The sequence below is a fragment of the Plectropomus leopardus genome, chromosome 12, assembly GCF_026936395.1.
Source record: "Plectropomus leopardus strain MGB_pleo_1.0 chromosome 12, ASM2693639v1, whole genome shotgun sequence".
Taxonomy (NCBI): domain Eukaryota; kingdom Metazoa; phylum Chordata; class Actinopteri; order Perciformes; family Serranidae; genus Plectropomus; species Plectropomus leopardus.
In genome coordinates this window covers 7,177,673-7,249,761 of record NC_142187.1, presented here as the reverse complement: position 1 = coordinate 7,249,761, position 72,089 = coordinate 7,177,673, and the positions used below count along the sequence as shown (strand labels likewise).

Here is a 72,089-nt window from a genome sequence, read left to right as displayed (position 1 = left end):
AAGTCCTCCTGCTTTGTCCTGGTTTCACCTCCCTCCAGGCTAAACACTTACACACTCTCATCCCTGCATTGAAATTTATGAAAATCATCTCTGTAATATTCAGCCAGTGCCTGCCTGCCTGCTATATATATTTATATATAACAACCTTATTAAATCAGTTCAAAGTAGGACGATCCCATGATTACATTGAAGCGGGGAGAGGAGGAGAGGGGGAGGACCAAAAGAGGCGAAAGGGGGAGAGGGAAGAAAAATCAATGCCACTCGGTAATTGCATATTACAGCGTTATTTTGTGCATTGATATTGATAATACGTATGTTTACATTTGCCATGATTAAAATCAATGCTGTAAAGTGAGTTATGACAGCGTGGCCTGATGGGACGGCTTTATGGCTGAGAGGGACTAATGAGGTGGTTGATGGGGAGGAAGGATTGCCTCCATCCATCTCTCCACTGAATACTTCCTGCAAGGGACTGAGGGACCGATTCTCACTTAGTGTCGTCTGGAACACGCCAAGCAGGAATCGTTTTTAATCTGGAAATATTTCAGAAAACACTCAAAAGTTTCTTTCATTGGCGTGATAATTCCACTCTTGTTCAGTTGGGTATCACTTGTCACAGCAGGTCTTTGAGAGAAAATGCTCTTAGAGCTAAAAGAAAACGTGATTTTAAAACTCAGTACATGATTATATGACCTATTAAAGGAACTGTTCAAACACCACAAAGAAGTCGTAATCTTTTCATTCTCATATGAGCCAGAAGGATAAAAGAAAGTGGAAAACTGAAGTGTTCAAACAAGGGTTAAGATTTTTTTTTAAAAAATCACAAAGCACAGAAAGCCAGCAGAGCACATGACTACTGTTTGGAAGAGCCCACAAATCCAAGATATTCTTTTAATAATTTTAGCCGTGCGTAGGTCCGTCAGTTGGTACACTTTGATTTTATAGAAATACACAGATGACAGTTTATTAAAACTATGCCCACTTTCCTCTACCCACTTAAGCCTACTCTCCACAACCACCCTCTACCCCATGACATGAGAAATTACAGAAAATACTACTTATACTACTACTACTATTACTACTTCTACTACTACTACTACTAGTACTACTACTACTAATAATAATAACAATAATAATATTAATTAGTCAAAAGAGACAAAATAAACATGTTTTCAAACATTTCCATTTGTCTTGTTAAAATCAAGAATTGATAAAATATCAACCAATCTTTTGTTTTGCCCTTTATGTAACTGAAAACATGTTTGTTCAGGCTGCTTGTACATTTGGCTATGGAAAATAATGCACAACATGTGTGCATATCCCACATATTTTGAAATGATGTGATCATGTGACCAATGTGGGGTAAACAAGGAAGCAGAAAAATCTTGAAGGGGTCAAGCTGGGGTGGTGAATGGGTCACAAATATCCAGACTTTCCCACGTGTTCAGACCCAGGTGAACTTAACGAGTCTTTTGAAGGTAAGTCTTTGCCATATTTCTTTATCAAAATGCCACTTTTATTGCCTGAAACCTAACCTCTTAATTGCGAAACTTTATGTTAAGGACGTAACGTAATATCGTAGGACATAATACAGTTGTTACATTGTTATACATACATGACCTGTTCTATTGGAATACATTGGTTTGCTTAGTGATTCTTTCGAACTGTGTGAACAGATCCTTTAACTTCCACAGTGCGATCCCCCTCCTCTCCTTTCCCCCTAAGGAGCTAATGTCACTCTACACTGAAAGCTGTTGAGTCCAGTTCCTTTACTAACGCTGTTATGCGGCTTTTTAGATTCTCTATTTTACTTTGGCTGCTAATGTTGGCTCAGTGTTTTTGGCATCAGGTGCCTCTGTTAAGTGTGTGCCTCTCTGTTGTGTAAATGTGTTAGAGGGTGTTTTTGAAATTAGACCCACAGCAGGGAAGCACACAGGTCTAAATGCACTCTCAACTGCACACATACAGTATGTTCACACACGTACACACATAACGAGACACAAATGCACATCTGTAAAGTAACCACAACTTCTCTGGAAACCACAGAGAGCCATCTGTGATGATAGAGAGGTCTGTAAGTGCTATCAGATATACACACACATGCTGCTGTAACTACATTTATGCCTGGCTGTGTTTTACTACTCAATTCATGCTTAGACAGAGGCCAAATAATGTCAGATTTTTGCTTTTAACATCTTGACTGAGCAGAGTAAAATTCATGTAACTTGCTTTCACATGTAAAAAAAAAAAAAAACAATCCAAAATTTTTGTTTTAGAACACCAGTGGAAACCCAAACCCTGGTCCTTTAGGAGGTAGGTTTAGCTAATGGTGTAAAAGTGCTTTCACGATGGCCAAATTGTTGTGTAATGACTTTGGGAAATCACTCCTGACTGAGAGGTTTGAAGACTAACATGCCACAAATATGGTTTGGTTTTCCACAAACAAGTCAAAACACTCCACGTATCAAATTGCCAGGCTGTGTGAGTGTTGGTGTGTAAATGAATATGGGATACATTTGTCCATAGACAAGGGTTTGGGGCAGAGAGAGGCACTTTCACTCTGGGTGTCAATCCATTGTTGCATATTAGGGACACAACCCCGTCCATTAAGTAAAATTCATGGAAATTGCTTTTTTTTCTGTCCACCACGGATGGCGGGAGGTGGTGGTGGTGGGGGGGTTAAAGAGATGAATAGAGGAAGAGAAAGGAAATTATTGGCTCAGAGGTAGACGAGAGGTGGGAGCAGAGCAGTATCCATCCACTCATCCATCCCCCCTCTTTGAGTTGTCCACTTGTCGGGGCTCTAACTTTAATTAAAAGTTTCTGCGGCAGAGGTGACCCGTCGGTGTCGAGGTGAGGGTAAGGCAGACAGGAAAGATGGAGCGTGATTAAGGAAAGGGAGAAGATAGAGCGAGTAAAAATATCATCTCTCTTTATGTGTGCATGTGTGTGTCATTCCAGCTGTTACAAAGTAATAAAGCATTAATTGTCTGGATATGCCATGCCTTTTGAGGTGACATGACTTCTCAAATATTTAGCTCATATTAAGTATAACAGTTATTTGAGTAGGGCTATCATTAAAGGCCTGTAACATCTGTACATTTGATCCTTTTTGTTGTTTTGCTGTCTGACTACCCTTTGCTCTGTTAATCAGCTTTTTCTGTTGTTCCTCAGTCTGTTTCATATTAAAAGCTTTCCAGGTTTTTATGTGACTTTGCATCCCTGGAGGGCTTTTATTGTGAAATATCTGCAGGACATGTTTAACGGGTTAACTGCTGAAAAGTACCATACATTTTCAAATACTAAGAGAACCAGGTGTATATTTCAGATGGTTTGGGATATTTTAGTGAGATGTCTTCCTTCTGTCCTAAGAGCAAGTTATTCATTAGTCATTATCTTCTGCGTACTGGTTATCAGTTTGTGGGAACACGTTATCAAGTTGTGGGAACAGATATTATCTTGTTGAAATAAGTTATAATCCTGTGGTTGTGTGCATAAATTCAGTATTTTGTGGGAACAAGTTAATCATCTTGTGGAAACAAGATATCATTTTGTGTGCACGTAATAAAAATGATCACTTTTAAGAACTTTAGGGTAGTTTGTTGTAAATTTAATCTCAACAATTCCTCCATATTTATTTAATATCTTGATAAGTTTTAGCATAATGGGCATTTACACACCACCAGAGTCACCACTACATGTGAAACATTTAGATTTTTTCATTCAGTACTATTTACACTTAAAGTAGTGCATATTTCCTGCACTGATGTTTCACATTAAAAGCCTTCCAGTGGCTCAAAGGGCAGAATCCCCCCCATTTCTGGGAGGCTTTCATTGTGAAACTTCAGCAAGAAATGCACTGGTGTATTAAAATAAATCGATAACACTACAAAGTCAATGCAATTGGAATTTCATTTATCCATAGTATTACTGTTAAAAAAAGATACAGTGGATCAGTAGATTGATGACTATGGTATGACTCTACTGTTGTATCAATGGAATTAATGCAGATCTTTATTTGAGAAATAACAGTAAATGGGGAAAAATTTTTGTTATCAGAGAGACGTTTGAGAATTTAAGGTGTTTTATACTGATGCTACAATGCATTTTCCCCATTTTCAAGTAAAACATAGAAAAAGGTCCACCCACTATTAAACTCCCAATGGGCATTTTTAAAAATTTTTTTCACAAGGCAATGTTTGGATCTAAAAGATTTCTGTATTTATTCAGTAAGTACAATTTTTGCCCTGCACTTGTGTGCGTTTTGACTTGATGTATGCACATTAGTTTCCCCATTTTCAAGAAATCAAATATTTCCTAACTCTTTCTTCCTCTGGCCTTGCTGGTGTGTATCTGTGCTTATGAGACTGAACTGAGCATGTGTGTATCTGTTTTCTTGTCCCCGACCCCATCAGTTCTATAAGTGTAGGTTGTAAGTGTGTGTGTGTTTGAGTGTGTGTGGCTCTGCAGCAGACCAGCAGATCGTTGCAGTGTGCAGGCCACAGGGACAGTGAAATATAGCCACAATTAGCCCTGGACACAGTTCAATGATGATAGAGAGGCTCGGCACCCCTTAGACCATGATTAAAAGGCCTGCCCAGCCCACCGCTGATAGAGACAACTGATCTCACATTATTAGTAGTACGATCACCACCAACCAGCAGCAGCAGCTTCATTCTAATGTGATCTGTGACGCCTTTTGTTCATTTATCATTCACCACTGAAAGTATTTAGTTTTTAATTGGCATATTTGTCCTGTTCTTTATTCCTCTTTTGAATGCTTCACTTGTTCATTTATACTTAAACAAATAGGGGTTGCTGCCTACTTCTGATTTCTGGAATGATGTGCATTTTTAGGTTATTTGCCTAACTAAAATCCTTGAAATAGATTACAAATAACAGAACTATTTTATTTATTAATTCATTTATTTTTACAAATAATAATTTTATAGATATCTGTATTGCATTTCTAATCCTGTTTATTGCATAAATGTATGTATTATGGCATTTGGAACATATTTAAAGGGACAGTACACCCTCAAATAAAAAAAATGCATATATTTCCTCTTACCTTTAGTGCTGTTTATCAATCTGGATTGTTTTGGTATGAGTTGCAGAGTGTCGGAAATGTCGGCCTTAGAGATGTCTGCCTTCTTTCCAATATAATGGAACTAGATGGCGCTTGTCTTGTGGTGCTCAAAACACCTAAAAAAAGAAGAAAAAAAGCATGAGAAACACAAGAGCAACTTTTACTTGTTACATGTGTGCAGTTTATTGTAGGAACTATTTTCTTTCTACCAAACTACAGCTGCCAACTGTATTTCTGTTTGAAGGAAGCGTACATCTACTGCTAGCTCACCTAACACCACTGAGCTAATGTTACAGCTCAGATGTGAAGGACACCAATAATGTTTACATGTTTTTAAGGGTGAAGGTTTCAAATCAACATAGAGGAGTACAAATACGAAATCAGGGGTTCTTTACCAAAAAATGTTGAGCATCAAATTTAATTTCCTGCATTCAGATAATTTTTTATACACCAATTTAAGGCTTTTTATCAAAATAAAAGTCCTCTGTTACATTCATTTTTTTAAATTATTTTTTTTTAGGGGGAAAATGTTTTAAGTCTTCAGCAGGGGGTGTCCCCAGAGCAATCTAACCTTAAGATACACACCACCTTCTGTGTGGTGATTTGGTCGATGGCAACACCCAACAACTCACACCAAAACAATCTAGATTGATCAACAGAAGAACAGGTAAGAGGAAAAAATATTTATTTTTGATTTAGTAGTGAACTGTCCCTTTAATATTGATTAATATAAACAAACCTGGAAAGAAAGCATTTTTGTATAACTTATAAAACAATTTTTGGAGTTATACATTGTGGTTGGCAGCCAGATCTTATGATGAAATTTTAGATTCGTAAATGTTAGTTTCCTTCCCACGATTACAAAAAAGTCCACGAAAAACATACTTCTTTTTTTGCTGAAACCTGCACTTGAGAAATTATTTTAGAAGTGCCTGCACCTATTCAATAAGATGAACTCTGTTTTCTATCTACTTGTCCTTCTCTATTTTCTCCCTTTCTCCCTTTCCTCACTCCCCTCTTCTCAGCCGCCGTCATGCTCGTGAATCAATGCTGAGACCTTCTTTATCTTTTACACACCAGTAGTGCGGCACCGTTCAGCCCTCCGCCCCATTTATTCTCAACCCCTTTTTTTTTTTTTTTTTTACATCCAGACCTCTGATAATGCTGCTGCTCTGTCTCTATTCACCGTTCACATCAAGTCTGCCCGGGACAAAAGTGCTCATCTGAGTGACACCTGAGCACAGGGAGCAGCAGGTACAAGCAGAGGTCAGAGAGGGTCACAGACACAGAAATACGCAAGCACACAGATATGGACAATGGGTGTATGCATGTGTGTGTATAAGCGAAGATATGTGGATGCCTGCCATAGAGGACATTCAAGATGGTCCAGCAAAGTACGGACAAACGCACAAAGTACATAAACTCATGAGACTGCAGGCACAGACACACACATACAGCTGTAGTGACCATGGGGTGCACATATACGTCCACAGTCACAGCGCCCCTGTCCAAAACTGTGTGTGAGGAAAGTCACTCCTTAAAAAAAAAAAAAAAAGCAGGAAAGGTTGATAGATGGAGGGCTGGTAATGAAATGGAGACATCAAGGAGCATGAAGAGGGAGGGGAGGGAGCGTGGAAACAACCCCGAAAGAGAGGGAGAAAGAGAAAGAGAGAGGGGGGAATAAGAAGAATAGCCTTTCGCCTGTGTTCCATCAAGGGAGAAATTACACATTTACTAAGGTTTTTTCTTAAGACGACGGCCCTCATAGATCAAACCGCTTGGATGTACCAGCCAATTTTCAACATGAAATATAGACACCAGAAATCTATTACACCTGTGTTCTCTCCTCCCTTCTCCCATCTGCAGCTCTGCGTCGCTCCTTCTCACAAAGCTTGATGCATCTACATCACTGTCTCTCCCCTCTGTCTGTCCTGGTGTCTCTCGCCCTCTCTCCCTCCGAGGCTATGGATCTCCCACTGTCTCGCTCTGACATGTACATTATGTTATCTGTCGGTACATCTGCCTGACAAATGGAGAAGTCGATCATATTCAATAATTATCTGACCTTTTCTCTTTGTTGTATTTCTTGTTGCTTCTTTTACTGCTGTGACATTAAGAAGACTCAAGTGCACGAAACTAAAGCTACTATAGTGGGCGATATTTGTGCTTTATTATAATTTTTTAAATTTTTTTTGCTGGCTTCAGTCTGAAGTGTTTGGAGCACTCACCAGAGTCCTGACCTGTATTTAAAGATGCACTATTGTGGGGCGCCTGGTGGCTCAGTGGAAAGAGTGGCACCCCATGTACAGAGGCTGTACATGGGGTGCCCCCCCAATGCTCACATTGTCCTGTCAATTAAAGGTGATAAAAACCCAAAAACATAATCTTAAAAAAAAAAAAAGATGCACTATATTGGGAAATCTGGAGGTTTTGGAGAAAAAGTGAATTTTAGTTTTCATATTCTGATATTACAAGTTATATTCATTGAAAAATAATATTAATAGACAATGTGGAGAGAGAATAAAGTCTTACCAAGCAGATATTCATTCCTGCCATGCGTAAATGTACCAAAAGTTTACTGAAATATGTAATTATTATAATAAGAAAGATAAATGCAGTTTGCCTCGCATAAAGTAGATAAACACACTATAATAAATTGCTACAAAAATACACAGTAATGTACAGTTTTTCCAAAACACACTTAACTACTTTCAATCTTGATACTTTTTAGAGATGAAATTACACCTGACATTCTACTGTAGAATATTGTAATAAATTCAATAATAATATACTGTTGAAATGATTTATGGTAGTGACACTGTAAAATAATGGTGTGATGCTGGCAACCAATATTACAGTAGTTTAATGCACTCTGAAAATAAACTATTTGTTTTCACTTTAAAAAGTCAGTGTCCAGGCTGTCTTAAAAAATGTTTTGACTGAATTTGGGAAGATAAGTTAAATCATTACAAATTACAAATCATTAGCACACACAGCACACTAACTTTTTTACATAAGAACAAATACTTTCTTTTAACAGCATGTAATTTTACAAGAAAAATTGTTACAGTGAAAAGCAAAATCAAAGTTCCATGAATTAACTGCAAATATTTTTCTGCGGGCAACACAAGATTTAAAAGTATTATTTTCTTAAAATAAGTGAAAATTCACTTGTTTTATTTAGATCTAAAATAAAAATTTTACCCCAGTGCCTCTGCCTTCTTTCTTTTTCTTATATATACTGTATATATATATGTAAAGGAAATATTATATTGAGGATGTAATCAAATCGCACGAAATGTATTATAAGTTTAATGATTTTCCTTTTTATTTTTGGAGCGATTTTCAAGATTCTCGACAATACAAAAATGGGAGTATCATCTAGTGTGCGGACTCTATTTTTGTAATTTTGTATCTATTTTTGTTCTGTCCAGCACCTAGCATTTAACTGCTTTTGGATGTGCGTGCTGCTGGATTTTTTCAAATTCTCAGTGACCCTTTACATGACAAATCAAATAAGTAAAATCAATCCTGGAATACTAAAACCCAATACAAGTGCACCATGGCACAGGATATACAGTCAGATATTAAAAGGTGAGTTTTCAGTTTTCAGATCAGAACCGTCACATATGTGTCTGAGGAGAGCGCTCCAGAGGGAGGGGAAGCTATGAAGAAGGCCTTGTTAGCCTATGTCTGGAGCTTGGAGGTTTGTGTGTCGGAGGAATAGAAGCTGCGGCAGGGAGTGTTGGTGGTGGAGAAAAGTCGTCATTTTTAGACAAGAGTCATGTGGTCATGCATGTGTGGGAGTGAGTGAATAGACCTGCAGCAGAGTTTTAAATATACTGCAGTTTATGGAGGACTTTGGAGGATGTACCAAGAAGAATATTGTTGCAGCAGCTGACTTCTGATATGAATATTTGCACACACAATACAACAGGACCTTCCATTTCACGCAGAAACCTAGAAATCACCTCGGTTGAACTGCAGAATAGGATGTGCTGGACTATTTATAACTAACTGGGCCCTTTGAACACCACACCTGACAAAATAAGGAAATTAGAAACGTTAAAGTGGAAAAAAAAAGTTGCTGATATCACACATCCATTGTTCTGAGAGTCAGTGAGGTGTTGTTACAGTCTGACCTGCTCATGGATGATCACTATCAGTGCACTATGAACAAATACAAGTCAGACAGCTGACACCTGGACAGCAGGATGTGTTAAGTCACCGCATATCCTGGAACACCCACTCACAAATACAACACACACACACACACACACACACACACACACACACACACACACACACACACAGGTCAGGAGTTTTGTGTTTTTTAGATATCTTACAGAACATGACATGCTAATTCAATGTCAATCAGATATTAAACAACTTGTTAAACTGTCACCTGAATTTCACAGTGATGATACAAGTAGCAGTTCTGCATATTTTGGCACAATATTTACTTTTTTCTTTTTTTTTTTTTTAATGCTGGTGCAGCCTGTAAAAATGTCAGGATTTTTGTTGGGTAATGTGTTTGTCTGGAACAGAAATAAAACATTCAAACTGTAAAAATGTAATCTGTCATAGTGATTTGGTAGTTTATGACCCACAATCCCCAGCTGTTTCTTTGTCCTCATAGTTCTGGCCTTTGATCGAAGCAGATATTTTTCAGTCTCAAGATAAACAATCTGGTTTCTGAACATTTTAAATGTTAAACAACAAAATAAAATAAAGGTACACATTTAAAGCTGCACTAATATACATTTTTCTTTCAGCTTTCTATTTTGGTTTCATGTCCCTTGCAATTTTACTGTTTTGGTTTAGTCTCACCACTTTTATCAGCTTTGTGTCCAGCAGCAGAAAACCGAAACAACAATAAATCCACTGCATGCTGCCTGTACCACACAAACAGCAGACAGACAAAATTAGCATGGAAATGTCCCAATATATCGCTTTAAAAAACAACAGTTTGTTTGTAACAAACATAGCTTTAAATGTTCTGATCTTTCGTAAAAAATAAACAACAATAAAAACGATTTGGTCAGAATGTTCCAATCTCTCCTTTTTAAATATAGAAATAATAATAATAATATTTTTTAAATTTTTGCAACAAAAACAGCTGGAAATGTTCCAACCTCTCAATTTTAAAGTTTAAAAAAAAAGGTGTGGTTGCTACAAACATGGTCAGAAATGTCACAACCTTTCATTTAAAAATACCTGGAAATGTCCCGTCGTGTCGTTAAAAACACCCGTCTTTGCTGTTCGTTGGTCTCCAGCAGTGGTCTGCTGCTGTCTGCTTCTTGGAAATAGTCTCACCTTTCCACCATCCTCTCCTCCTCTTAAAAAGAAACTCAGCTCATATTTATGTGACCTGGCCTTTACGTCACTTTAGAATAGTTGATGTGATAGGTACGAAACATACAAATGTATCACAAACATTTACAGAAACGTACAATGCTAACATTTATACATTTTATTCTGGCAACTGGGCTGCTGTTTGCGAGCCCGTTAACCCTAAAAGCATCATAAGCTGCCAGTGTTACAGCTTATTTCGTTGCCCCTGTATGACAAATAAATATATATTTTTTAAAACAGCTTTAAAGTCACCTAAATAGTTCTTTTGAAATAAGAAAGCACATTGCTCTTTTGAATGTTAAGTAGAAATAGCACTGACATCAAGACAACCTCTCCACCATATCTCCACAAGTTTCACATACTAACACACGTACAGTTGACACTCCCACCCCCTTCATCACACACACACACACACACACACACACACACACACACACACACACACACACACACACATACACACACACACACAGATGCTGCGATACAGGAGAAAAGAGGGTAAGTAGAGGGAGGATCTTCATGTAAAATTCACTTAGCTGCCATATTTTTTCCCTCCGGGACAAGATTAATTGCGTTATAACTTGTTTCAGGTTGGGGTGGAGGGTGTGTGGACAAAAAAAATGGCAGCGCCAACCCCAAGCCCCTTCCTCCTTCCTGACTCCCCTCTCCACTCCCCTCCTCTTTGTGGCGACCATCTCTTAATACATCCTGAGAAATTGAGGTTAAGAGGGGATATCCAGGGGGTTATCTGGCGTCGCGGTGCTCGGCGTGGGGAGATTGATGGTTTTAAGAGGCCGGGGTGCCGTGGTCATATTCATATGGTAATTCCTCCCTATTGTCCCTGCGGAAACCGAGGCTTTCTTTAATCTGAGAGGGAGGCCTCCTCTGCCTCTCTCTGTTGAAACGAAGCCGAGCGTCACTTTATCATCTCTGCAGATGCTGATGATGACGGTGGGTTGCTGGTGACGTGTGGATGGATGTATCACAGTAACATGTTTTTTGTGTGTGTGTGTGTGTGTGTGTGTGCGTGTGTGTGTGTGTGTGTGTAAATCAAGGAGGAGAAGAGGTGGGAGTGTTGTTGATGGATAATGTTAGAGGGTGTTTTTGGGAGGGGGGCGTGGTGACTATAATGATAACTCTATACTGGATGTTATTTTAATCCCCCTCCCTCCAAAAAAAGGAAAGATAACTGCAATCCATTTGTGACTAAGAAGCATTCAGTGCTGACAATTTCAACTGCTAAAGTCTAATTCTGAGATAGCAATCCTCTGCGATAAAAGTACTTTGGTTTTACACTTGTAAATCCATCTATTCAAACGTCTGGGATTATATGAATGCATTATAGCCTTTTTTATTTATTTTTTATTTTTGGAACACTTTTTAAAGTGGCATATTTTTTCAATTGAAGCAAACAGATTTTGGGGAGGAGAGAAAAGTTTTATCATGGTTTTATCAAAATAACAATGAAAGAGTCACGCGCAGCTTTACATGTTCTCTCCCCTCTTACAGATATATTAACAACAGATAGATATCATGGGTCCCCGCCCAAACAGTTGAACACCCGAGGGCAGGAAAAAAAGGAGGGAAATGTAAATTCTACGCACAGTTTCTCGTAAATATTGTGGAACAGCAGTTCAGTACAGATGCAGATAATGTGCAGTAAACCTGCCTGCCGTCGATCTATACGCTCACATGGTGAATCTATACATGTGGACTGAGATCTGCCATAATAAATGGCTTATCTATATACTTGGTGGATCTATATATCCAGTACATGGCTGATCAATAGCAATGAATCTGAGCTCAGTAGATAGACAACAAGATGTCTCCTCTGAGAGTCAGCTGTAAGGACCCAAAACACACACACACACACACACACACACACACACACACACACACACACACACAAATAGAGGGAGAGACACAGAAACAGATAAATAGAGCAATATGCACTATACTTTACTGACTTTTGATAGTTTTACATGACTTTCTGTTTTTCTTTTTTTTCTCAATTATATATTTGTATCCATCTCATTCATCTATTTTTTTATAGCCACTTATTTATTGCAGGGTGGAAGGGGGCTAAAGTTGCCTGACAGAGAAAATTCTGATCATCCAGTAAAAAATAAACATGCAGGCATAAACAGAAAATACCATCTGTCCATAGAGGGGCCCCAGCTGGCCAGTGGACTCAAACCCATGACCTTCTTGCTGTGAGGGGACAGAGCTCACTAATGCACTGCTGTGCCCCCATTATATAGTAATCAGAATAATTTGTTTTCAATTTTATTTGTTGCTCATTACCACTACAAGACTCCATGGCTGTATTTAGACCAAGAATTTCTTCTTCATAGAAGTCACTCAGGAACTACAATGTCCACTGTTCTGGTCCAGCTGGGGACCTTTGTTGCATCATTCTCTGGAGCTTTCTACTTAAAGCATAAAAATGCCAAGAAAATGTTTTTTTTGCTTTCAGAAATACTGAATGTGTGGGTGAGATCCTACAGATACCAGTAAAAGGATTATATATAAAGCAGGAAGTCCAGTCTAAAGGCTGTACAGCAGTTTATCCTCCTTTGAGTCCAAGTTTTACAACTCTGCAAAGTCCACAACCTGCTCCTCCAACTCTACACTTGTGAGATAAACTGCAGAATTAGCAAAGTGCTATGGTAAGGTAAAGGAACTGCACTTTAGAGTATTTCTTTAGCCAATGCAGTGGCAGCTGGATGATACTGGGTTGTGCTGCAGCAAAAGTTGAGCAAAGTCAACATCTTTGTAGATGACTGTGTTTTCTACTGACAGTTTTTATGTCAGTCTGAATGCAGACTTAAGGGCAACTTGCATTAATGGTGTCATGCACTGTATAAAAGATGTCATGGATGTCATGAACGTGGCATCATTCAATGGTTTGTGGACTATTGCTTATAAAAAGTTGAGTTTGGTGTTTTCTCTTTCACCATAATACCCTGCTTTCTCTTCTATTTGACTCTAAATGTGACCATAATGTACAAAAAGAACATTATGCAAAGAGTTGAAACTAGTGATTTAGAACTCATTAGGAAAATGTTCACTTTAGTAAAAAAACAGGGTAAATTTCTCATAGACGTGAATGCAATCAGACTTCCTTTTGCAACCAGTGGAGTCAACCCCTGCTGGCAATAAGAAAAATATCAGGCTTAAGGCACTTTGGCATCGGTTTACTTTTCAGACTTGGACGCTACATCCACCTCTTTTGTACAGTCTTTGGTCCTGTAATGTCTTTTGACAGACACACCAGAAATACCATACAATAAGTCAAGGTGGCCGCAACACAAGTTTTCATGAAACTGACAATTGCACTATGTTTTGCAACACACACACACACACATTTTAAGAAATTTTAACTTAGTTTTGTTTGAATATCAGTTTCTTAAGCTCAAACGTAAAGATCGCTTTGACCTCGAAAGCAGGTATAACCAAAAGTGGTGTAAAACTAACATTCCAGCCTTTTAAATACATTAAATTAGTGTTTTCCACAAAGAAAGAGAAGGACAGACAGGCCAAGAAGTCACATGTAGAAAACAAAAATTAGTATATAAGTCTTATGCAAAAGGACATTTATATCTACGGTATCCAACAGCAAACAGAGAGACTGAGAGAGAGAGGGATCCATGCCAGAACACAAACCACAGCTTTGATTAAGTTGGGCTGCAGTGATTTTCTCACCACTGCTCTGATCAGTCTCTTCAACAACCACCCATTGACTTCCTCGAGCCCGCTGCTGGTGTGCGCACTTTTCCTTATATCAACACACACACACACACACACACACACACACACACACACACACACACACACACACACACACACACACACACACACACACTCACAGCACCACCTCCTCTTCTTAATCAATACCCATATTAATCATCCAAAATATCTGTGTGACAAACCAATTATTAATCTGCACCGTCAAGTCCAATACAGTGATAATGAATTTAGTGGGAATGCTGTGGACTCCATCCGTTCATTAACTGCTGATGGCTGCTGTAATGACTGCTCAATGTCACCGGGATATTCTACCGCTATTGATGAAGCAGAGACGGGGCGCGCGCGCACACACACACAAACACGTGCATACACAGAGAGGCATGTTTGCATAAAGAGATACAGTTACAGGTGCAAACAAGTAGAAATAGATGGATATCTGCCTCATCCACTAGAGGGTGTCATCCTTCTCTCTCCCTCTCATCCTTAACATCCTGACATTTCCTCCCGCCTACTCCCCTACTTTTTCCTCTCACCCTCTACTCCCCCTCTTCATATTGATGTCTTAGCTCCTCGCTCCAATAAGCATCTAATCAACAGCAGAGGGGATCAGATCAGATCACAGCAGGATGATGGATCTGGGAATCATTTACTGGGACTGGCCCACTCTGCTAAACCACAAGTACGTATCTTCGGGATGATAGCTTGATGAAATGATGAGCTCTCCGTTCCACACTGTGAGTCCACTGCTTAAAAAAAGACCTGGAGAAACTAAAGGTTCTGGAATGTAACCCCTCTTTTTGGGCTTCATTGCTGCAGAAAGATATTCACCATCTGTCCAAAAGAGGTTTAACATCATACACTTCTTACATTATCTTACCGCAGGTCAATACAATAAGTCGTTCATTTAATGTTGGAAGTTTATAATTTGAAATGGTTATGTTTTTATCATAAGATCCAAACTTTACATTAATTATCATATTGGTTGTAAATGTAACATGATGATCTCAGAGGCTGTCCTAAGAAACCAAGTAGCTGTAATAGTTTGGAATACTTGACATGAAAAAAGAAAAATGCAAATATAATGACTATTTACAAATGAATGGAACTATTGATAAAATCAGTTGCTCTTTTATTAACTCAGTTATATGAGTCAAATGAGTATTACAGCCTGCACTATATCAAAGCTTGCTTAATTGGGGATGCAACTGTGTCTGTACTGTTTTTCAAAATACCCAAACTATTATCTTTTCCTAAACCGAGCTAGTTTTGGGGCCTAAACTTAACCACACTGCAAAAGTTTCATGTTATCCATATGTTTAAAACTTTGGCAGTTAATGTCATTTTGCAGTCATTTGCAAATTACATATTCTGTCATTTAAGTATGTGGATGTACTGATCTCCTACTTCTGATAGGAGCTCTAATTTAGGAAAAAGTCCTACATGTTGCTGGTGGAAATGAATGACCTTTGCAGACATAAGGGATGGAGGACTCGTTGGTCAACACATATGGAGGTTAGCTGTTTCCTCCTGCCTTCCGTCTTCATGCAGAATAAGCTAATATCCTGCTGGCTGTAGCTTCACATTAGCAGGATAGAATAAATAAATACATATTTTTCCAAAACGTTAAACTTCTGCTTTAAGCAGGCAGAAATGCAACCTAAATCTCTACCCTGCCATTTTTCTTCTCTTATTTCTGCATTCATGCACTTTTCAGCAACTCTGACTCTCACTACATGACGAAAAGGCCTCCAAGTGTTCAGTGTTTGCAGACCCAAAATAATGATGAATCATGTCATGCCTCTCTGTGTGTGGGTCACCGTTCAGTGAGTATTTTTGCCCTCCGTGTTGTCTGATGCCAGCTCCCCTCTCCTCTCTCTGCAGCCTCCACATTTGCATACAAATGAACATCTAAACGGGCTCTATGACATAATTGACTTGCAATTAGAAATTTTCTTGAGCTGGTCACTTTGCACTGGATGGACCAAGTGCACAAAATGAGGAAGCACACACACACACACACACACACACACACACACACACACACACACACACACACACACAGAAGGAGAGAAAAATGGCTGCTATTTTGCATATTAATGAGAGTCATTAGCTGTCGCTTGGCAATGGCTGACAAGGGGACTTATTTATGCCCTGGCCCTCGATGCCTGACTGGGGGAAAGTGTCCACTTCAGCGGCCAGCGCTAATTGTTTCTGAGCATGTTGTCCGGCCCATCATCATCATCATCATGGGAAATTAGGCCCGCTTCAAAAAGACGACTTGGCTGACGTTGAGGGTGGCCTATTATGATAACTCTGTGTAAGCTTTTAACTTCTGTTGCTCTACAAGAGCCAAGCTTTTAACTTGGACCCATTAAGGGCCTTGTATCTTGCTGTTTCACTCCGAGTAACAACTATTGAATTCCAAAAAGCGGAGAGATGAGCCAGAATAGCAAGTGACTCGAGATGCAGGCCATTATGCTAATATTTTGATAAATGGAAGTGGGGGAGGTGTAGAGGCGCAACTTTGATGAAAAAGTGCTTCGCTCTGTATAGAAAACAACCAGAATGCAAACAGATGTGTCCAAGGATTCAGTATCACATCGGATAGTTTCTTCTTTTTAATCTGGTAACATTATTGCGTGTTACAGGATGCTGAAATGCAACCAGAGTGACAGAACTTCTACAGCAAAAGTCTCTAAGCCCTCCATGTTAGAATGATGTCATGTAGCTGCTTCTTGACAGATGGCATAAGTTTTCTCTGCAAACTGACAAAGATTTGTTGCCAGCCATAATTTTTTGAACACTGAAGTAAACATGACATATATTTGATGCCATAATGGGCTGTGAGAAATATGGTTTTTGATAGGATTATGATATATACAGCTGCATACATTTTTGGATCAGGGCTCCAATAATTCTGAGCTGTCTAATATTTTAACTGAGCGGGGTGTCAGAGAAAAATCTCCCTTGTGGATTTGTCACTGCTGAGGGATTAAATACAGAGAGGATGGATCATTCTAAAATGTTTACTTGCTTTTCTAGCAATGCTGAGTTAAATTGAGTACATTTTCAAATGTGGATGGATTAATGATGAAGTTGTGTCCACAGCTATGGTGGTGGGCACTATTGCACCACCATTGTTTTTCCAAATGGGCCCTGCATGCAGAACTGAACACAGAAGTAACTGGAACCAAATAAAACCTGTCCACTGCCGAATGTACAACTATACATGACTCCAAATATGTATTTCAAACATCTTGTAGCACAACTTTTACTACGACGGCAGGTTGCAGTGTCTGCTGCAGCTTTTTTACAGTGATAACGGCAAAGGTTGTTGATTTTCTAAATTATCTCAGCTAATTAATCACAAAATTTTACAAAAAAAAATGTATACACTATTGACTGACTGTCAAAAAAATCCCTCCCACTAAACACAAAGCTGCCGGTGCTTTGGTGTAATGACTGTGTTAACGGGTGATTGTCAGCTAAATGCATCCATGGTTGCTTGTAGTTTCTTTCATGAACTGTTGGCAGATAGTAGATAACAAACTATAGAGTAGTTCCTTTTTTAAACTGTAAAATTAGGTAAAATTGACAGCTTTCACAAGGACACCTGCATGTTCCGTTTGTGTTTTAAACAGCTGCTGTCACTACCAGCAACCAGGATGTATTCAGCTAAGAGTCTTTGGTTGGTTAAGACTGTCATTGGTTAAACAGACACACTGGACAACACTCAAAGTGTTCTGTTTGCAACGCAGGCCGAATAATGCTTACTGTGTAGACATTGCCATGGTTGGAACAAGTAACTTTATTTTTTAAAATAACACCACAGGTAGTTGTTTGAATTAATTTAATCTGAGTGATACTGCAGCACTTAGACAGTGTACTGTTAAGACACTAATGTTAGCTCCTGAGCTAAGCAGTGTTAAATTAGCTGACGTAACTTGTTTCACAATCAGTTTCACCCAAAGGTAAAGATTTTCACAGTTGGAGCAGTTGAGAACTGCACAGGTTCGTCCTGGTGAAGTCAAAATAAATGTAACATAGAAAGTGAAGGTAAAAGTCTCACCGCAGCTTGCATTCATAGAGCAACTTGGTGAGACTTCTTCTGGTGGGCTACTTCCCTCGATTTCGTATATATGCAAATGTTGCATGACTGAGGTCTATATAAAGACTTTTTATCATGCTTAAGAATTTAAATGAAGTAGAAGACGCTTTGTTTCCAGCATGTGAACCTTATTCATAGATTCTCAATTTGTTAATCGGGAGGAATAAACAGATTTCAAAAAGATTTTTTAACAAGGTATTTAAACTGTTTCAGGCAAAACCAGACAGAAATCATTTCCAAAAGTATTTTAACCAAGAAGCAACCTCCAGAGCTAAACTGAAGCCAACACTGAAGTTCCAAAAACTGCAGTTCCCTCTATTGGCCACTTGAGCCTGGCTCCAAAAAATAGACCCACATATTAAGAAGCCCAAACTTTACAGCAATAATAAACATTGTGGTACCAAAACAGATTTTCGTCTCTACAGATTTTTTTTTTTTAAACTGATTATAATAACGAGGGTATATGTTAATATAAGTCACCAGTTTGAATGTTATTAAAGCCAAAAACTACACATAATCAACGTGAGTGACAGGCTTTCTGTGAGGTGCCAGAGTCTGATTGTAACTAACGGCTCCAAAAAACCAAGATGGTGACGACCAAAATGCCACTCAAGCCTGCAAAACAGGAGTCCACTAACCAATGGGTGATGTCACAGTTATTTCTGTAGTTAAGTCTTTTTCAGGGTGTCTTAAAATAATTTTTGGAGGGGACCTTAAAGCTCTTATGGGCCAAATGACTAATCAATAAACTGACGTGTCAATTGACTTTTTAAAAAGTCGATGAATCTTTTGAAAACTTTATCAAACTAAAATGCAAAACATTTTCCATTTTTCTGTGTGCAAATGTGACGATTTTCAACTTTGCTCTCATTTATATCAGTGTAAAATTAAATACATTTGGGATTTGGGCTTTTGGATTTTTGTATATTTTGAAATGTGTTGATACTATGTAGATTACCCTGGTGAAATGAAGTGAAATTAATCTATTACTTAGACAAACCAACCGAACTATTTTTGAGAGATTATCAATTAGTTGAAATCATAATCTGTAGATTATTCAGTGGTGATAATAATAATTATATACTTCCCCACAGCTAAAATACTATGTGGCTTCCCAGACATGCAGACAACATTCACAGCCGTTCTTGGCTCTAATTATCGTAGCTACATGTGTTCATCTGTGTCTTGTTATTCTTCTATTCTTCCAGCACGTAGGCTTGTGGCTTCTTTACTGAAAGGTCTCTCTCTCTGTCTCTCTCTTTCTCTTTCTCTGTCTCTCTCAGCTGGAGTGCCAGGCAGGCCGCAACAGCGATCTGGAGATGAGGAGTGTGACAACAAAGAGGTGGAGGACAAGGAGGTATTAGTGCACACACTCACTCACTCACACACACACACACACACACACACACACACACAGAGCAGCGTGCGGTAGTTATGGTCTCGACAGCTTTAGCACCCCCATATTGTAAACAGGGGGGTGGTGACCGCCTCCCTGTGCTTGTTAACATCATCTCCGTCATTCAGCAGACGCGGCACTGTCAGCACCTCGCTGTGCCCCGACACAATCAACATTAACCATGACACACACACACACACACACACACACACACACACACACACACACACACTAACTGTGTACATTCATCCAAAACTTTACACATGCAGCACACTAACACCAGCAAATTTGTTCATGTATGCTGCAATAAATTTACACACAACAATGCAAAAACACACTTCAATTTATGCACAAATATAGATACTGTGTAGTGTATGCATGCACAGGCACATACATTTAACCTCTACCTGCTGCACACACACACACACACACACACACACACACACACACACACACACACACACACATACGCACAGCGCGCACACATACACACTGCTGTACATCCTGGCAGCACCCCATGCAATCAGCATTATCCATGTGAGCTCCTTAATGGGCACCTCGTAAAACAGACGACAGCTCTGCTACCAAGACCGTCCACAGGGGAGACAAACTACCTGTGCTGTCACACACACACACACACACACACACACACACACACACACACACAGAGAGAAAATATACAGGAACGTACATGCAGTATATTCCATGAAAACAGAGCTTGCACATGAACAAGTATAAAATTCATATCTAGTTCAGTACTCTTCCTTTTGTTTTCTTCCTGCATGAGCTGAAATAAAGAAACATTTCTGCAATGCAGGCAATTATGACAAAAGCTGACATTTTTGGATTATTGAAAGCTCGGCTATAAGTTGTGTCAAGGCTGCTGTAGTTTTAAGGATGATTCTGTTGTCAAAAAGGCTAGCATCCAAAATGTCAAAGTAGTGGCGCATCATTGGAATTGGTCAGAAAAAGCCCCAGGAATGAGTCCCAAAACCTCTAAATAAGTTGGTATTTAAGCACTCAGATTGCGTCGTCTTGAAGTCATGGGTTTTTTTGTGAGATGCCTAAAATAAGGTCTGCGGTTGACACTAAAATCAATGCACCAAAATCCACAGTGTGTACAACATTTTGGACTGCATGGGTGCCAGCTGTGACAACTAAACAAGCCTAAACAACACTGTCTCCACAAACAAAAATATTCATTTAGATTTATTAATCAGAGTATTCTGTTCACTCAAAATCAGCAGGATGAGACATATGGAAACAGCTGTTGACGGTTTGTAGTGTTCACTTTCTCCCGTTACTTTTTCTTCTTGTACCTTCAGCCAGGTTTATACAGTGGGGGAAACTCAGGAATTTGGGCTGATTTTTCTATTTAGAATAACAAAGAACAAGCAGACTAAATCTGTCTATACATCTGTCTTGTTTCAGCACTACGGACAGCGCCAAACCCACACTTCACCTTTAATATAGCCACAGGCGTGCAATCATCTCACCATCTAACAGCAAAAAGGCCCTCTTTATATGTAGACATAAAAAAAACATTAAACCACATAACAGCAATCATTGGATTAATTATCGCCACCCTCCAAATCAACAATCAGGACAGAAACAGCAGAGAATCACAATACAAATTCCCTACTATGTTCATGCTTATTTCCAAAAAAGCCCAGATAACATCCATAGAGCCCTCGTCCTTCTTTCCCCTGCTTGTTTCTTTACTCCTTGTGTCTTGAGCAGTTTTATATCTTTTTGCTGTCCTTTACCTCAGCAGGGTCTGACTTTGGCCTGCTTAGGGTCCAACTGCCCGGCTAGTTTGAGGAAATTCAACAAACTTGTTTTTTTTTTACTATTTTACCAGTTTCCTCTTTGCTGCCGATGGCAGACTATATTAATTCAAACCGCAATTTCAAATCACAACATCAGCCCACGCTGTTTAACCTGAAGTGCCCACCTCTCTCTTTCTATCTCTCTCGTAAAATACAATTTAAAATGCTTCTAAAATAGGCAAACAATAGAATTTTTGTGCATCTTCAAAGGGAAATAAAGAGTAGCAAGACACTGAATATTGGACAGAAATGTATTTACTTATTTTCAGAGTGACACAAGAGGTGCCGAATCCAGGGTGGGAGGTGCCAGATCCTGTTCCAGCAGGATCTGGCACAAAATAAACACTACCTTTATACAAACAGACTTCTTCTGCAAACAATTGAGTTGCCCCCTAGTGGCCATTAGAATGAATGCAGATTGACGCAGATGCACACAGATTGAAGTGTGCATCTGCGTCACTTTTTAGACCTGCAGATAACCATTTGTTTACAACCTGTCTGATCTTTTGACCGCTCATTTCTTGCTCATCTGACTTTGTTGTAGCAACGCATCAATTATAACCTACAGAAATGATGAGCCAAACTACAAAAATAAGACTCTGTAGTAAATGGATAAAATCCTTTAATTATAAACCTTCTGAGGACTAATTTAAGTTTCAAGACAAATATTCTGGTTTCCATGGACAACAAAGACTTGATCTGCTTAAAGGAGAGACAACAAAGCTTCTCAAACAGAGCTTCCAGCAATCAGTGAAGACTGCACCTTCACAATGTGCCATGACACTAACATCAACTCTCTATCCAAAAGGAAACACGACAGAAAGGGACAGAATGACAAAACAGTAATGCACTTCAAGGCTCAGCGGAGTTAAAGATGCTATCAGGTAAAGCACCTGGTGTGTGTGTGTGTGTGTGTGTGTGTGTGTGTGTGTGTGTGTGTGTGTGAGTGTGTGTTCGTGTGTGTGTGGTCACCACGACATGAAAAGGGAGCATGCCATCCATGTCAGATATGCTGCCCTTTCTGCTACCGGCTCCAGAGGCCACGGAGGCTAACTGCCGTCGCTCACCCCCACCTCTGCCGCCCACATGCAGACAGACGGCCTCTTCCCTCCTCTCACATGCACACTCACACACTCATACACTCACACAATCGGTCATGCACAGGGCTGCGGTCCACACGGCCACGGCCATTCTGTACGTCTCCAGCCAGCTAGCGGCGACGTTCCCGCCACAACTGCCAGTGCATTTGACCTTTCCTGTCCAGGCCTAATCGGATTGTGTCCCTCTTTATGAAATCAGACGCTAAAGGTCAGCAGGCTGTTTAACATGGGGTGGAGGCCCAGAGCTATGGAATTTGCCTTGGCAGTAAATTACCTTTATTATGTTTGGTCCGTGTGATTCTATACCCTCCCAAAGGCCGCAGGGTTCTGGACATGGTGATGCATGGAGATGAGCTACAAGGCCATGCTTTCCCTCAAAAGCACAAAGAATGTGCTCACTTCGAAAAAGCAAAACTGTGAATTAGAACTGGGGTGTTGCACGCTATTACATTAACGTGGTGCACTTGCAACCCGGTGAGCTTTCTTTCACCTCTTGCTTTGTGTTGCGTGTCCTGTCATTCTCTCACTTGCCTCTGCGTAGAATATAACAGATCAATCATCTGCCTCATTTTTTAAGTAGAAGAAACATTTGATGGAGACAAAACCTGACAAGGGAAGACATTTATTACATGAGAGGAGAACCGGAGTATGAGTTGAGTGAATGTTTCAGACATAGAATTTCTATTTTTTTTTTTTTTTTGTCCAGTCTCCCTTCTGTTCTCTTTTGTCCCTGCACCTTTATAAATAGATTTATATCTAGAATCTAGTGCAAATCTTTTGTTGAACTTGAAATATTTGCACACCCACCAACTAGTCACACTTAATCCTGTCTTTCCACTGAATTTATTTGCGATCCTGGAACACCTAAAATTTACGCCATGTTCTGTCCGCACACACCTCAACCAGGCACTCTTCTAATGGCGATTAGAAGTTGTATCTAATGGCTTTTTAATGGTTAATGAATCATTTATTAGAGCTTTATAGATCGGCAGTAAGCCATTTGTAGGAACACATTTTGGAATGACAGACTGTGAAAAATCCCTTAAAGTCTGCATTCAAAAAAACTTGCATCGACCTGCAAAAATTTCAAGGTGTTGAAACACTTTAATGCTAGTCAGATATGTGCAAGCACACATTCCTGGTCTATGACTGTAAAGTGCAGAGTGTATTTCTGATGTTTAACTTGCTGTTAAACTTCCAAACAAACTTCCAACACAGTGAAAACATTTACCATGAAATAATACATTTGTGTTTGTGTGTGTGTGTGTGTGTGTGTATGTGTGTGTGTGTGTGTGTGTGTGTGTGTGTGTGTGTGCGCGCAGTGTTTTGGCTTCTGATAAGCTTTCTAATGAATGAAACTCGTACTCAAACTGGACTTTCTGGATCTTAATTCACCTAATGCAACCCACTGTATTTTCATTTAACGGTCCAGTGTGTAGCATTGGTGTGGATGTATTGGCAGAAATGAAATCTGATACTCACAACTATATTGTCATTAGAGTATAATCAGCTAAAACTGAGAGTTTTTGCATTTCCCTTACCTTCAGCTGCTTTGACACTGCCGCACAGGAACCGCCCTGACAACTGCTAACTGCAAGAGCATCCCCAGATACTGGCAGAACTGCAAGCCAGCTTGTAGCTGCACACTGTAGCAAGACAACAGAAATCACTGAAATTACCAAAGATTTCTACATTTTTTGATAATTTACCACTCATCTTAAGTTTGTTGGAAATGTTACCCCAGGCCCAGTTTTTCTTGCGGTTGTACTTATAAGTTGATAGCAGTGTAATTCTTGGTACTCAGACACCAACATTATCGGCTCCTTCATCTTGTCTTCCTTCTGCTTTCACAGTGTCCACTATTTGATTTTTTGCGGCAACTGCCAGAAATTCAACATGAGGAAATCTACATGGCAGAACAAAATCTGTGCATGTTCACATAGTTGGCATTTGCTTCCTACCCCTAAGACCGTGTTCAGCAGTGCTTCCCCTCTGCCACAATCCCTTCAAGGAAATGAATAGAGGAAGCGAAATCGACAAACCAAACTGTGTCTCTAGATAGGACCATTTGCATTACACATTGACCACGGTGTCATTATACACGCTTAGTACACAGTAGAAGTTTCAGTTGGATGCAAACTGCAACCTCACCACTAGATGCCACTAAATCCTGCACACTAGACCTTTAAGACAGGTTTGGTCTGAATGCTCACAAAGTCATCAATAAAGAGTCAGAGCCTGTGGAAAACTTGTCTTTAATCTATAAAGCATTAAAGCATTAATAACTGGATTTTGGGTTATTTATAAATGTATCAGTTACAACTTATAAACTATTAAGGTATCAGTAGTGTTGAAATGACTTGTTTGTAAGATGCATCTTGATGCGGACGTGGACAATTCTGCATTGATCCAGTGAAAGCACATAATCGATTATAACAACAACATTGCTAATATTGCTTATTGATTTTCCATCTGCAGCTGGAAAATAAAGTTCTATAGTTATGAGAACTTCCTGGTAGCAACCAGCGCGGTATAGTAGCAACATCGCACTGAATTGTGGGAGAACGGAGCTAGCTGACTGCTTGTTGTTCTTGATGAAAAAGTAGCCATGTGCATTAATATAGAAAACTGAGGATGCAATGCATCGTGATACATTGTGGAATCAAATCGAATCGTTGACATGATAATTGTAGTCAGATTAAATTGTGTGACCAATGTAGATGCATGGCCCTTTAAGGTATACCTAATCAGATGTTATTTCATTTTTTTAAAAAATAAAAAAAATTATCTCTGGCTTTTTGCCCAGCTTGTAGCAGCTTATATTTACAGTAAATCTGTAACACTGGCAACAAACTGCATTTGACTTATGGTGTAATATTCAAGCTAAACATTAAAACCCTAAAAATTCATGCAGAGGACACAGTCTGACATTAATTTTGATATATACGTTTGTCTTTGTATGTTTGCAACACAGAGACATGGGGAGAGATCAGAGACAAGCGATGAAGATAAAGACACAGACAGACAGAATGACCCAAGATGAAGAAAACACATCATCCTGGATACTGGACACTGTCTATTTCAGGGGCCGATCTCTTTCATAAACACACACACACACACACACACACACACTACATCTACGATATGTCGTGCTGTCCATTTGAGGAATGTTCCTGTCAAGCAGGAAGTCCTCGCCTGGTTGTCAGGTAACCCTTTGATCCATCACGCAAGCCACTTCCTGATCCCTCACCCCGTCATACCTACTGATCATCACTCACATGACACACTTCCTGCATCACACCGGGCGTGTTTGTGTGTGCCACTGAATACATGTTTGTGTCACTGAGGGACAGAAAGGCTAGCGTATCCAGGTTGACATCAGTTGCGCTCCTGGCTACTAACAGAACGATGACGGAGGTGAAACTGATATGTGCAGACAACAAAGAGAAAACGTCTTCAAGGCCTTTCACGCACTGTGAGCATCATCAAAAGGGGCAGATGGCGACGAGTGTTACCAAAGAGGACAACTATCCTGAAAATCATTATCCTCATGTTCAATCGCTCATTTACTTGCGGCTGCAAAAGCAACATTTTTCCCTTTTTGAGATATACATGGTGGCAATACTCAATACATTTTTAGTCTTATATGTGGTTTAAAAGTCACCTCCAAACGCCATCCGCACTAACCTTAACGTCAGCACGGCTAAGAAACAAAGAGTTCTATAAAAGAAAGACAAAAAGAAGGAAAGAGGAAGGCGAGCTGCTGATTCTAATAGAATCTTCACTCATCTCTCTCTAAAAGCCTCCTCCAGAAACAATTACAGATAAAAAATGAACATTGCCTATTTCAAACAGAACATGCACACATTCATAACCCCCTAAACCAATTGTAAAAATGGGCCCTTTCTCTGGATGAGCTGCAAATGTTTTCAGACTAATACCATTTCCCTCATCAATCGGCTGCTAATGACTGCGAGGTTTCAGAGTTGATGTGAGGGAAGGGTCGCTGGCACATAACTTTGTCTGGAGAACAATGTCTACAAACTCTGGGGAGTGATGCTTTGCAGAAAAGGTGAAATCCACAGTTTACATATGTGATTCCCATGATCCTGGACTCTTTCATCAATATTGACTATCTTTCTATCTGAGCTTGTGAACAGAGAGCCAAGATCATAATTTGCAATGTTATTGAGAGGTGGAGACATAAATGATAAATTGCAGTGGACTTTGTGAACTTTTAGGCTGATTTTGCAAGTTTTATGTGAACTAAGGATGTAGCTAATTTCATAAATGTACCTAAAACTGACAAAATACTGATCTAGTCAAACAATAGGCAGGTTTCCACTACAGATTTGTGCAAAAATTAAACCAAGAAGGATGGCGATGGATGTTCAAAACATTAGCAGGTTTATTATATGTGGGAGTAGCCATGTATGAGGGAATTCTGGGAGGTGATAATCGAAATGGTGGATTCAAAACTTCCAGATGATCTGCTTTGTTATGTTATGCGATGATCGAGTTATGCGATGCAATAACACCTCTAAAAATTGCTCACAATTTCGCTTATTACAGCATTACAGTAAAACTAGTTTACTAAAAATATAAAACAAAAATGTGTAATTCAACTTAAAGTGGAGTAACATAAAAAACAAATTAGTCATTACAATAACACCTGAATATCTGCTGCACATGATGCTCTATGTTTGCAACACCTGTGTGACTGCCGAAATGGTGACGTGCCTAGAGAGTCTTACCCCTAGTCCAGTGTAGGTTTCCGTTGCATAAAGAGATAGTTGGAAAAAAATATCACAAAAATTCAGACACAAGAATTTGTCTTTTCTTTTCTTTTCAAGAGCATGGGAGAGCCAGTTTATAAATCAATCAATTACAAGTATAGGAAGACAATGCTAACTTGATGATGACTGGACGTAGAAATGTTATGTGGAGTTCTTTAGTGGATCAAAAAAGATAAGATAAGATAATCCTTTATTAGTCCCACAGGGGGCAAATTTGCTGTGTTACAGCAGCTCTGAGGTACAGGATAAAAAAACAATCTGATAGTAAAAAATTGTCAAAAAAATTAGAAATATAAAAAAAAATTGAATAATAAAGAACAAGCTGCCAAGTAAATATGTATACAACAAAGCAAAAATACGATCCATGGGACAAACTTTCAAGTGTGAAAAAGGCCTTGCACAGACCTTGAAAGGATTTTTCAATTATTCTGTCTACTAGGCCCCGTCTCAGGTGACCAAAGCAATACTGAGAATTGTAACAGGTCACCAAACTCCAAAAACAAAAAAAAAAAACAATAAAGTGTAAGTTGCATTTTAATAGAACAAATAAACAAAAGAACGGAAATGTCCATATACAGACGCACAGCTAGGGCAGAAATGGAAGCTGCAAGGCTGAAAAAGTTTGGCAAAACACAACAAAATGCTCATTACACTAAGTCATAAAAGCATAATACTCAAACTTGCATTATAAAAAAACTAATTTACACATTAAACACTCTACACTTGTTAAGCTTGGACTCTGTTATCATTACAAAGTCCACCACTTAAGCATACAACATAAATACAAAGCTGCGGCCGGCTGTACAGTAAAAACACTTGAGAGCACACATGCCCTCCATCAAAAATTAACTTGAGTAGCTTTGATAATTATACGGCAGTGTGAAATATTTAACAGCGAGCAGAGAGAGCTGTTTAGAGCAGTGCGAAGCAACATCAACTTCATCCAGAACAATAACAATTACAAACTGCTTACTGCTCTCTCGGCCACTGCATATCTCACTGTGTCTCACTCTGGCTCTGGGCTTCTCTTTCTGCACCTTTCTATTTGCATCCCTCTCTCGCTCTCCGTGGTGACGGGAAGGAGGGGAAGGGAAGGAGATGATTTAAGGTAATGAGAGGAGTAAAACATCATTAGTGCAAATTAACTTTTGTCAGCTGAGGTGATCTTGGTGGGGGTGCTTCTGTCACCGGCGGCAGCTCAGATAATGGCAATTTATGCATTAACGTGTGTTACAGTGTGTGTGTGTTGCAGTTTGTGTGTATGTGCGTGCGTGATGATGTCCACTGAGGACACTTTCAGTCTTAAAGGGCAAGTCCAAGCCTTTGAAGGGCCTTTCTCAGAATGTTTTCATGCGAGGTAATCTAAATATAGCTGTTATATAAAAGTGAAAAGAGATTTCATAATAATCAGCAGCTGGAATAAAAGGTAGCATTCTGGTCAAAACTGTTACCTAAATATGTTTTTTGACATTACTTTGACAGATATTCCAATTTTCTTGATGCTTTAAGTCTTGCTTTGCTTGTGGGTCACTTTTGTAAAATGAGAGGGGGCAAGAGGCCAGAACGCAGCTGCCCTATACATGTTTTTAGGATTTTAGGACGTTTCTAGGATTTTAGATTGTTTCTGGGATTTTTGCAGATTTCTAAGATTGTAGGAAGTTTCTACGATTTTAGGACATTTCTTGACTTTTAGGACATTTGTAGGAATTTAGGACATTTCTTGGCTTTTAGGACATTCCTTGGCTATTAGGACAGTTCTTGGATTGTAGGAAGTTTCTAGGATTTAGCACATTTCTTGCATTTCAGGATGTATTAGAACACTTTGAGAATTTTAGAGCATTACCAGGATTTTAGAATGTGTCTCAGATTTAAGGACATTTCGTATTGGATTGGATTGGATGTTTCTGGGATTTTAGGACATGTCTAGGATTTTGAGACATTAGGGGCTTAGCTAGGACCTCTGTCAAGGGGTACAGGGGATCCTCTACCTGCACTATTTTCATTTAAAAAAAAGCTCTATTTGGATGCTGTTTTATTCACTCTGACCCCTTTTTGTATATAGACAAAAACAATTCCCAGTGTGAATCACTTTATTTTTATTGTGAATAGGTTTGACTTTGCAATGAAATTATTGTTTTTTTTGTTCTTATTCGTGCATTTTTAAGCCATCTGAAGTGTTACAAGTGCACGTTGTTCTCTGTTGTCACCTTTCTCTCTCTCTCCCTCTCTCTCTCCATCTTTCTGTCTCCCCAGCTCTGGCAGCAGAGGGAGGCATGGTCATGTTTAATGCATGTGGTTTGTGTTGCACTCAGCGCTTGAGAATGGGCTCCAGTCCATTAATTAGTAACAAACGGTCGTTGGAAACAAGACAGGCCCGGCACAGGTCAACCAGCTCCAAGGTCTGAAGTGATGTGGACACTGATGTCTGCCCTGGGCCATCTACAGTCTGCAGCTGGGCTCCACACCACCTCTTAACTGAGTCACAATGTGTACAACACTGGGCACATTCTGTCCTGAATTACTTATTTGGGATGCCAATACTGGTGGCTGCTTTTGCATGCAAAGGCCTGCATGTAGTGGATGGTTCAAAAAGAAAAGGGGATAATGACTGCAAAAGGTTCACTATACACAATGGTTCCATGTAGTTAGGATATACTATGCTGAATTGTCATCGGCCGTGGGGTTACATGCCAATAACCATCCGAAACACAGAAAAAAAGATTAGAAAAAATTAGAAATTAGATAAAAAAAGAAAATACAGGCAGAGGGCGAAGTCACTGCAGAAAAGTATGCCCCTCACACTGAGAGTGGGTCATAAGTAATGATTGAGAGGGATTACTTCTGTATGAGACTATAAATTGTTTTTTTATGGATGATCCTGCATTGTATATTATTAAAATTATATAAATTTTATTATTAGATGATGGGGGGGGGGTAACAAAGCAGAAGGATACTATTTCCAAACAGGTGCATTTGAGAGGGACGATCAAAACACAACTTGAGGAAAAAACTTCACCTGCAAAAATAATGATGTTAAAGCGATGATTTTAATCAGGCAAACGGTTTTGTGACAAAGACTTAAGAGGGCTTTTCTTTGTCACAAGACTGTTTGCCTGATGAAGGTCTAGTTACAGAAAAATTGCCTTAAAATAATTATTCTTGCAGGTTAGAAATTGTGCGAGAATTTTTATTATTTTATTATTATTATTATTTATATTTATTTATGGTCTGTATAAAGTGATGTGATGTAATGTCAATAATGAGTTAAGTAATTATGTCGGTGGTTTTTTTAGTGGCAAGGTCCGCCATTCCGCATATGGATTCACATCACCTACCCAGGTTCATGACATTCACAAGAAACAATGTATCTGTTTAATCCAGCACAACTTTGTTTCATTGATTTCCGCCTCACTGTTTACTGTTTACATCAGAGCTGTTTTTTCATTTTATCGTCATTGTCGGGTGCAAACTTTGTATCTCCACATTTCACTATTTTCATTTTTTTTCATAAACTAATTTTATTGGTCCCCCTATATGTCTATTAGTGGGTTTTACCATTTCACAATCAATGAAAAAAATTAATTTAAAAATATTATGAATAACCTTTCTATTGCCATTGGATCCTTTTTAAAACACAGTGTTTTTTTCTAATTTCTGAAAAATAGCAATTTTGGAGATAGGAGGTTTGCACCCGACAGCAGCGATATCCTAATTACTTGAGATTATTTTTCAAAAATCTCACTTTAAATATTTTATAAAAGCACAGATAATCAACCCTATAGTATTGTTGCAATATCATTATCAATTATGGTCAAAAATATTAATATTCTCCATTTCGCCCAGCCCTTTAAATGACATCTAAGGCCTTGTTTAATGCAGTCAGGATTATTTCATCTAATATCTAAGTTCGCATTAGAATTTCAGCTTTTGAAAAAAATGTCAATATCGTGATCATTTCACATGCACCATGATTAATCGTTTTGTTTTGTGTAATTAAAGCAACATAAACCCACTTGGCTTCTCTCTGAGCTACTCAAAATGTTTCCTGTATTTTCAGGAGTCTGTGCAAAGGATATCAGTTAATTAACCAGTAGGAATAAATTATTTGTAATTATCACCACAGGACCAAAGAGAGAGAGGGAGAAAGGGAGATAAAAATCTTGTATGTTAATCAAGCCATGATGAATTGTCCACGCTCATACAAACACGGCCTCTTCATGAGTCCCCTGTGCATTTCGTATTCACACACACACACACACACACACACACACACACACACACACACACACACACACACACACACACACACACACACACACACACACACACACACACACACACACACACACAAACAGCACAACAGAGTGGGCGGAGAGGAGAGAATTAATTCTATGAAGTGAGTTGGCAAGGAGACACTGTATGTAGATAAGTGGTGGGGGTGTGGACGATATGTGTGTGTCTCTACGTGTGTGTGTGTGTGTGTGTGTGTGTGTGTGTGTGTGTGTGTGTGAAAGTATAGGATTAACTGACCATATTATGTGCATATGTGAGACAGTGTGTGTGTGTGTGTGTGTGTGTGTGTGTGTGTGTGCAGAATGCCGAGCAGAAGTGTTGTATACTCAGCAGGGTGTTACTCTCTGTGTGTGTGTGTGTGTGAGTGAGAGAGGACATAAGTAGTGTACTATTGTCATCCCGGCCTCCGTGGCAATGACATATCTTAATCTGCTTAGTTAGCGGCCAGGGGTCTTTAGCTAACGGATTATCAGCCAGATTTGAGTAATAGACTCCTCATTTAGCTTTAATGCGTTTTGCATAGAGAGCAACCTCCCCTCATCACTCTTTAAGATGAATCGGCTTCCCGGCTACAAGATAGAGGAAAAAAAAAACTTCTAAAGATATTAGTCTGCCAGCAACTGCATAAATCATAACATTTTGCTAATGGAGGCAAAGTTAAAACACTAACACGGCCTCTGTAGTGTACGGGCAATGCAATATGCACACATACACACTCGGGTAGGCAAACATACACACACATACTGGTAATACTATTACAAATGAATCTGTTTTTTTTTCTTAAATTCAACTCTCCATTACATGGCTAACTTAAAACCTTACTTGTAATCCCTAATGTGGCTTCCAAACTTTTTGGCTTGTGAGCTTTTAATGAAATAGTTTAACATTTTTGGGAAATACTATGCTAAAAAATATGTACTTTCTTACCACAAGTTAGATGAGAAAACTCTCAAATCTGTAATGCTCTATGATGCTAGAGCTAGCAGTGCTGAACTTAGTTTAGTATTCAGGCCGCAACACTGTCTAAAGATGGAGAAATCCTCGTACAAGTACCTCCAAAGCTGAATAACGAACATGAAATATCTCATTTATTAATGTAAAAACAACAAATTGTGGTTTTCACGGAGAGTGAATTAGAAAGAGTGATTACTTGGCTTCTTGGCACAGCCTGGTCACACATTAATGCTAAGCAATAGTCTCATCCATAGACTGCATATAAAGATGGACAACATGACAGCTGCCCCAAAAGTGAAGCTTTAATGTCTCGATCACCCCCTGGTGTCTGGCTGCAGTATAGGTCATAAAGCCCGCCCCTCCATGTTAGTGAAAAGGAAATGAGTTAAACTAAAAACTCAAACAAATTGTTTTCAAAGATGGTGTCTGTCATTTAAGTTAGTTTCTATCACCACAATAATTGTTTGAAGCGGTTTGGGTTTTTTTAAAGATGTGCGTGCAATTCCATGTGCCCGCATTCAATGGTGCCGTTCATAAATGGATGGACAGGTGTTTTAGCGGGAACTCCCCCATTGTGGAGATATTTTAGGTTCACTTAAGCATAACAGGGGTTAAAATGAGGATGCGTCATTCATCTTTTTATACAGTCTATGGACTTCTCGTGTTTGTCAAGATGTGTGCTGTACGCAGTCAGTTTTCTGTGTTTTCCATAGTTGGCTTTTGTAAATATCTGCATCTGTCTGCCTTCTGTCTGTCCAACCACAGAGCGTTTCCCAGAGACCAACAAACAACATTAGTTGCATTATGTGTGCAACTCAAAGCCAGGTGTGCTTTTAGCAAAATCTGCAATCTCTCCTTAACCAAAACCAAGTAGCTTTGTTGCCTAAACCTAACTGCTTATTCCTTCTACAAGATACAACATAAAAAGCTGCCCCTAGTGGCATTTTAATAACACCCAGGGCTCCTGCCTGAGTGGCATGAATGACGGGTAGAGCCGACATCATGTTGTTTTCAGCGAGACATCACTTCATTTCCAGCAGCGACTGTGGCACCAAAACTGGGTATTTATTCCCAAACAAGATCTTTTCCTAACCATAACCAAGTGGTTACAAAAATAGCCACATTTACCACAGCGTTACTGAAATGTGAAATTTAAGTATATCTGTTACATAACAATGTACAAATACAACATATCCAAGGTTTGCAGAAACTTACATTGCCAACATTTATCCTGGAGATTAGGATGCATAATCAGCTCTTGATCACCTTGCAGCACTGCTTTGGTTCTTGAACTCAAAGTTGGGTACGAGGCTGCCTGCCTAATTTTAATTTAAATACTAAACTGAAATTCTTAAATAACAGATGGCCTGCAAATTGGACTCTCTTGGGGATTTTCATCATTGTTCAGCATATAAAATATTTTTTAGTCCTTGTTAGAGTACAAACATGACAGATACACACACACACACACACACACACACACACACACACACACACACACACAGTGGGATATCCGGTAAATAATAGATAGCTGACATAAGAGTCCTACAGCTTCCCTTTGTGTGTTAATGATCATTTATCATCTCATGTTCATCACATTATGACGGGGCTGAGAGAATGGTTTCTCATTTTGTTGCTTTGATAGCAATTTTAGTGAATGCAGCTACAAATTAATGTCTTAAATCCTGAACAACATTAATTCATTTTTGTAAACGTTTGAACTGAAATGAATAGATAATTGCTTATTGGACAGTATTTGTATTAACTAGTGAAAAGGAATGAGAGCTTATTCCCACATTTCTAAATTTCTAAACCTTCAAATTCCTGTACAATCATGTAAAGTCATTTGAATGGAGTCTTCAGCATGCTGAGGTAGAATGTGTGTGTCACACTTACTGCAGTGTATGTTTTACCTTTAGACACACCTCATTAGATTCTTCCTCTACACCAATGTGTGTATTTGTTTATTGCAACCAAGTGAAGGATGCATGTAAAAAAAAAAAAGTGCATGCCACAAAATCTGTGTATCTCTTTCTCTCACACACACCTGCACAAGGACACACACACACACACACACACATACAGATATTCACCCACAAACAAACACAGACAAAGCAGCCCAAGGCCTACCACTGCCATCATACACGCCACTTGGCCTGTCTGTGTGACACGCACAGTTTGTTTGGTAGTTTTAATTTGACAGGGCTCTGAATAGAGCTTCTGAAACACACACATTCACACACACACATACTTGCTCAGACCTACACACACACACACCTTTAATTTGACAGCGCTCTAACAAGAGCCTGCTGCTTGTCAAATGTTCTCCAGTGGCAGCAGGGATCCGCAGAGCCGAGGGGGTTCTGTTCAAGGACATCTGTGAAAAACACACACACACTCCTCCTCTAACACACACTCGCTTTGAATAGGCTGAGAGAGGCAGCCTGCTGCACCACACGATGGGAGAGAGGCTGCACACACGCTGAGGGGTTTCTACACTGCTGTTCCTCTCACTCTCCATCTATGTCTCTCTGTCTCTTTTCCTCCTTTATCTAACATTCCATCGCTTTTTTGGCCTCTTTTGGTCTTAAGTAGAGGGCTGAGGGGCTGAGATAGACCAGGGGAGATTTTGATGACGGCTCCCTGTCTGGTCCAACAAGCCGATTCCCTCCTCAAAACACACGCACACACACACACACGCACACACGCACGCCCACACACGCACACACACACGCACACACGCATGCCCACACACACACACACACACATACACACACACACGTCAATTTCCTCTTCATTCTTCAATCCAAACCACCAGGAGACCTTTTAAAGTTACTCAAAGGCAGATGGGACTTTGGTCCTGATCCTCTGGATTTTATCCCATTGAAGGTGTGTGTTTGTGTGCACTTATGACGCATTTGTGTGTGTGTGTGTGTGTGTGGGAGCTCCCATGCTGTCTCGGACTCGGCTTCCACGAGACACTTTGCTCATTAGAGGGAAGAGAGGGCGACTTGAGTGACTTCTCGACGGCTCCCCGCTCAACTTGATCACAAGGCCAGTCCCGTGGCGCGAGAGAGAAAGTGGAGGTTTCGACGCCCTGCGTGTCACCTGGAAAATACAGCGTGACACAACTGTGTGTGTGTGTGTATGTGTGTGTGTGTGTATATGAAGAGATAAGAATGGGAAGACTTAAAAGATTATATGGAGGGGTGCAACAATGAAAAAAAGGTGAATTAAGTATGTATGAATTTAACAAATTAACACAAATTCTTGCATAAAAAATGGAAATTTAGATAATTATTTCAAGTGTCATACTTTCATGTTGCAGTACTGCAAACCAGTGTGTAAAGGGAAATTCCAAAAATAAGAAAATAAAAAAAAATCATTGCCATCATTGGCCATGAAATCACAGAATGTCAGACGAAAAATCAAAATGTCAAACATTATACAAAATCACCCTCAATCACCAGAGAAAGAGCCGCTGAGATTTGCCATTAGATCCTATCTGTTTCTGCGTGTGTGTGTGTGTGTGTGTGTATGTGCGTGCGCCTGTCAGATAAAATACTGCACTTCCCCATGCAATGATCTAGAAGAAGGGTTCACAGGGAAGCATCCCAAATGTCAACACATACATAAACACAAACATTTCCTTTCTTTTGAAACGGATTGACATTAAACTGGGGAACATTTCTGAGAGAAAGTTCTTTTTTGCATGATAACCAGAGATCCAAAGTGCAAGAGGAAACATTGGCACGTTTTAAGGTTTTGACTGTATTTCCAGATAAAACTGGCACTGATGTGACTCCGGATTGAAGATGCTTGCAGGTCTTGCGATGATGAAAAGCCACCGGGATCATTTGAATCCTGTAAATCACGGCTAAAAGTCAATGTGTAAAGCCAAGGTCTATGAAACTATCAGTGTGGAATAGAGAACATAGACGATATGTTACCGCATTGCCAAGTGCTACCACTTAATACCATTAATCTTGGTGCCCCCCTCCTCCTCCCCTCCACCCTCCCCCACATCTCTCTCACTTCATCTCTGCGTTTGGAGTGCTTGGCGTCCTCTAAAAGTATGGATCTTGACCGCAGCCATTTTCTGTGGAAGAGGGAAAGGCTAAAGAGAAAGCGCTGACCCCTCTTCGCCGCAATTTTCCCCTCATCAACTTGTGAGACTTCATTAACTTCCATGGGGGTAATTTCTTCTCTCAGTGCGTTTCTCAGAGTGGGGGGGCTGTTATGACGTCTACTTCCCACCCATCCATTCTCAGCTATTCTCTATTCTTGCCTTTATCTCCCACCTTTAACTAAAGAGACTCGTTTTTTCATTGCTTTGTAATTTACTTTGCTTAATGTTAGAAAAATCACAAGAAAAATATCAATGTTAGATTTTTAGGAAAGCAACCTTCTCATTTTTCAATGTGAGGATTGTTTTTCTTGGTGCTCAAATTAACTGTAACTTTCTCCAAATTCAAAGCAGCTCAAACATGCACAGAAATAGCTTGTAAATGTTGCGTTTCACAGCCTTTATCCCTCAGGAGCCCAGAATAAAACACACACCGCTGAACCTGATCGCAGTCGGCTTGACGCTCAGAGTGGAGGCCTCAGTGAGATGTTGCATGATGGGAAGAGTGAGTCAATGCTGCCCTCTTCAGGAATACTGATGTATGGATGTAACACCACTCAGGTATTTGGATTTGCTTCATGGATGTTTTGGGGTGCCGTCTAAAATCGACCTAACTCTGTGCACTGATTCCATTATATCACTGTATATGTTATATGGTGGTACTTCAGTAAGTTGTGCAGATATTTTATTGTAAATTATGCATTTTCTTGCAATGTTGGTTCATGGCAACTTTATTATAGTTAACAAAAAGTAAAAACTTAAATAAGGTGTGAAAAAATATTTTTGGCTAAAAATGTCATTTGAAATGATCGTGTATTTACAAAACTTAAAATTATACAGGAAAGTTTTTTGTCTTTGTCAATTTGTCAGCACAACAAGCACGGGGCGGCATTGCAGGGTTCCTACAGCTTAAGACAAGTTAAATTTGAGACTTTCGGATGTCACGTGGAAATAAATTTAAGACCAATTTTACAACGACATAAATTTAAGGGAAAAAAATGGACCTCCAACAGTGACTTAGATTTAGGAGCAATTTTGTCCAAATGTTTATGATAACATAAAATGCAACTCTTTTTGGTCAAGTTAAAAACTTGGATGATATACTTAAAAAGCCGAAGAAAAAAAATCGAAACCCTCTATGATGGAACACATAGAAAACATACATTATTATAAAAGTATCCATTTAGGTCATGTTAATGCGAGAGGCAATACGTTAAGTATTTAAAAGTAAGTTATCAATTATCTGGAGATTTTACAGCACAAAATCAGAAAAAACAATTAATAAAATCCTTTTTTGGGGGGGGTTAAAACTGTAAAAAGATTGGATACATTTTAAAACCCATTAAGGGCCTTATTTTTGAATAAATTAATTTAATTGTGTAAATCAATAACAAGGGTTAAGAGATTGTCCGGTTTTTTAGTTTTAGTTAAACTAAAGGCCTTTAAATAAAGTTTTGTCTTGGAGTCTGTTATATTCCCAATTCTAAATACTGACAGAAAGACTTTCATTTTTATTGTGAATGCATATCAGTTCCAAACACAGTCTCATTAACTATTAATAATCAATATTGGCCCTGAAAAAACAATATGGGTCGACCCCTAACATTAAGAAAAAGACTAATTAAAGATTGCAGTATTTGTGCAGCACTTTAGACTAAACCTCTGAAAACTTCCTACGTTCCTCAAACAATGCAGGAGACCACCAACAGCATCAGAGCGGCCGGTCTCATGTGCACTCCAGTAAGCGATGTTCATCTGTCTGTGCCGATACGTAAACTTTCCTCTTTCTCTCTTTCTTGCGAGCAGCTCTACATGATACATGAAGTGCCAGGGCCAGGCCTGGCGCAGAGACAAATGCCAACCACTCGCTCTTCCAAATGTCAAATCTGACATGTACCAGACATTTCGATAACCGTCCCTGCTGGACCCATTCAGAGGCACGCTCTTCAAACAGTCCCTGATGTCTCATGACGAGAGCGGAGGGGAAATGGCTGGCTTTTATCTGCCTCTGGGTATGAGATATCACACACACACGTACACACACATACACACACCTTGTCTTGATGTCTTCTCTCTCAGTGAGCCCTCTAGTGTCGTACACAGAGCGAGTCCTTCTGGTCATCAGCCAAGGAATACAGCCGAGAGACCAGCTGAGGTTAAAATGAAACAGGCTTCAAAACCAATTTAAGAGTTTCCATAAACTTTTCCTCATTTAGAAAAATGACTGAAAATGATCCATAGTCCGTGTGCACGTATCAGTGCATCAATATAGCAAATGATTGAGCTGCACAATAGCACTTAACATTATTTTGATTTAGCAAAATGGCTTTAAAATGGGACTTACTATCACAAACGGCTCATGCAGAACAGTGAACACATATTTCAGTATGTATTAAAACAAACATACCCACAAAAAAAAGAAAACGGAGACCATCCTGCAAAGAAATTGCTCGGACTATCTTCAAACTCTGACTTCACTTTCACCTAAACTACAAACCTGTAAAAAGTTTTGTGATTCTATTTTGCATGCTTGAGGTGACAATATCTGTCCTCACACATACAGACAGATGTATAAACACCTGGCAAAATAGTCAAAATAGCCTCTGTGGTATAAGGTTCAATAATAATAATAATAATAATAATAATAATAGCTTTAGTTTTATAATTTGGTTGCTGCTCCAAACATTTGTAAATGAGAATATTGCTGCAGCTTGAACTGAATTTATTTAATTTTCCGAAAGCAATCTTTTATCAATAAACTTTGATTCTGAATCAGTCAATCAACCAGTGAAGCCGAGACGCTTTAAAAATTAATTTTCATCCGATTTTGGGACAACACTTCAGCCACTCTGTTTCTATAACTCTGAAGACAAGCACATTTGTTCAAATAAGGCCAAAGTCATCACATTCCAGGGCACTGTCGTGAGAGGTCATAGCAGAACAGATGAGCAAAGGTCAAACACACTATCAGGAATGTTTCTTTTTTAAACTATCACTGACACCAGCAAGGAAAAATCTGCAAACCCGGACAATGTTAGCTCAGTGGTTTATGATACACCAGGCAGAATGATTTGCAGCAATCCTAAACTTTACAACACCTGTATTTTTATAATAAAACGAAAGAATTTTGACCTCTTTCCTACTGCATCTGGACTAACGATATATTCTTTATTTTTCAAAGAAATCCATTGAGACTGACTCATCCAAACCAGTCTGAAATGATTCATGTGGTAAATATTAACCACTGGGAATGATTTGAAATAAATGGGCTAACAAACTTTTTTTTTTAAGAGCATTCTAATTTATTGAAGGCACATCCGTTAGAAAAAACACAATAGCTGTGCTGGACATTTACATTCAGTGTCAATCACCTTGTCCTTGAACTAAATCAATTGTGTATCACATGTCAGGGCAGGATATCCTACAATTTCTGGACCAAAAACAATCAAAAGGCATTTACTGTATAAGGCAACAAGTTTGAGATTTTTTTTTTGTTATTAATAAGAAAAGTATTCATTTTTGAGTTGCCTTCACTGTAAGCACCCCTGTGATCTAATCTTGATGACAAATTTAAGATTAAAACCATAAATATGTCGTTAATTTCATAAATAGAAGATACAAATTATTATTATCATCCGATAACAAGCCTCAGTTTTAGAATCACTACTACTAATGTACAATGCATCACATTTCACAGCAATATTAAATACCATTTAAAGTATTCTAAAGAATTTACTTTCCAGTGTATAGCAGGTGCTTGTATTATTATTTTTACAAATGGTATGTGACTGTTGCAAAAAAGTGGGCAGGGTTAGGCCTTTGAACCACACATTTTAGGGCTATGTGAATTACAGTGTGTCAGATAGCTGCTTTTCCAGACGTGGAACCGTAGATCACATCCGTGGAACCTTGCCATTATGTGCACTGGGACGGAAAAACATCCAAAATCTTGCACTTGTTCCGCTTAAATTCCAGCTGCCTTGCAAAAAACATTGTTAGCCTCATTTTCTGAACACTGAAAAGAAGTTGTCTGATTTTCTTCAGCCTGCTCGACAGAAGGTTAGGAAAATCTTGCGAGCTTCTCTCCGAGCCTCACTAATCCTGAATCCTCTGTCTCTTCTTGATCTCAGTCCCTTCCAAGTCCTTCATGCAAGCCACCAGGAAATCGCGGCACTTGAGAGCATACTGCTCAGGAAAATCCCGGAAATGACCGACATGGGGACTGGAGACAAAATCAAAACTGTCCACTGGGACGCCTTTCTGCTTGACGGTCTCCACAAAGAGCTCGATGTCCCTGTGCCTGATCACCTGGTCGGCTCTGGAGTACAGGTAGAAATGAGGCCAGGTGGGCGGTCTCTCCTGCACTGCGTCATAGTGGTTCTTGTGGATGTACTTGGTCAACGGGTAGAGAACGATTCGCAACAGAAAAACAGTCACGGCGAAAAGGGCTAAGAGGACGTACCTTAAAACAGGAGTTATTTTGGGGCCCAGGGTGGCCTTAAGTGCACGCAAGGCCCCGCGGACATTCCCACTGCCCGGGGCACTGTCCACTAAGGCCCCGATCACACACAAAGAACTGAACTGTTTATCACTGTGCAACAACTCTATAATGTAACGGTACAGCATGAAGCCGCCGTTACTGAATATGTGAAAGAAAATAGGACTGTTCTCCACCTCATAGTCATACAGGATCTCCAGCAACTTGAGGGCCGTGCTGCTCAGCTCCTTGTAGCCAAACGACTCTGAGATGAAGACCGTCTTCAGGGGAGCAGTGTAGCGGACGGTGACACATCCCTAAAAGTGAGGAGGAGAGAAAGTAAGACAGATCATATATGAGCTGCTAGCAGGTTTGTACTGCTTCAATTAAATCCCTAAGTTGTTAAATGTAGGGGTCGACTGATATTGGTTTTTCAGGGCTGGTACCGATATCTGTTATTATTACTCAATGAGACCAATAACAGATTTTTTTTTTTTTTTTTACAATAAAAATGAAACTATTTCTGTCAAAAATTAGAATTTGGAATATAACAAACTTTTTTTTAATTATTTCAGCAAATGTTTAATCAAACAAAAAACTTTTTTAAATAAAAAATAAATTATTAGAAATAGCTCCCTGAAGTTTTAGCAAGTTGACACTGACACTTTTTTGCATGTATTGCAGACTAGGGGTCAACCGGTATTGTATTTTCAGGATGGAAACTGATACCAATTATAAGTAGTTAATAAGACTGATAAGCGATATTTGGAATCAATATGCATTTACAATGAAAAAAAAAGGATGTTTCTATCAATATTTAGAATTTGGAATATAACAAAATTCAACAGTGTGTTTAAACGGCTTTAGTAAATGTTAAAACTAACACACTCAACACCATATGCAGCAAGTTTCCAGCAACTTTTTTTTAATAGAGTCGCGTGTAATTTATATCAAAAAAAGAATAATAAAATTGCTTGGTGAGGTTTTACAAAGTACAAGCTCCTCCCATACTGACACTTTGCACCTTTTAATAAATCATTTTTATCAGTTATTAAAATAAGATACTAATAATCGGCAAGATGCCAAATACTGGCCCGATAATTTGCCAGGCTGATAATGTCAACCTCCAGCTAAATGTCAACGCCGAGCTAATTGGTCGAGATGAATGTCTTGTGAGGGGATTTTATTACCTGTTCATTGTAGATGGAGCTGTATTTGGACAGATGTTTGTCTTTACAACCAGCCCAGCCCAACAAAATCACAACGGGCTCCTTTGTCCCCTGCCAGTGTCTCTCTGAAAACAAGACGCACGATGAAACAGCGCGTTACCAAAGCTGCCACAGTGAGCTAAGCTAAACCAAGCTAGCATGCTAAGCTACCAGCCGGCAGGATCACATTTTAACGGCTTCCTTGTGAGAAAAACGTTAGCATGCAGGCTAAGCTAACTGAGGTATCACCGTACAGTACAATGAAATGATGCTCACCCGATGTCCCCGCATCTGGAAACACGATATTGTAGTCTATTTCATCGTCTGCCATTTCTGTACGCGCGAGTATCAACTGCTGCTGTGTGACGGTAGCGTTTGGTTCATTTGGCTGTTGTAAAAAAGGATTCGAGCTACAAAGCGCTGAGATGAGCAACGCCAGCCTGTGACAGACGGACTGCAGACAGGTCGATGGACTGTCACTACACAGCCCCGCTTCCCTAATGGAGCATTTCTTCTTCTCTGTGCTCCCCGACAGCAGCTAGCATCCAGCTAATGTACCAATACCGCCCCGCTCTGTCTGAAAGTATTATGTCAGTCAAATTGATGAAATTCTGCATCATATTTCTCAAAACTATGGTCTTTTTTTGGAATTTGGAAAGACAACACACACTCGTTTTTGCTCCCATATTTCTATTAAGTTAAAGTAAATATATAAATTAAAATAAATATATAAATGTATTAATTTTATATCAAATTTATTGAAATCTGTTAGTGAGCACTCCTTTTCAAAGATAAAACACGGCTCAGATATGTAATGATAAAGTACACCTTAACAACAGCTTATCATCTTAAAAAGAAGCAATTTATCATTGCATTTAATACAAGATATTTACTTATTTTTGGATGTATTATATATATATACACACATATATGTGTATAGTGTCCATAAGAACACCAATATGTGTGGCTTGATTTGTAGGTTTTGAATTCATAGATTCAACTTTGGAGGAAATGACGCAGAGAAATTTGTAAAAAGTACAACTAAAATACCCACTAAATTAACTTAATATAAAATAAACACCCCCACCCCAGATAATTTCAGGAAATTACCTGAAATTTGCTCAGGGTTGAAAAGTTTGGGGGCCAAATATAATTTTATTTTTTTCTGTGTTCACCTTTAGAAAAATCTGGCACATGCATTCCTAGTGTTGCACATCAAAATGCTGATTATTCAGCACGTGTGCCCTGGGATGGTCACAATAAAAAGCCACTTAAATGTGCAGTTTGATCACACAATGCCACAGATGTCCAAAGTTTGGTGTCTCATTGGCATGCTGACTGCAGGGATGTCCACCATCTCTATTGTCATTTCTGTTACTTTGGCTGTACATCCAACTAGCATGGATTTTACAGGTATAAGACACTTCATGTGAATGCTTTTTGTCCTCCCTCTAGATAAACCTGAAGATACAATAAAGAGAAAATAACCACAGATCAAGAGCATTAGTTTATTTTCCAAAGTTACCTTCAGAACCAGGTTTAGAAAATCTGAAATGAGAGATAAACACAAATCAATCATCATCTCACTTTGGCTATATCCACGAAAACCTTAAAAATAATAGTTGACTAAATTAAAACAAGTGCCTCTGCATTGCAATTTATTGCTGGTTTATAATCATGAGTCACTAATACCATTATCTATGGATGAAAACAGAATTTGCAGAATAATTAGTATGTGGAAAAATCTACAGAAGTCTGTCATAGAAATGAAAACAAGGTTCTTAAAAAGTCAACAGAAATCATTACAAAAAACATGGACTTCTGTACTAAATTTAATGACAAGCTATCCAATAGTTGCCAAAATATTTCACTTAAAAAACAATTATGTCACCCTTGTGTTGATAGAAAAGTCTGGGATTCATCCTCTGGGGATCATGAGTGTATATACAAAATGTCACAGCAATCCAGCCAATATTTAAGATACTACAGTGTGGACCAGAGTTGAGGACAAATACTGTTATTCATGGAGGAGAAACTCAGACTGTGAGCCTGCACACTGATGCTGTGTGCACACTACACCTTCCCTCCCCACACCATCTGCATCTTCTGCACATGGGCCTTGGATGATTTGGAAAAGGTGCTTTTAACCACGTTGAGAGGAGCTGCCTTGCCGCTGAGGTAGACCTTATTGGCACACGTAGTAAGCCACGACTGCTCCTGCTGCTCCTTCTTCACAGCTCCCGCTCCCTCCTGCTTCTTGCTGAGGGCACACGAGTGAGCAAAAATGTATCCTGTCATGAAGGCATCGAACCCGGCCCGGTGCAATCCTGCGTCAGCCTTCTTCTGAACATCAGTCTTACGTGGGCGGTCACTGATGTTTTCCCTCCCTCTGTCCTCCGCACTGTCGTTTGCGTTGGTTTTTGTGGTCGTGTCGTCATCAGCTGTTGCAGGGTTTCTGAAATCTGGGTTGTCCTCGCACACTCCGTTCCCCTCGCCGCCTGTTTTCATGTCCTCTCCTTCATTCTGTTGTGCATGTCTGTCACCGTCCAATAGAGGCTCTCTGTCTGGGCATGACTCAGCTGCTTGATGGTCATCTGGTGTTTTTTCGGGATCCACCTCCATGTGAGGGATTTTGCAGTCAGGGGCATCGTCACAGATGGAGGATCCCTCCCCTGCCTGGCCTCTACCTTTCTTCTTCTCTCTATGTCTCTTCCTTTTTTTTCTCTTGTTCCCCGAGTCTTTCTCGTCCTGGAGGATGATCAGGTCAGTGTCGTGGGATAAAGGACACTGGGTGCCATTTGGACACCAGCCGAACGCCTGTCAGACAAACACAAAGATAGTTAACCCTTAGGGCCCGCTTTAATATTACACACACTCTTATTGCTCTGTGCACAGAATGCACTTTTCAAAATCAGGCCATAAAAAATATTACACATTAATGTTATTTTCTACTTTTCTTGAGTTTATTTTTTTTAAAAACCAAAATCAGTCCTTATCATAAATATCAAATATCCATTATTTTTCAGAATTTTAACCCTTTAAATGCCAGGTTTTTGTCATGATGCGGCTATGTTTTTAGATGAACCCCCCACACACAAAAAATAAATTATTTTCTGTGTACTACATGCTATGTAGATTTTTTTTGTTATTTGCAGCAACATCGATTGTGACAGTGCACCCAGTGGAAAAAGCATGCATTTTCTCCATATGCCAAATATGGTAAAAAATTTTGTAATCAGGTGGAAAATAGTAAAAATGACAAATTCCAAAGCAAAAGCCCAGAACGACACCCAGAAATAATAAAATGCATGTTTTTCTGCTTTGATGGTTGTGGGATCAAAAATCACAGTTTGAATGGGTTTTAATGGTGCATTTTTGCAAATTTCTGCCATATGTAAACAAAGCCAAAATAATAATAATAATAATGAAAAAAAGAATGAAAAGAGCAGAAAATGCACCACACAGTCCCTAAGGGTTAATGATAAATATTTATACACAAACACATACTGTCTTACTGGCTTGTGGGTTCTAATGGACACAGGAAAGAAAAGGAACTACTTTTAGTGTAGTCACTGAAACTTTATTCAGGATCTTCATTTAAGAATTTCTGTAAAACTGAAAGACTCCTTCAGGTAAAAGGAAAAAAGAAAACTCACAGAGAAGCGCTGGCAGATTTCAGTCTGTCCCTCTGCAGAGGCCACAGCTGGACACTCTCTGTAGTCCACATAGCTGGACGTGTGACCCGTGTACTGACAGAACTCAATATGGACGTGAGGCCCCGTCCCTCCAGAGGTCACACTGCGACTGTTATCCAGCTTACTGGAGGGAGAGGCAGAGGGACACAGACACAACTCGTTTTTTACTGTATTGATATTAGCACAATGATTGACTGAATGAATGACTTTATGGTGTCCTGATCCAGAAAATCATGGACTAGAATGAAGAAAGTCATTCTGCTCTGCTCTTCACTTATGCCACATCCATTATTTTGTTACATTGCATTATGGTTGATGCAGAAAAAAAAACTCCAGGGAAATTCTGATGCATATACACACAAGTAATTTGTTCACATTCAAAACTGTATTTATATTTATCTTAATTATACATTCAGAATTATGTTACAGAAAAAAAGATAAAAATCTACACACATTTTTTAAAACATTTTTTGAGGTCACCTTGCTCTTTTATGTTATATTTTTATTTTTCAGTTTTCTTTTTTCTTTCATTTATTGTGCTTATTTTCAGATGATTCTCTAGTTTTTAGTTTTTACTAATTTCTTGCTATTTTTAGGCCACTTATTGTTAAGTTGGTCATCGCCCTCCTCCCATGTTTTTGAAAGAAATCAAGCTCAGGTGTTGCTCAGGTATGAAAGGGCTAAAAAAATCGAATTATGCCAAAATATGCAAAAAGAGCATTTATCAATCTATATGCAAATCTAACACTTTTTGTAACAAAACCCAGCTTTCTTTTAATTGCTCTCTTCTATTTATTGCTTCATTGGTGATCTTTTACATTATTCTAGGCACCTATGTGTTTTATCTTAAATTTTAGAGTTGAAGTGGACAGCATGCTCTAATCAGTTCTTAACCTTTTGGCAAAGGGATACAAACCAGCAAATAATTGACCGAATTAAAACAGTTTTAATAAAAGAAATAAATCATCTATATTCTTCAGTCTACTCCTTTAAATTTAGTTTATATTGACAGTCCCGACATTGTTGAGCTCTTCAGGGAAATCTGTATTTTCACTAAATTTCAAACTGCAATCAAACAATAATTTCAGCACTTGTGACTGTTGTGTTTTCACTGTGTCTGTGATACTAAAAGTCTCTACTCACCATTTCTTATAGGCGTACTCCAGATAGGAGGCGGTGAGCCGGAGCTCAAATTCAGTGACATATTTGGTGTCAAAGATTCCAGCAGGAAACATCTCAGACAGGTCGGCTGTGAAGGTGGCCAAGCGGTCAGGAAGATGTGCATAAAAACTCTGGTAGAAAAGATGAGACGTATTCCATTAAGAAAAAACAACGCAGTCATTAAAAATAAATACAGCGTGCTGTGAGAAATTATTGCAATTAAAAGCAGATAAAGCCAATCATTACCATATGTAATATGGTTTGGTAATATATTACGGTAGATAATATGGTAATGACTGACAAGTCCTATTTGAAAGGTTTAATCTGTTATGTTTTGTTATTAACCCTTTAAACTGAGCAGATTGGTTTGATTTATTTTGAAAACATGGGAAAAAAAGGAAATCAGCAACTTTGCAAAAAATGTCCCACATATTGCAAGACATCAGTATATTTAGAAAATTATTTTTTAATAAAGCTTGGGACATTTTTCAAAGGAGTTACATTTAAAATGGTCATATTTATATATTTATTTTTTTGTTTTTTTAATGAATTAGAATTTTAAGCACCTCAGGCCATGTCCTTTTCTTGGTCGTTTTGTTTTTAACTTTCCCAATTTTTTGTTTGTTTGGTTGATTTTTTTTTGCTTTTTTTCCTTTTGTGTGCTAATTTTCAGGTAACTTTCTTGTACTTATTTGTTTGTGGCTTATTTGTACTCTTGAACTTATTTCTTGCTGATTTCTGGGTCATTTCTCCTAAGTTGCTAATTGTCTTCTTTCCATGTTTTTGAAAGAAATCAAGCCAAATTTCTTAGGTTTTGAGGCGTTAACTTGCTAAATAATGAGCCATTTCTACTACAATTCACCTTATTGAGGATTAATCTGCAAATATTTGATTGTTTCATTTATTAAAACATACGAAAATATTGAAAAATGTCCATCACATTTTATCCCAGACCCGTGCTGTCAGTGGTTTCACTCATTGAATTTTTGGGCAGAGGAAAATTAAGTTCATTTTATTTATGGAGTATTTTTATACAAAATGGGGCACAGGCAGTGGGTGAAAGAGACATAGGGCTTTGTCAGTCTCCTCTTATGGCAATTCTCACTGCTTATGTGCAGTTTCAGAGTGATTGGGCGACCCATCCAGGATAAAAATGGATGCAGACAGACGGACAAGATTTCTTCATTTTATAGTGCGACTGCTGCAGCTTTTATCCTAAAAGCGACTAGGTATCACAATGTAACAAGTGCAAAAAGTTTTGTTTCAGGTAAAGAGCAACAAACATAAAGATTTTCACTATTCAGTTCAAACGCATTTATGCAAACACAAATGTATGAAATTTACAGAAAAGAAAAAACCTGAACGGCAAACACAATAACTTGGTGGTACCTGATAAAGAAAGGCCATGTCGATGAGGCCGTTGTGGAGCACCAGGGGTTTCCTGGCATGCAGCAGTTCAGTGAATAAAGCTCGGATGTGGACACCTTTGTAATCTGAATCGCCCTAAGAAAGAGAGTAGAGAGAGAAGAACGCTATAAATTAGATAATAACATGAGGAAGGTCAACTGTCCTTCAAGGTGTCCTGTTCTATGTTGTTTGATGTTCAGTTCTATTTGTGTCTTGTTCTTTGTGTTGTGTGCCCTGTTAGAGACGTCTATAGCCCTTTCATGTTACGTGCATGTTGACATACATGAAGCAGAGAAACGCTGATAATAAAAATGATCCCATGACACTCAACACAGAACAGCATGCAAGTGTCATCACCGTATTATTGCCCTTGCAGTAAGGGATCCCGTGGGCGTACTGCTTGTTAAAGTCAAACCCATGCTGAACCAGGAACTGGACTGACTGGGGCTCGATGATGTACTCCTCTGAACACAGCAGGGTGAGGTTATACACCTGGACCAGGTAAGTTTCTGCAGCCTGGGGAGGAGATAAAACAGGGAGACACAGGCTTGATTTCACTGATAAATCCTAGAAGTCTGCAGGGGGCAAATTCTCTTATCTAATGTGATGAAGGTGCAGCAGACAGAGCAGAAATATTCAAAAATCACTTGTGTGAAAACCATCTAACTGACCACCTTCTGCCAGTTTATGTCATGCTCAGAAATATATAATACCCATTTGATATACAGTACATGGCCAGAAGTATTAGGACAGCAGTGTACACAAGTTTTATGCAATCAGAGAAAGCATCATCTTATTGTACCTTGCCGTCCAGTTTTTTGTAACAGGCGATTCCCAGAGAGAGGATGGAGCGAGAGCGAGCTGCATGACATATGGCTTTATATCTGTCCTCTATAGACCTGAAACATGACAGCGAGGGGTCAAACGTAACAAAGCAGTCAGTATGGCAATGACTCAAAACCACAAATAAAGCATCCATGGCTTCATGCACAATAAACAAACCTGTTGATACTCAGGTGAGTCTGTGTTTCAAAGAAGTGCACAGAGGACAGCTAATGTTTTTACTCACTCGGCCAGCAAGGACTTCCTGTTTCCAAGACCACTCAGCTCCTAAAAAAACACAGGAAACACTTACTAATGTTATCTTTCAATTGGTAAAATCATGTGATGAAACAAACACAACATTTAAACTGGCAGAGAAAGCAAACATGCACGTGGCTACATGTGTATGAAAGTAAAGATTGGAGCAGTGATACTCAACTTATGGCCCACAGGCCAAATCTGGTCCCTGATACAGTGCCAGGTGGCCCTACAATTATTTTGTAATTCACAATAAAAATTAAATGATTTGTGCTGAGAATTGTTTTTATATTTTTAGTATACATAAGGTGCAAAAGTGCATAAAACAGCATCACAACAGAGCTTGTTTATCTAAATAAAAAAATAAGTGCTACCTAGAGGTCCTAGCTAAGAGCATAACATCCTAAAATCCTAGAAATGTTCTGAAATCCCAGATATGTTTTAATATCATAGAATTTCCTAAATTCCTAGAAATGTCCAGAAATTCTACAAAATGCTCTAAAATCAGAAAAAAATGTCCTGAAATCCCCGAATACTAAAAATTCTAGAAATTACCTAAAATCCTAAAAACGTGTGTGTGTGTGTTGACCTTTAATGTACAGTTTGTTTACATGTTGGATTTCACCTCCTCTCATCAGTTCCTGCAAAACTCACACTGGAAGGGCGGACAGACACACAGACACACATCTGCACTTACCGTGTCCAGTGCAACGAAGGAAGACGTCTTAATGGCGACCACCATGGCAGGCCAAAGCTCTCTGAAGTTGTCATTCTGAACATCAATGACTGGAACTACCAGTGAAGTCGCCATGTTTGTGACCATTAACTGTGTAATAAGCTTATTCGCGCCTGACACGTTTTCCGCAGATGCCGACGGCTACCTGGAATATGAGCTAGCTTAGCTAACTACAGCAATCATTGTCAACTGCTCTACTTCTTGCTTGTTGCTTACTTGCAAAACTATCTCCACATATTTGGTAATTATTTTAGAAGTTGTTAATGTAATAGCACTTGTTCGGGTTCATAGCTAACAGCACTTCCACCGTAAACATTTCAACGTGCTTCGGGGTCTTCTGAAAAAAAAAACCTCAATGGTAGTTGGACGATTGCCTGAGCACAAATAAAAAGCTTTTACCGCTTCACACATGCGCAGACATTGTACAATTTATGGCTATACATTTTGCATTGACAAATATGTACTCAATATCTTAATTTTACTTCCATGCTTGAATTTATGCTTTTGAAAAAACATTTCAAGCAGGCGATTACGACAGACGCATATAAACAATACGTCACTATTCCTAACTGTCGAGGTGAAGTGCGCCATTTTGGCTCAAACAAAGTCAGAAACATTTTATCCTCGAGAAATTATTTTAAATTCTATCCATTAAATGCCATGCAAAAGTGCGCAGGGCGGTTTCCCGGTTTCCTTGAGTAAACGTCCAATGCCACTGTAACTTTTTCTTCTTATACTTCGCGTGAGTTGATAGCTAAAAGTAATGACTAAAATCCCCAGCTGAGCTCCATTGACAGCCAGGCTATCTAGACGTTTGCTAAATTTAGCTCTGCTGTTTGTTTGAACCTCCGCGATGGGGGGCTGCTCCGCTCCAAACTGCTCCAATTCAACCAGCATCGGTAAACAGCTGTTTAGGTTCCCCAAAGACCCTGTCCGGAAGAAGAAGTGGGTGGTTAACTGTCGACGTGACTTCGAGCCAACTCCTCACTCCAGACTCTGTCAGGTAGCTGACCTTATACACGGACTGACATGTTAGTGTACTAAAGCACCAGTATAGAGATGATGCATCAGTTCAAAAAATCCGTTAAATTGTACAGGACAATGCTTCAAGAGTGTGCAGATTAATGTTTTTATGATAATGAATTATCTTCAGGGTTCAGGCCATTGTAACTGCACTCACTCTCTAACATTACTTTCCCTCTGCCACATCTTAACTTTGCACTCTGTGTGCATGCTCTTGTTTCTTGTGTGTTTGTGTAGCATGAGTTGGATGAAAAAGTCTGCGTTCTTCTGTCTTGTTCCTCCAAGGATCACTTTGAGCAGAGCCAGTTTGAGGAGATTGCGAGGTCTCCAGCTGGAGGAAAGAAGCTGAAGCCCAATGCCATCCCCACTCTGTTCAGTATCGGAGACCCTCCTTACCCAGCAGTCACTATTCCATACATCTTGCTTCCCATGAAACCTGAACCAGGTAAATGCACAAGAAAGAAAAATATCTTAATTTGATCAATGTTCTAACAGCAAGTATGCAGCTATACAGAAACATATTGCACTTAGAGGCAAATGTGTGTAAATGCATTGTTTTTTTTCCTTAGTGTGGCTCTTATCCTCTTCTAATCTGCATTATTTACAATGCCATAGCATGTATGCCTGTTACTTAGGTACATGTCAAAAGCTCCAGATTCCAGCCAGGAAATACAAAACTAGTCAAACGTTGCTTTGTGTGTGTAGTGTGTTTGTTATTGTCATTATTCACATTTAAATAGAACTGCTTGTTTTTGGTCAGCCACCAGCAATTTACTGCCACTAACCAACTGCACTCTCCACTGTTGCCTACCTCAGGATACAATCAGCCTGTGCAATACTGTGTACATGTTGATAGTTGCTAAATTCGGGTCATTTTTTTCAAATCTGTGTTCCCATTTTCCATATATTTAATATTGTATATTATCCTTTTAAAAAAGAAGTTTTTTCTTTCTATGTTTAACGTTGCACTGAGACTCTATAATGTGAATTTCCCTGGTGTGTGGATCAACAAAAGCTTTTTTGTCTTGTCTTAGTGGAGAAGGAGCTGAATTTTGGGGATCATGGCTATGCCAGACGCACCCCTCTGCCTGGCCTTGAGGAGGAGGATGCAGACAGGAATGCTGAGGACCAGCAGCCCTGCACACAGTGTCATCTCCTCAAGAAACAGCTGGAACAGGAGATGCAGCACACTGCGAGGCTACAGAAAGAGGTAGGATGGCTGCTGGTGTCTTTTTCAACAAATTACTCCCATGCCTTTGTTTCTGTTTGTTTTTTTTAAAGGGCGTTGTAATTTATTTTATTTTATTTTAACACCAATAAATGCGACAGGAAATCAGGAATATACCAAAAAAATAGCACGAATAAACCATCTTCTCTCTCTCTTCAGGCAGAGGAGATGAAGAAGCGTCTCTATCGGCTCGACCGGATCGAGAAGGGTCTCCAGAACTTTCTGTACGAGGACCAGATTCGTGCCCTGTCCCTCACCAAACGCTCCCGACGTGCCGTCTGGTCTCCAGAGACCATCCTGAAGGCCCGAAAAATCCGCTGTGCAGTCGGCACAAAAGGTTACGAGTACTTGCGAGAGCTTGGATACCCTTTGCCCTCATACAGGACTCTGTGTAACCGCCTGGAGACTAAAATCATGGTGACGACTGACATGAGCTGTGAGGAGCTGGCAGAGCTGGGGCTGGGTCTCATGGCCACCTGTGACAGTCCCACAGAGGGTGTGGGGGACAATGATGAGGAGGAACTGATAGGTGTTTTGTCCTGATCGTGGCTGTTTCAGTGAGTGGGGAGAATTTGCTGTGGCTGCAAATGTGACTTCAAATAACTGAAGAAGGGCACAGTACGCGTCTTATATCTCATTCATGAAAGACTTAAGCTTCAGTATAAATGTATGCTTTGCTTGACAGATTGTGAGTTGGCTCATTTGAGTTGTCACCGCTTGTGATCTGCACCACTAAGACATGGCTCTGCTCAACTAAGGTCTGATGCTTGGGCGTGCAGTTAGCTAAGGATTATGCTTATGGTGTTTCTTACCATGAAGATGCTAAACAACAGTGTGCGCTACAACGTGAAGAGATGTCTGCGACTAAGAAGGCTACCAAGGAGAGTGGAAAATGAAGACATAACTTGCACAAAGCCTGTTGACTTTGCTGCTTGTGCTACAGCTAATTCAACATGTTTCACATGCACAGTAAACGCTTGTAGTATTCAACATGCTCAAATGTTCTGAGAGCAGCATTGAGTATTCCAATATTACAAAGACGTTGGCATGTAAACATTTAACACTATAAACTGTTTCCCTGTACATTATCCAAGCTTTATTTTTGTTGTGAGAGTTCGTCCCAAGGTATTTATCATTCGATGGTGTGTGTAAAGCAGCATAGCACACAACTCGGATGAAAGTGTTTAGAAAAATGTTTGCATTTAATCGGCAGGATGTGATCTCAATTATCCACTTCCGCAAATCCTTCAAATGCTGCCAACAAATAAGGGGTGATTTTATTCATATGAAATTTTATGGAGTACACCAGGGAGCGCCTCCTCAGAGGAATAAAAAGTGAACCCTCTTCTGGTAAATAACAGCTTGTAGTGTAATTCCGTACTAGATGGACTGTGAATTTCTGGTTTGAAGTGTTGCAGTGCAGTTGTAGTTACCACAAAGGGTATAAAAAAAGTACAGGCGAGTCACAGTAAGTCACATAGCATTCACTATTTAAAAGTACACTGGCGCTGTGAGAAAATAAAGTGACTATAAGGAAGCCCCTGCTGTTTTCATTGAGTGTGCATATGAGAGAGACATAGTACATGTAGGTCTGCACTACATGTCAGTAACAAATTAACAGTTTTGTTGCCATCACTACACTGGATACAACTGACATGAAAGCTCCTGGGTGAAAAATAAACCTCACCACAAGTCTCCTTAACCCTTTAAAACCTGGAGGGGCATCAGTTTTCTTTAGCTGCATTCAGACACGTTTCACAAGTTTTGACCCTTTGAAAACTCTGCAAATTGGTTTGTTTTTTTTTAATCGAAAATGTGGGAAAAAAAAGGCAACTTGGCAAGAATTCTCTTGCAGGGTTGGGTGCTTGTTGCTATTCCCCAATTTTTTTTGCTCAGGTTTCAAAGGGTTAAATACGAGTGGAGTAACTAAATACCCACTGGCCTATCAGGTGATGTGTTTAGCTTCTGTCCACTTTATCTCTTCCCTGCATAAAACAAAGAATGACACTTTACTTTGGCCCACATTGGACTTTGACCAAATCACTCACATGAGAGATTAGATAAATGTTTTGCAGTGGACTTGTTACCTGAACTGAACCGCAACATGAAGCGTAGCGACATTAGGTTACAAAGAATAAAATGGCAAAATTTAAATGCTGTATACAAGTTAGTAAAGACTGTCAAGTGTAGCTTGACAGACTATGTGCATGCAGTAAAGTTAAAATCAGCTTCTTTGACCAACAACAAAACTCGCCTCAGCTATAGTCTGTCATTGTGACTTTGTTGTGCATATTGCTGATTGATTTTGGCCCCTTGCCTCTTTCAAAAGTGCAACCATGGTTTTGTTTGTCTCATGGTGGCATTCACCTCCACACAGTCAGGAGCATGAGTCATGTATAGTAAAGTAAATACACTCAGCAATGAGATCGATGTCATGTACAAGAAGTTCTTCGGATGGTAAATAAGAGTGTACTCTTGGCTCTCAGGACGCTGGTGCTTTGAACTGAACAGAAACGAGCATGACCCACTAATGACGATGCAAACATGCATTATAGTTTGGCCTACTATCATGCTAACATTTGCTAAATAACAATGAATATAGCACTGGCAGCTGAGGCAGATGGGAACGTCATTAGTTGTGCAGGTATTTTTCATAAACCAAATATTAGGCCAATTAAAATTTGGAGCTGATGATGGCATTAGATCAGGGATGACAGAAGGCCACAAGGCCAGTTTTAACAGTCCCAAAGAGGTATGGAGTATGCATGGGCGGTTTTTGGATTCCCATGTTCCTACCCTGACACTTTTTTTGATCAGAGCTCTACTTGTTGCTTTTTTTGTTATGCACTCTGATACCATATTTTCATCGCTATTCATTAGGGTTTATTCTCTGGGACCATGAGTGTCTGTTGATGTGCTCATACCGACGTAGATTTTGAGATATTTTACTGGATAAGGGAAGGCTGTGACTGGATGGCGGTGTAATAAAAAGTGAGAGGTACAGTACATGGAAGTCATTAGGCTTCATCATTTGGGCACCAAAGACATCTGTACCAAATTTCATGGCTGTCTATACCAAGGGCATAGGTTTCGTTTTAACATTGGGTGACACCCACATCCACATAACCATATGAAACAGGGGTTTGGGGGTCCTCTGCCAGTAACTTTTTGAGCATCAAACACTAAATGTCCTGCATGCTGGTGAATTTTTATGCACCAATTTGTGCATTTTCTGCATCAGTTAATAGTGTAAATGGCATTGATTTTGTCCAAATAAAAGTCCTAAAGTTACATCCATGTTTTCACTGAAATACTGTAGGGGTGTGTCCATTGCCTCCTCCTCAAAATCTACACCTATGATCCATCCAATAGCTGCTTAGATATTTCACAATTTTGGTGACCCAGGTGACCAAGAGCAGCTAATAGCATGGCTAAAATAATGAAAAAGCCTAAATTGATAACAGCAGTACATGAACACCCTGGTGGAAACAGTGCTGCTCTACAGCAATCTTTAAAAAAATGATCAGATTGAAGAGATGTTGCACTGATTCCTCTCTAGAATAATACTTGAAAATAAGTCAGTATGAATAAACAAAATAACTTCAAATTCAAATGTACAGGTGATGGGCATAACATTCTGACAAATGCTGGAGATGTCCTGGGAATTTAAGGTGCCGAGCATAAATCACGATACCTCACTTTGTGTCCGGCTGAGGATCTTTGTTGGGTAATTCTTTCTCCTCTTTACCTGCTTTTCATGTTGGCATGTCAAAATTCATGCTATGCAAAAGGCCCAGTGGTTAATTGGTATTGGACATATTATGAAATATAAACTACAAACAACACTGATGATTTAGACACTTTCAAGTTAAAATCCTGTGACAACAAGGGTGTTAACTATATTCTCTCTCCCTCTCTCTCCCTTTTACTGTCTTTCTCTCCCTCTGTCTGTCTGTTTAATTTGGGGGAAGTGCTTAGTCAACCCCACAGGCTTTAAAAACAACAGGGGTTTACTGCCCATGTTTATGTGGGTCACAGGACAGAGTGGACAGAGGTAAGTTTGGACAGTGTTTCTTTTTGGGTTCATGTGTGTTAATAACTGTATGTCTTTTATTTTGACAGGCAAATTATAAATATGTTACTAATTGTATTTGATTTTTTGAAATGACTTTTTGTTTTGCATTATGCGTGTAATTTATTTTCTCTACTTAAATGTTTCAAAATACTCAATCAATTTTAAGGTTTGTGATTGCACTGTTATCCACTTAATATAATTTGAATTCGGCAGGTAGCTACTGCTTATGTGACATGCAAATGCCATACAGTTACTGTTGCATTTGGGTTGTTTTCCATACCTTCATTAGGTTAAATTTGCAATTTCACATATGAAACTTTACTTCATTTTACACTGACTGCCAAAAGGGCACATTAATCTGTTTGTGCAGACAGTTTGGACGTCACCGTGGCTGTAAATATCTCTGTCCCAGCCGCTCTTTGTCTCTCCGTGGTCAGCCTGTCTGTCCCATTTGCCCCTGACATTCTTGTGTCCGTTGGCTGTTTACCCCATAATAAAGTCTTTTTGTAGATTATCTCCACATGCGATGAGAGAGACAATGAGGGTTTACTCTTTTAATTATTTGGGGATCAGACTGACTGGACATTTGGTTCAGAGCAGGGGGAAACCTGCCAAAGACTGACCCTGCTTTTCGTCCCACACTGTGCACGTGCTGCCCTGCTGTTGTCAGTCTGATTGTAATTATATATAATTTAGAAGCTTTTTAGAAGTTTTGTGAAGATCTATGACTGATAATGACTCATCTTAACTGACTTTATAACTTTTCTGCCTTTATATTTCTGCTTAATTACATGCATGTGCCAAAAATATGATTTATTAATGTTTAAAGGGCTATATGTATCACCTGTGTGACAATGTACAAAGTGTCTCTTGGTCAAAGTAACATGGAGTATTTCATGCCGTCCTCACCAGATAGACAGAGTCCAGCCATAGAAGAGGGACCATGCGCTCTCTCTGGTCTCTGTGGCTCTTCATGGCCCTGCCGGGGCTGCTGTGGGCCTCACATGTCACTCTGATAGTGGAGGGGGACAATGACGCCTCCAGGATCTGCAAACCCGCCCCCAACTGGACAATTAAGGGGAGCTCACCCATGCAAGGGCTGCTGGGAAATGTGGTTGTAGTGGCGCTACTGAAGGCCAGCTGACAGTTCTGTCTCACACAGGCCTCCAAGTAAGAAAACAGACTCACGTTTGATTTTTCATGATCATAAATGCAAACATTAAGGTAATTCTTATTATGACAAAATTAAAAAGCTTTTTATTGTCATTTATGATCAAAATCTTAAACCCTTTGGAAGCTAATAAAGTTGTCTTGATTTCATTCAAAAACATGGGAAAAAGGTGATGAGCAATGAAAGAAGAAATTAATTCACAAAAATAGCAAGAAATTAGTAAAGCAGTACAAGAAAAATTGCTGAAAATAAGCAAAAAAAAAAGAAAAATAAACAAACAAGACTTTAAAAGGTGCTTTATAAAACACATAATAATATGTATTTAAATATGTAATCATGATAATTGTATTTACAGTTTTTCCCTAGATTTTTTCCCTCTATTTATTTAAAGCTTTTTAAAAAGCTATGCAATGTGTGACACATTTCTTACTAAGTTGCTCATTGACTTTTGTCCCATGTTTTTGAAAGAAATCACAACACAGTGGTTAAGTGGCTATGGTTACACAGCTCTTATATATGAATTAAACCCACCAGGTTCAAAATCAAAAATTATAGAAAACCCTGATTTTCTCTGTCCTCTGCCTGTTACATTGTATTATCATTCATGGGAATTATTCCAGACTTTGAAATTTGGGCATCAGTCTGGATTAATGCGTCATAACTTAATGTCCCTCAGGTGAAACATTATGTTACTGTACATGCAGGAATGATGTGTGTATATTAAGTCATAATACCAGTCAACAAGTCATCAGTTCGTGGCAGTTTTTTTTCTGTAATCTGCTTTTTCCATTAGCATTCTTGAGTTCCTCTTTCTATCCCTCTGTAGGATCGGAGGCCTGCGTGACAAGCTGAACCGCAGCAACATAACAGACGTGTCTTTCATGATAGTAAATGAGCGGGAGCCTCATTCCAGAGCGATGTACTGGGAGCTGAAGAGAAGAGCGCCCCCTGGGGTTCCTGTTTACCAGCAGACTCCTTTTCAGGAAGACGTGTGGGAGGCTCTGGATGGGGACAAAGATGACTTCTTGGTCTATGATAGGTCAGGCCTGCTGATCGCATATAAATTATTTTATGCCACAACCCCAGTAATTAACTCTTTGTTTGAGTGCAAACATAAAATGCATAGAATATTAGTCCTCACAACCTTGGATTACCAGTTTTTGAATGACCAACATCTGAATTCTAACACAAAGGCTTTGTCCGTTCCTTCAGATAATTTTTAGAGGTATAAAGCAGGACTGTTATCACCTACTTAACATTTGGGGGGTGCAACTGTCACCTTTTGTGACTCAGCCCTTAAGGGTTTGGTGGTCTTGTGGGAATTGCCCTCAGGAGAAACTTAACGGCTAAACACACCATTTTACAGCAACGTGAAACAAAATCTTAGCATTCTCAAAGTTTGATGACTGACTTCCATTTTCGGGAGCCAGCATATGATTGAGCATCACACGGGATATGTACACACTCTAAGTCATGTTTTTAATGACACACTATATTATGTCTCTTATTAATTATCTTTTTTTATGACATACCAACAGTTTACAAAAACTATAACAATTGACAGCCATATATTCTCTCTCTCATTTTTCTCCAGGTGTGGCCTGCTCACCTTCCACGTAGTGCTGCCTTACAGTTACCTGCATTACATCTACGTCGAGGCTGCAATCAGAGCCACTTATCATAAAAACATCTGCAACTGCACTGTGAGTATTCACAAAACACACAAATAGCTGTGAATATTAAAACATTCATTCACAAGTGATTTTCAGTGTTTTGTAAGAATTACTTTCTCATTTATAATGAAAAAGAAAAGTCATATGCCCCTGTAAAGATCCGCTGTGTGGGATTTGGGGGGATACATTGGCAGAAATGGAATATAATATAAAACAAAGTAACAATCGATATGTTTCCATAACCTTAGAATGAGTGGTTTATATTTTCAAAGGGACTGGGTCATAGTCCATGGAGTCTGCTGTGTTCCATTCTACAGTAGCCCAGAATGGACAAACCAAACACTGGCTTCAGGACCATTTTCCCATCTGCCACTGCAGCCCCTCTGCAAAGAAGAATGTCAAAAATGTGAAATTGCTGTATTCAGTATTTAACGCACTTTAAACCGCCTGGTCCATTTGTTTTGGAGTGGAGGGGACCTCACAGATAATTTGGGTCACTAAAAACCTCCTGAACTATGAACACTGAAGAAAACCTAAGAGGAAGCTCACGTTTGGCACATGGGAGAAGTTTCAGCTGATTGCAATCTGCACCCACTAAATCCCATGAATTCTACACACTGCTCATTTAAATCAAGGATGCACTTATCAATATTTTTATATAACAATAGTTAACATTACTCTGCAGCAGGCAACTGATAACAGTTAAAAAACCCAACAACAAACCAACACAAACAAAAAAAAACCTCAGAAAAACCTACTGTACACTACCTGTTCAGCACCAAACAGAAGGCAGGGGAACACAGTGGAGCATTTCACATCATTTTGTCGCAGCTGTAGGTTGCCATAGCAAACAATAAAAAAAAACTGGAAATACTGCAGTTTTAAACTACAAAAACAGAATAAAATTAGAATGTACTTTCTCTTTTCCAGGCTGATTCTACTTCACCAAGTGACAACTATACAATTACAGTTCAGCCAGATGATGAGGTGGAAGAAACGGCTCCCGTGGTGACTCATCACCACAGCCATCATCCTCACGATCATAATCCTCACCATCACCCTCTTCATCCCCACAACCACACCGATCAGCCCCAACGGCACCATCGGCACGAAATAATTCACAATAAAACTCTTCATTCCAGTCGTCCTCATCAGCACCAGCATCCTCAGCATCATCATCCCCACCATCATCATCAGCATCATCAGCAGCAGCATGGCAACCACAGTGATTACGATGAATAGGAAATAGGATGCCAGTGAAATAACTAGTGTTTTTACTTGCTTTTTTTCTCTTTAGAACAGGTCTATATTTGGTGTTTTACTTTCAGTGAAGTGTTTTACTTTGACAGCAGCAGTTCACTGAGCAGCTGAGTCGGTTTAAGTGGTAATCAGATTGAGGTTTCTCTGCGAGCATCTTCACATCTCACTCATCTGATTGGATAACGTAGCCATGCTCCTCTGTCTCCTCCCATTAATGAAGTCTGCGGTGTAAAACCTGCCTGCAGGAGGCTGTAGATGGATGTGTGTGGAGAGACTGGATGGAGTGATGGTTATGTTACCCACACAGAGTCAGAGGATGTTGTACACTGCTGCTGAGACAACCTCAGTCTGATTACCGTCCAAACCTTTCCCCACCAGTTCAGTTTCTGCGTGTGTCGGTCCTGTCTCGTACAGGATCTGGGAGTGTTATGCTGTGCTATTACATCACTTTGTATATATAACAAGCACTGTGCTTTATTCATTTGAAAGTGTGCAAGCATTTGGGGAATAGTCTAATAAAGAGTAGTACATGACATCCATTTAAATTACACCAGCAAAAGTGATATATTTCACCTATACTGCACTTGGATTAACATACTGGTCATTGATCCGTTTTGCATATTTGCTGTGGATTTATTACTTTACTTCTAATTAATTACATGAATGTAGAGTGAGCCTTTAGGTTGCTGTTCTGCAATAAAAGAAATATTTATACACTGTTTGTTTGTAGGAGTCTTTAAAAGCATTAAATCATGTGTACATTTTTGTATGGGATTTTAAAGAACTGGCAAGCAGTGTGTTGGAAAAGGCCAGTTATTATAGAAGCCCATTTCCACCAGTCTGATACAAAAAAAGATAATGAGCTTCTTCAAAATAATGAGCTATTATTTCACAATAATGAGTTACTATCACAAAATGAGTTATTGTCTCAAAAAACAAAGTGAGTATCTCACAATAATGAGATTGAATCTTAAAATTATGAGTTAATATCTCAAAATGACATTAACATCTCAAAATTATGAGTAACTCACAATAATGAATTAGTATCTCACAATAATGAGTTAGTATCTCAACGTGATAAGCTAGTATCTGAAAGTACAGTAATAAGTCATTACTCTGAGAAAGTTTTTTTTTATATTAACTCAATATTTTGGGAAAGGTTTTTTTGGACAACTTCATTCTGAACAACACAGTAACGGGGATTTAGAAGGCAGGCACTTGACCTGCGATGCTAGAATAAAGGAACACACTGCCATATGTCACGCTGGACACACACGCACACACACAAACACAGAGAGCAGGTGGATTACCTCAGTGCTGCTTAACACATCGCAGAGATGCAGCATGCTTTTTACTGAGGAGAGCTGAGGAGGAAAAATCCAAACAGACACCATCACTATGAAGGTAAGATCACGTTGAGATGATGTCCTTTCATAGAGAAAGAGCTTTTAACTCAAACTATAAGTATGTGGTGATTCTTGAAATTCTTGCTGTTAAATGTGAGTAATACAACAGAAAGTTTGTCTGTCGTCATTTCTTATGATTACCTGCATGCAGGTTCTCTGACTAAACACCACACTCAATAAACAGTCCAGTGTTGGATTTGTACTCTGTCTGCTGTTACAGCTTCTTGTCTTGAACAGTTTTCTTTAGATTTCAGTGTAGCAATGCAGTAGTTGCTAAACTGAGTGGATAAAACGCAGCAGTTTCTAGAAGCCTGGCCATGTTGAGGATTTTCCTCAGTAAATCCCAACGAGGAGGCTCCTGCAGGAGCTAAACTACTTATCCCTGTCCACACAGCCTGCGGCTTCTACCAATACAGTAATTAATGCTTTCACTGACATTCTGAGGTGGAGCGTTCAACATGGACAGAAAAATGTCTATTTAAGCTTGCTCTTTTAAAATACTTTCTTCCTAGAAATGATGGGATTACAGGACAATGATCCACTGTGAGATGTTTAGTTAGAGGCTTACTGAAGCAGAGATGTTCTTTCTGCTTCTTTCCCCCTGTGTAAACATTCACAACCCTCCCTAACCAAAACAGCTGAATATATTATATTTGATCATTACTATTAGAATTAATCTATTTAAACATTCAAACATGTCATTTGTAAATGTTTATCTCCCCAAATGCTGTTTTCAATTACTATTATTATTATTATTATTTTTTTTAATTTTATTTACCTCTAAGTTAATTGAATTCAAATGTAATTCAAATTCAAAAATATCTAGTTGTTAAGAATAATAATAATAAAAAAGAGGCAAAAATAACCTTAAAGGCATAGAGAATAAAACTGGTCAGATGTTTAAACATATCTTTTGGAAATTTTTATCTCCCCAAATGCTATTTTTAGTTATTAGAAAATTGTCTTTGCCTATAAATTAATTCAGTGCAAATATAATTCAGATAAAAAACATTTTTATTGTAAATAACAACAACAACAACAACAACAACAACAATAATAAAAGTAATGATAATAATAATAATAATAATAATAATAATAATAATAATAATAATAATAATAATAATAATAATAATAATAATAATATTTAAAAGTGGAACTATTTAAAAAGAGGCCAAATTATCTTAAAGGTACAAGGTAGATTTATTTTTAATTTTTCTTGAACATGGTTTAAGAAGAAATTAAATTAAAGTTGACCCTAAATCCTGCTACATTTTAAAGGCACATCGAATGTCATACGTGTAATATGTGTATAATTCTAGCATACTAAACTGGTCATTAATAATAAATTCCACCCAAATTCCTAGAGACATAACAAAAGACTATTGAAATTTCAACATTTACAGACCAATACTGGACCAAAATTTAGCTGATTAATGCACCAATACCACAGGGGGGAGCTCGAGTCCTGGTAAAAGACACAAAGCACATGCAAACTCAGCTTTATCTGAAACGCACTTAAAAGGAAGATAGAGGAGAGTAAAATGTAACGTTTTGTTATGAGCTTCCATCTGTAAGCACTAGATGTCAGCACTGTCCTTTGGTAATTGTATGTGGAAACCCTGTCGTCCACATTAGGCAGCCGCTCATCAAGGGGATTATTAGTTATTATCCATTAGCAGGAGATACGTTTGGATTAGTGAACATAATCCTTCAAGTATAATCCAGATCATCTCTGGGTGATTTAATCAAATTTGCAGAAGTGTGTTAGTCGTTGTTTTTAAGTACTTTTTCCCCAATTGCACTGTACATGAAATACTTTTCCTCCTTCAGACACGTTTCATGACTATATCTTCCATTTCTGGCTTTGAGGGATATTATTGCAGTTGCACCAATGTTATTTTCATATTCTGTACTTACTAACTGATCAAAGTTGCTCTTGCTCATCCATCTCAGGGTTTTCAGAATATCACCATGTGGCAGAAATTTCAATTATTCTACCTAGGAATTCTGGGAAATGGAGGCAAGTCTTTGTTGTCACCTCACTGGTGTAATTACCCACATATTTCAGTGATCCTTTGTTAGATATCTGTGTTGTCTGATCTTTGTTTTTCTCTTGCTTTCTCTCTGTGCAGACAAGAGGACTGACAACTGGCCGCTGGTCTACTCTCCTGTGCCAATCAGCTGCATCTTTCTGTGCTACCTGCTCATTATGTGGGTGGGACCAAAGCTGATGGCGAAAAGACAGCCAGTCAACCTTAAACTCATCCTGATAGTTTACAACTTCGCCATGGTCTGCCTATCTGCATACATGTTCTATGAGGTACTACTGTGCTGAACTGAGCTTATGTTAGGGTTGTATGTAGATGGTAAGCTGTGTCAGTATGTGGGGTTTTCTAATGTTTGCATGTCATCGACCTCTAAACAGTTGCTGACTGGTAGAACGAAAGGAACAACTGGATCACGATCATCTAAGCTGGTGTGAGAGGTTGTAAGATATGGAACAAAAATGGCTGCAAAAAGTTGTATCCCCTTTAGAATTCAGAACTTGACATTTTTCTGGTGCTTCAATCAACATTTTATAACAACAACAGATCAAATGACTATAAGCTGGTTTCCATTAACCCTCAAATTAAGAACACTGAAATTGCAAATTTAAAATATGCCTAATGGAAACACCTAAATTTAAAAAAAAACAAACAAACCCTAAAACACTCACATGAGGTGTCATTTCAGGTGATTCATAAAAGCCATTTTTACATAACGCTATGGCTGTGTGCTTGTCGGTAGGATTTGGCTCCCTCGGGCATGATGCCGCAGGCGCAACATGACGTGTTATTGCATCGCACAACTTTTCAAAACTTGAGTGGATCATCTGGAAGTTTTTTAATTATATATTTAAAATCACATTACAAAAAAATGTTTTTTTAAGCATCTTCTTGATGTCATTTATTTTTTTACATTTTTCTTTTTCTAAATTCATTTTTTCCTTTTACAGTCCTTTCCCTGTAACTTTTTAGTAATTTCTTGCTATTTTTTAGGGGGGCATTTCTTGTTAAGTTGCTTGTTGCCTTCTTCAAATGTTTAAAAAAACAATTTGAGTCAAAGGGTATCACAGAGTTATCGTGCCGTGTCAATCGTGGGAGTCATCAGTCATACAGGACGTGATTACAGACAATTTTTGTATGAGAAAAATGGGATGAAAGGTCACAGTGCTGATTGAGAAACAGCACAGATGACAAGCAGCTTTTGTTTTTCCAGTTCACAGCCTCTGCCTGGTTGGCCAAATACAGTCTGCTGTGCCAGCCAGTCGACTACAGTGACAGCCCACTGGCCATGAGGGTAAATCTTTTCACTACATCGTACTGTATCCAATAATTTCCTCATAAAGCTGCACTTGGAATGAATTATGTGTCGATATACATAAGTTTTAGTGGAATATAAATTGATGACAAAAATTACCTCACAAAACGTCAATGTGTATCCTAAAATTACAGCTCAATACTTTAAAATTCCTTTAAATAATGTGAAAACTTTTTTTTATGAGTAATTAATTCAAAACGTGTGTTCATAAATACAGTTATTAAAACACTTAAAAATGTCTGAGATAATGTGAAAAACTTTACTTACATTTTTATTTACTGTATTTATGAACAAATTCTAAGTTGATGTACAAGTAAAAGTTAATCATGATTATGAACACAGGTGATTCCTCATTAAATTATATTTTTGCAACTAATTTTCTCACATTATTTTAATTTTTAATTTTTATTTCATTTTATTTTGTGAGTGTTTAAAGTGTAGTAACATATGTTTCACCCTGTTGAACAGATGGCCAGAGTGTGCTGGTGGTTCTACTTCTCTAAAGTCATAGAGCTTAGTGATACCGTAAGTATGAAAGAAATATATATTGAGTTTTAATTTGTTAGTATAAACTTAAAATATCTATAGCAATTTTTTTGGGAACATGCTCACCTGTGCATGTATTTTGTACCTGCTCTGCCTCCATGAATGAACACATTGCTGCAGGATCTCACTATATGCTTGGCTTTGTGTTTCAGATATTTTTCATCCTGAGGAAGAAGAACAGTCAGCTGACCTTCCTTCACGTCTACCATCACGCCACCATGATCTTCAATTGGTGGGCTGGGGTTAAATATGTGGCTGGTGGCCAGTGTGAGTAGACATCAAATTTAACAAAATCTACAAATAATGAATCATTTAGTGAAAAACCTACATTTTTAGGCACTCTTTCTGTGCATCTGTCCACAGCTTTCCTGATTGGCCTGATCAATTCCCTGGTCCATGTAGTGATGTATCTGTACTACGGCCTGGCAGCTTTGGGACCGAGCATGTCCAAATACCTCTGGTGGAAGCGCTACCTCACCACCCTGCAGCTGGTCAGTATTTGCCTCACTGGCCACTTTGTGCATGTGTTGCTTCTAAAAACTAAATTTCCTTTCTATTTTTTTATTTTAGGATGTTATCACTTATCAAATTACTATTGTTGTCACTAGGAAAGAGCCACTTTAATATGTTAATGTAGCCAAAATGCTCCTGGGATCATCTCTTTGGTTAATTTTGGTGATTAGTCCTCTTTTATGTTTTAGCATCATCTGCATGAACATTTTGGTGACTTTTTTTTATCAAAGAAAGTCTGTAGCTGCACCTGTAACATAAAGACAATTAGGCATTTTTTGAATAAGCATCCTGTGAAACTATGGTGTTACCAGTATTGAAGAACATTGGCAAGCCTTTCCTTGTATATGTAAACGCCTGTTTGGACTGGTATATGTCCAAAAAAAAACAAACTATCCAAGCATGTTCCATGAGCTCTAAGTATTCAAGTTTAACAAGCCTGACGTGAGGCCTCCGGCTTTGTTAGTTATGGTTCTGATTGGCTGTTGGCATAACTAAACAGATTAGCAGCACTGATGCTCCTCAACTAACTACTGGACCATCTGTTTTCCTCTCATAGCGTTGGTTAGGTAACAATGCATTCTGTAGGGTTTTCTGTTCCTCTGTATGGCTGCAGAATATATAGGTCAGTATGGTGGCTGACTGCCATTATGTAACACTAATTGTACTGACCTTAGAGGTGACCCCCAAGCCTCCATTAACAGTTGGCTTCACAATTTGGTAAACTGAAGTTGAGACAGTTGAGTTAACTGGAGATTACATTTCTCTCTCTCTCTCTCTGTGTGTGTGTGTGTGTGTGTGTGTGTATGTATCTTTTGTATTTTAGAGAGGTAATTACAAATTACATTGGTTGGGGAGGTGTGTGGAGTTGGGTGGATAGACGCACAATGTCAATCATGTTCATTTATACGCATCCTGCCGGCGCCCTGAATTCTATTGCAGCTCTATGAAACATATGGATATTAGTGCACAGTACATGTTATGATACTGAGAGCTAATATCCTAAGAATCAGCGGCTCACAAATAACATTACGCCCTTAACATGTGTTTCATTTTGGTTAAAAAATACATGTTTATGTCTTTATACATGTCTTCGTGTTCAAATAGGTTTTGCTCTGTTTTTTTGGGTGTCTGTTCACCAATCTCAGTGGTCAGGTTGAGGTCACTTGCTTTTTATTTCATTAAGGGCTTAGATAATCCACCTTTCAATCTCTCTCTCTCTGTCTCCTTTTTCTCCTGTATCTGTGTATGTCTCCCAGCTCCAGTTCTTCATAGTAACCATCCACACCACCTACAACCTATTTGCTGACTGTGACTTCCCTGACTCCATGAATATGGTCGTGTGTGCCTACTCTCTCAGCCTCATCGCCCTCTTCAGCAACTTCTACTACCAAAGCTACCTCACCAAGAAGAACACCAAGGAGACATAGAGAGAGAAAAAGAAGCTCTAAAATAATAAGACAGAAAAGATCTAAATGGAACAATTTGGAAACAGGAAGGAGTACAAAACAGGCAAAGGAGAGGGAATGGAAAAAGCCATTTTTTCTTTGTTTATACTGATGACCTCATGTTAATTGTGCTATGGGAAGTACTGCTTGATTTCTTACATGTGCAAAATATATATGACAACAACATTTTGTGTTATGATATATTTGTGTCTTAAACACACACACATAGATTTGTTTACTATACTTATGAGGGCCTTCCATTTACCACATTCATTCATTCATTCTGTTCATTCATCCAGTGAAAACCCACAAACACTCTCAACTCACATCAACCCTTCTTTTATCACTCCCTTCCCCCAGCTGCTAATAGATGAGACTTCCTAATCGCCATTTGGGTCGCTTTATTCTTCTCTTTCTCCCATTGGCTGGTAGTCACAGCCAATCAGCTGTTGGCTGCCATTAGCTCTGTATCCCCATTCATTCCTCCTCTTTTTAGATAAGGGTCCCCCTCCCCAGTTTCTAGCATTTAATCTCTCTTACCAATACGGTAACCACAGCCCACACAACCCCCCAGGTTCCATCTGTCATGATGCAGAAGTATAATTGCCTGAGACCAGCGGTCCCTTCCACTCCCCCTTGTGGACAGAAATGAAAAAGACTGACTCAATTAACCATATCTGCTTTCCTTACATTATATTCCTCCTGCCATCATCACTTATTCCCAATCTGTTCTCTATCTATATATCTATACTTTTATCTCTCGCAGCATATTGGCTTTGACTGTGCTCTGTTCCAAACTCAACAGGGGGCGGACAGAATAACAGAACGCTACATGAAAAAGCACTTTGAAGTGACTAAATCAAAGTTTGCGAGGCAGCTACTCAGGCGAGTCATTTTAATAGCAATCAGCACAATGTGGCAGCCTGACGAATTTCAGAGAATCATCCCTTTACATGTAAGTTTTTCAAAGTAACTCGAAACAATTTACAAAGAAAACAGAAGCCAAACTAATGCTTTCAAAAGAGGATGTTTTATCACTTGGTAAAATGAAAACTGTTAAAAAGTACAAGGAAGGGGTGCTACATGCCAATATAATGATGCACTGGAAACAACTGAATTAAATCACAACATCTTTTACACTTAAAAATGGCACACAGAGCTTTTTCCACACTGTGCACAGTTTCTATATCTTACTACAGAATAAAGTGTAACTAATAACATTAATGAGAACAGTGTGCCAGTAATGTGCTTCAGTTTGAAACCTGGATAAAGATCAGTTTTCTTTTGCCGCTTTTTAGATGCCTTTTTTAAAGTATTTAAACCTTTGAACCCTGAGCAAACTGGTGCGATTTCTTTCAAAAACAGGTGAAAAAGACTACGAGCAACTTGGTAAGAAATGTTCTACAAATTGCAAGAAATTAGTAGATCAGTAGTGCTATAAAAGAGATAACTGACATTTTTAAATTGATGTGGTAAGTAACAGGCAGCCAGTGTATATATGCTGGCACAGGAGTAAATAAGAAAAGATCGAAGAGAAATGGAAAGAGGGCAAACTGACTTTGTACTTTTTTTAAAAAAAAAAAAAAAAGTGCGAGAGAGAGAGAGACATAAAGAGGAAGAGAGGAGGGTGGGGGGCCCACAGGGACTGCTTATGCATAGGGCCCAGAATTTGGTGCTAGGCCCTTGAGGATGCCTGTGTGAAATTCCCATTTATGTGTGACTGACTTTTACAGAAGGAAAAAAAAGAAGACTGCCAGCCATCAAACATGGATTAAAAAAATGCAAGTATTTAAATAAGGAAGGGAGTTCAACAGAAGGATCAACACGTTTTCACTCCAAACTTGTACATGGTGCCGCTCTGTCAGGACCTTCCGAGTCAACCTGTGAAATTTTAGGTACCCTTGTGCATCAACTGTTTAAGCTCTAGATGCCGTTACAGTGATGGCAAGAAATGCACTTGGTGGGATGAAGCAGCACGGTCGCTTTGTTTTCACAACAATGCATTTCAGGCACATGTGACTGGTTTTGCCTGGCTGCATCATCAAGTAATGCCCATGCGCGTTGCATTTGGACGCGGCTGCTACCATCCAGCTGTCTGCCAGCGTATGATAAAAATGCTGCAGGTTCTGTCTGTTATAATCTGATGCTTCTGTGCGCATTGCATGTGGACACAGAAAGTGTCTTTTGGTGTCACACACTTATCCAAAAGCACAGACAGAGCAACAATAATTGACGAGTTCCGAATGAGAACAGGTTGGAAGAATACGCACAATATACTTGGATGAGAAAATCTAAATAAAACCTGTGTTTAAAGAAATTTCCACAGGGTAACTTTAATATATGTTAGAATTTATTACTACAGATTTAGCTTATGTTCTTTATTGGCAGATGACGCTCTTCTGAGAGCTGTGTGATGTCTGACACTTGGCTGACATCATAGAGTAAGCATTTTGCAGAATCTGTGTGTGTGTGTGTGTGTGTGTGTATTTGTGTGTGTGTGTGTGTGTGTGTGTCACTGAGTGCAGCACAGCACCGTATGGCCAGTACTAAAATAACACAGGACACACTTGTGTAGCATTATAAGCCATATTTTGCTGCTGGCAAGTGCTTAATCTGCCCTTCATTTCAACACAAGTGTGATAGGAGCACACACTCACACACACACGCACACACACACACACACACACACACACACACACACACACACTCACACACACAGACACACACACAGCTGATTGCCAGAAGCCCATTTAAAGAGTGATGTCCCTCAGCCTCAATGCAGGCATGGCTCCAGGTTGATTACTGCTGAGTGCCGCATGGCTCAGGCTTGACTGACTTCCTGGCATGCAGTTGCTTTGATCAACTTATGATTTTGCAACCAGATGATGGGTTTCATCTTGAATGTTTAGTGAGATATGGTGCTTTTGAGATGATGCCAAGCTTGTTACAGGTGTCACTTACATATTAGCATTTTTCAGCATGTGAATAACTTGATCGGCATGCATGTCAGTTAAAATACTTTAAGCACAAGGAATGAAAAGAAATCGGAGCGCCTGCTGTGCTGTGAACCTGCTTAAATGTGTGATTCCCTAGTCTTGTTTGCGAATGACTTTGTGTCGGTCTCCTTGGTAACCATGTTAGACAGTGTTTGGGCTGCGGTCAGCTCGAGGCAGACTGTAATTAATAATCAGGTTAGGGGGAGAGGATATTGAAGCGCTCTCAAAGCTGCTGCTGCTAACTTCTTAGCTAGTGAGAGGTACAGGGATACACACACTTACACACAAGGACACACACAACCATAATTGTTGATAGTGAGAGAGGTTTGGGAATAAGAGGTTTGTAAGTGTTCTTGAAGGTGAGCCACTGGGTTGTTTCATACAATGAGGGTTAACAAGAGGCTGCGGCAATCTCACCGTGATGGGAGCACACTCAACCAGCAGGCAGGCTAGTGTTAATGAGCCAACCAATCAGCTGGTCTCTCCCTGTCAAGTGTGTGTGTCTCTGTAATTAACAAGCATGAAGCTCTAAGTAGTCGCCAATACAGACTCTTGGACATAAGCAGGTCTTATTCTGAACTCGCTACATTTTAGTAACTCAAGTATGAATCTCATTGGTTTAAAAACATCGATCAGTCACTTGGTCATCTCTTGAGTCCGTGTGTATAAGTGTACTCGTGTGTTTCTTTGTCCTCAACATAAGAAGCCCCATCTGTTGGTGACATCGTCCCCATTTATGGACAATGGGATGAACTCAGTGCCACCTGTATGTTATCAGAGCTACATGGGGGATGTGCCATTTGTCTTGACAGGCTTGATTTATGGCTTTTATT

General features: G+C 39.1%; 5 protein-coding genes across 6 annotated transcripts; 3 read left to right on the top strand and 2 right to left on the bottom strand.

Annotated features, from left to right (window-relative positions):
- Positions 1-40,074: 40,074 nt before the first annotated feature.
- On the bottom strand, positions 40,075-43,002 carry tmem53 (transmembrane protein 53). The gene is made up of 3 exons (XM_042497995.2): positions 42,758-43,002; positions 42,464-42,567; positions 40,075-41,590 (listed from the first exon to the last, which is right to left on the bottom strand). Exons 1-3 carry the CDS (start codon positions 42,810-42,812, stop codon positions 40,892-40,894), a joined length of 858 nt encoding a protein of 285 aa, XP_042353929.1. The 5' UTR covers positions 42,813-43,002; the 3' UTR covers positions 40,075-40,891.
- A 973-nt stretch (positions 43,003-43,975) lies between these two features.
- toe1 (target of EGR1, exonuclease) lies at positions 43,976-50,877 on the bottom strand. Of its 2 annotated transcripts, XM_088085004.1 has the most exons (9): positions 50,522-50,877; positions 49,814-49,854; positions 49,547-49,643; positions 49,102-49,260; positions 48,727-48,840; positions 47,320-47,468; positions 46,138-46,300; positions 45,989-46,009; positions 43,976-45,298 (listed from the first exon to the last, which is right to left on the bottom strand). In XM_088085004.1, exons 1-9 carry the CDS (start codon positions 50,645-50,647, stop codon positions 44,555-44,557), a joined length of 1,614 nt encoding a protein of 537 aa, XP_087941130.1. In that variant the 5' UTR covers positions 50,648-50,877; the 3' UTR covers positions 43,976-44,554. The 2 variants fall into 2 exon arrangements, with proteins under 2 accessions (XP_087941130.1, XP_042353852.2); XM_042497918.2 differs by lacking the exon at positions 45,989-46,009 and having other exon boundaries at positions 50,522-50,873.
- Positions 50,878-51,153: 276 nt separating this feature from the next.
- Positions 51,154-54,348, top strand: LOC121951758 (uncharacterized). The gene is made up of 4 exons (XM_042498215.2): positions 51,154-51,563; positions 51,869-52,028; positions 52,618-52,793; positions 52,971-54,348. Exons 1-4 carry the CDS (start codon positions 51,414-51,416, stop codon positions 53,352-53,354), a joined length of 870 nt encoding a protein of 289 aa, XP_042354149.1. The 5' UTR covers positions 51,154-51,413; the 3' UTR covers positions 53,355-54,348.
- A 3,429-nt stretch (positions 54,349-57,777) lies between these two features.
- On the top strand, positions 57,778-61,709 carry selenop2 (selenoprotein P2). The gene is made up of 4 exons (XM_088085005.1): positions 57,778-58,056; positions 58,884-59,096; positions 59,652-59,760; positions 60,661-61,709. The coding sequence occupies exons 1-4, from the start codon at positions 57,830-57,832 to the stop codon at positions 60,970-60,972; spliced, it is 861 nt and encodes a 286-aa protein (XP_087941131.1). The 5' UTR covers positions 57,778-57,829; the 3' UTR covers positions 60,973-61,709.
- A 146-nt stretch (positions 61,710-61,855) lies between these two features.
- Positions 61,856-68,710, top strand: elovl8a (ELOVL fatty acid elongase 8a). The gene is made up of 8 exons (XM_042498330.2): positions 61,856-62,394; positions 64,350-64,416; positions 64,529-64,716; positions 65,655-65,735; positions 66,225-66,281; positions 66,455-66,569; positions 66,666-66,793; positions 68,072-68,710. Exons 1-8 carry the CDS (start codon positions 62,389-62,391, stop codon positions 68,240-68,242), a joined length of 813 nt encoding a protein of 270 aa, XP_042354264.2. The 5' UTR covers positions 61,856-62,388; the 3' UTR covers positions 68,243-68,710.
- The last annotated feature ends 3,379 nt before the right edge of the window (positions 68,711-72,089 follow it).

Bases quoted from the DNA above. Each gene is read 5' to 3' on its own strand.
- tmem53 (XM_042497995.2), bottom strand. From the start codon at position 42,812: ATGGCAGACGATGAAATAGACTACAATATCGTGTTTCCAGATGCGGGG. The intron at 42,568-42,757 runs GTGAGCATCATT...TCTTGTTTTCAG, and splicing joins TCCAGATGCGGGGACATCGG to AGAGACACTGGCAGGGGACA. The intron at 41,591-42,463 runs GTAATAAAATCC...CCTCACTTTTAG, and splicing joins GCTCCATCTACAATGAACAG to GGATGTGTCACCGTCCGCTA.
- toe1 (XM_088085004.1), bottom strand. From the start codon at position 50,647: ATGGTCACAAACATGGCGACTTCACTGGTAGTTCCAGTCATTGATGTT. The intron at 48,841-49,101 runs GTGATGACACTT...TCTCTTTCTTAG, and splicing joins ACTGCAAGGGCAATAATACG to GGCGATTCAGATTACAAAGG. The intron at 46,301-47,319 runs GTGAGTAGAGAC...CTCTCCCTCCAG, and splicing joins GAGTACGCCTATAAGAAATG to TAAGCTGGATAACAGTCGCA.
- LOC121951758 (XM_042498215.2), top strand. From the start codon at position 51,414: ATGGGGGGCTGCTCCGCTCCAAACTGCTCCAATTCAACCAGCATCGGT. The intron at 51,564-51,868 runs GTAGCTGACCTT...TGTTCCTCCAAG, and splicing joins CTCACTCCAGACTCTGTCAG to GATCACTTTGAGCAGAGCCA. The intron at 52,029-52,617 runs GTAAATGCACAA...GTCTTGTCTTAG, and splicing joins TCCCATGAAACCTGAACCAG to TGGAGAAGGAGCTGAATTTT.
- elovl8a (XM_042498330.2), top strand. The intron at 65,736-66,224 runs GTAAATCTTTTC...CCTGTTGAACAG, and splicing joins ACAGCCCACTGGCCATGAGG to ATGGCCAGAGTGTGCTGGTG. The intron at 66,570-66,665 runs GTGAGTAGACAT...ATCTGTCCACAG, and splicing joins ATATGTGGCTGGTGGCCAGT to CTTTCCTGATTGGCCTGATC.